Here is a 72,089-nt window from a genome sequence, read left to right as displayed (position 1 = left end):
AATGAATAAATAAGCAAGGTTGCTCGTATATGTTCTAGAATATTCAGTTAAGTGTAGTGGGACCCCAGGCATGGAACTGCATCTGTCACATGCTGTCCGCACGAGAACCAAGGGCTGGGATTGCTGCCGTAGTGAGCACTGTGTTGTTGACACGTGGCGCAGGTGCGCCAGAATCTGGGGAGATGCTCAATCAGCACAAACCAGAGGGGAAGCCGACGTGCGCTCCGTGGCGGGGCCATGCACCGCGCACCTCTGGGGGGCGCCGGGCACAGTGAGGACTGGGGCGACGTGGGGGCCCCGATCCAGTGGGCAGTGTTAACTTTCTTATGCGGAAATTAAAAGTGTTAAAGAAGCATATTAAAAAATACACAATCTTTCCTAAAAAGTAATAAATTCTTATAAATTGAACATACTTTAATTAGATTTTTAAGGTACTGCACGGTACTAATTATAAGATCCTGAGAAATATCTATGAGAATTAATGTCATTTTAATTGTGCCATGAAAAACTGTTTACCGTGTTGCCCATTGCTGTTATGGTACATAGAGCAGGAAAGATGTAGAGACAGAGGAAAGAAAAAGAATGTTTAATGTAACTATTCTCAAGTACTAAACTAGTGCTAAGGAAAAGGTTTATCAAAACATAAGTTGAAATACAGCAGAAAATAATATAATCATATATAATAATATATTATTTATAAATTATATACATACTATTTATCCCTGAAAGGTATTGTAGTCATTTTATCTCACTTTATTATTAACTCACTCTTTTTTTTTCTAGTTGTAGTATATGAAATTTTTATTAGCATTTGGATTAAATATATTTATGGATAAAAGAATAAGATCACGTTATTCAAAAATTATGGTTTAAAATAAATTGTTTTTCAAGGTTACCGAAGAAAAGTATTTATTAAAGCAGGGTTATTTTGAGTATCGGTTTTAAACAGGTAAATTGTCACACCGGTCATAGCTTTGGTTTTACATCAGTACCATCACCAAGTACGGTGCTTGGCAGGCAGGTCCTCGGTAAATGGCAACCTTTCCTTTTTGCAGCCACATTCATCAGATGAGTGTGTATTAAAATTCCAGTGCTGGAAAAGGAGAATAATGTTCCAGGACAGTGCTGTCTGAGAGAACTTTGTGTGGTGTTAGAAATGATCCGTGAATCCAAAGTGCCCATGACAGTAGCCACCAGCACACATGGCCATTGGCCACTTAAATGCAGCTAGCACAACTGGAAAATTAAAACTTTTTTAAAAGATTTTATATATTTATTTTTAGAGAGGGAAGGGAGGGAGAAAGAGAGAGAGAGAGAAACATCAATGTGTGGTTGCTGGGGGCCATGGCCTGCAACCCAGGCATGTGCCCTGCCTGGGAATCAAACCTGTGACACTGGTTCACAGCCCGCGCTCAATCCACTGAGCTACGCCAGCCAGGGCTAAAACTTTTATTCAATTCAATTAATGTATATTTAAAATCAAGTAGCCATAGATGGCTAGTGGCTACCCCTGGATAGTACATTTCTACAAGATTCTGTAAGAGCTCTCTTTAGTAGATATTCATTTCATTTTAATTCAGCATAAAAATTAAACATTTTATATGCATTTTTGTAAGCATTATTGACATTAGTTTGAATCTGTTCTTGGAGGTACATTATGTGGTGTAATTTTGTAATCCATGGTAATTTATATAAGAAAATAAATCATTCTAACTGATTTGCTGCTTGGTCTTAAAAACCACTGCTATAGTGATTCTGCTTAAAAAACCCATCCCAAAATGACATGCTAAAATAATAATATTAGGTATAGATACATATTTTGAATAATTATTATTTATACTGATAAATTCAGGTTTGTACTTGAATTCATAATATATTCAGCTTACATCATTCTGGTATTCAAGATTGTGAGTGGAAAAAGAAACACTTTGGTGTAAGATTTCATGAAAACAATTGTTATTTGTTTATGCAATACCTTACCTGAATGAAACAACTCGGTTGTTAATCGGGGGAAATGCTAGCATCATAGCATTGCTTTTAGACTAGATTCGAAGTGATTTTTCACTATAGAAATGCCTTATTTTAAATAAACAGAAGCATCAGGCAGATTAGGTTAAAGCTGAAAGCATTATACGATTAGCAGATAGCAGCTGGCAACCAAGCCAGGGCCTTCCGTGGCAGAGGCACAGTGAGATGAAAGGCAAATGGGAGAATGTACTTTAGGGACTTGGCTGACAACAACAACAACTACAACCTGTCTACAATCAGGTGCGGTTGGCTGCAACACAGTTTCGTTTCCAGAGATCAAAGGATCTGCATGGCTGACCAGGGCAACCAGTGTTAAATATTTATTACCCAGCCCCTCTGCCCAAAACAATCTGGATCCTGGCATTTTTCCACCGAAATGGCTCACCAGTATGTCACTTTGGCAAGTCCTTCTGCATAAAATCAGTAATTGATATTTAGTCTATGTGCACTGTGTTGAACTTTTTCCACTGAAGGATTCACTCTCCCTCCCTTCAAAAGCAGGGCGACACAGCCATTTTTTTGCTTTTGCTTTTTCTAGCTCAAGCCATGCATTAAAAGGAAAGAAAAATGAGAAGAACGAATGTATTCTAGTTTCCATGAAGGAGACACCAAAGATTATAGACTCGATTGCTTTGAGGGTTCCCAAGGTCATCATTGCATGTTTTCCCTTGCCACTGCTTGGCATTATGGGTACTGTAATCTGACGAGACCTCCAGACCAGCCCCAGAGCTTAAGCGAACTATGAGGCTTGTTCATGGTATTTTCTCATCTGTTATGTGGGTCTCTCAAAAGTTTAACAGGTTATACATGGAACCTCTGCCAAAAAGCACCATTTTTCATGCACCATGGTCCAGATCTTTGAAATTAATCCCTTTTCTAACAAGAACTTTGTTATAAGCCAAGAGAACAACGGGTTGCATTAGGCGATGCTGCAATCATGGATGGGGCCTCACCGGGGTCCCCATTTCAAGAGTTTCAGCCAAGTCACCACGACAGCATCACATGGCTTATAGACTTGGATTTGAAAGCAAGAATTGTTTTATTTAGCTCAGTTATTAGAAGTTCAGTTACTAGTTGCCTAAACAAAAAGCTTGCTCAACGGACTGCTTGTCCCATGTCTTGGCGGCACCTCCTTTCAAATCTAGCTCTGGAGACTACTGGGGCAGACGGCGATTTAAACACAGTTTATGCCTTGGGCCCCCTTTGGTCTGCTCCTTCCTCCAGACCTAAACCATGGGGAACTCTGTTTAAACTTGCATCTGTATGTAATCTTGTGTGGTCTTTCGTACAGTCTTTTCCGTTTTTTCTCTCTCTAAAGGCATGAGGATGGGCACCAATGGGGGAGTGATACCCACCTAAATGTCCCAGCCCTTTGTTCCTGCCAAATTGTTGTCCCAGGTCCCAGCTGCCTTCCCTTACTATCTGGTCACTATGTGTGCAATCTCTCTCTCTCTCTCTCTCTCTCTCTCTCCCCCTCTCTCTCTCTCTCTCCCCCTCTCTCCCTCCCCCCCTCTCTCCCTCTCTCCCTCCCTCTCTCCCTCTCTCTCCCTCTCCCTCCCTCTCTCTCCATCTCTCTCTCTCTCTCTCCCTCTCCCTCCCTCTCTCTCTCTCTCTCTCTCTCTCTCTCTCTCTCTCCCCCTCTCTCCCCCCCCCCTCTCTCCCTCTCTCCCTCCCTCTCTCTCCCTCTCCCTCCCTCTCTCTCCATCTCTCTCTCTCTCTCTCTCTCTCTCTCTCCCCCCCCCCTCCCTCTCCATGCACGCTCCATCCACTGCTGTCTTCCGCGAGGGCACCAGCGGCGGGCTCCCACGGCCGCCCCTCTGCCTCTAACAGTGCTGCTGCTGTGTGATGAGCAGATGCCTTTCAGTCCGTATCTGGGCTGGGCACTGAGCCGGGCGCTTTACTTGTTTTAACCTTAGTTCAGCCCAACGGCCACCTCGTAGAGTATCTGTTACTGTCCATGTTTTCGGATGTGAAAACAGGGCTTAGGTAGGGGGAGCCACTTGCTGAGGGCCGTGCAGCCATTCAGGAAGACGGAATTCAAAATCAAGTCCATTTAATTCTGCATGGCCACATGTGTGCATGTACTTATAAACTTCTGCATATGGGCCATGGCTACGGAATATCTGCTGGGAGAAATGGGGCCAGGGGCTCAAATGGCACCAACCTTGAAACATGAAGAAACTCAGGCACGAGGAGGCAATGTAGAGCAGGGAGAATACAGTTAATGACGCTTTGTTGCACATTTGCAAGCTGCTGAGAGCGGATCTTAGAAGTCCTCATCACAAGGAAGACATATTTTGTAACTGCATATGGTGACAGATGTTAATTAGAATGATTGTGGTGATCATTTCACACTGTCTGCAAATACTCATTATGCTGTACACATGAAACTAATGTTATATGTCAGTTATGTCTCAATATAAATACTGACATACATATAATTAATATAAGATAAATATATAGTATATAACTATATTATAAAGTTATCATAGTTATATATAATATATAGCTACTTTTATGTATATTTATATACATAATTATATGTGGTTTATACCATATACAAATGGTTGCACATGTTTATCAACAGACATATATAGAATTATATTAATAACCTAATCTGTCATCATTGTATATATAATGCAACACTGATTTATTCCCTAATAACTGTTCTAATAAAAAAATTCATATAGTTTGAAATTTAGTGGTGACATATGATTATTTTTTTTGTTAGTATTTTTTCCCCGAGAAGCAACAATAAAATTGCCTTCCGTCTTGCCCAGGAAATTCTCACTGACTGACTCCCTCCAGGGCTGGACCTCGGTCCGCGGAGCAGGGCATTGAGCAGAGGTGGTGGGGGGGGGAGGGCGGCTGCAGCCCCCCAGCTCTGCCACCACCGCCAGCTTCTCTCCCCTTCCACGTACCTTCTGGGGCCCGTATCCGGCTGTGCTGTTTCAGCCTTTTTCCTTTTAGACCTACCCTCTCTGTGTCTTCCAAGGAGATAATTAGTTACCTTGATCAAATAATTTATATTGACATCTGCTAACATCCTTCACACATGACGAAACAGCAGGATCTTAGTAAGCAGCCACTTGCAGTATAAAGATTAAGTGAGCAGAGGGTCAGAGGCCATGCGTTTTTCCCATTTAAATGACATCTAAGTTTTATTGATTTAATTTTTTTCCTTTTGCTCTTGGTCTTTCTATTTTTTCCGTTTCTCTTTTTCTTTTCTATTTTTTTCCTCTCTCTCCTTTTTAATATTGTTCAGGTGCAATTGTCTCCATTTCCCCCCACCACTCCCACCCCCCCCACCCTAAAAGATACCTGATTTTTAAAGACATCTCAGGATGTATGATGATATCAGTAATTGTTAACTGTGGATATTTTAATGGCAGTGCATTCATCTTTTTAAGAGGTTGTTTGGGTTTTCCAAGGACTGCGTCCTGAGAGGAGTCTAGTAGAAAGGAGAAGGCGACATAAATGAAGGAGAGCAAGACGGGCCATGAGTGACTGCTACCTACACAGCCTGGGGTGTGCCGCCCTTCCTACCCTGATACACCCTGGAGTCTGTGAGAATGATTCACGAGTGTCTTTAAGAGGGTGTGCGGAGTATGTTCCCTGTGATTCAACCCTTTATTTAACAGACCTGCCGTAAATCAATGCCCTGCCTTTTCTTGTCCCAGCCCTCTCACGTGACTCTCTCTCCCCGTCGTGGAAAGGGACAGTGCTGGGGACTGTGCCGCACGCCCTTAGGAATGTCTGGGAGCTCCTGTCCGTAACAGCCCTGGGAATACTCTTCACTGGGTTTTCCATGTGCCGGGAACCTGGAAATGTTCGCTGCGCCTCCAGGTCTTTTACTTGAACCCCGGCTTGTCCAATTTTCCTTTTTATTCCCTCCATTCCCACCACTCCCGTAAACAAGGCGATGGGGGTGGTAAGGACAACACTTAGGTAGGTGCTACCACGGGGAGGGCGTCCTTCTATGTTGTAGTTCGTGAGTTTTGACCGACTCTGCACAGCAGCTCTCTACGGCAGGTGGCGCTGTTTCCACTTAACAATGAAAGGACACGTGTCGCGTGAGGAGGTTAATGTATCTGGCCACACGACTCACAAGGGACGGAGCTGGGACTTGAGTGCAGGCAGCTAGCACGAACCCAACACCCTCTACCCACAACTTTCTCAGCCATCCTGAGTCAGCTTATTAACTGTCGGACCTACCTTCGTGTTACCAAATTCCTGTTCGGACAGAAAGCAGATTCCACACCCTGCACGCCCTCTCTAGCACTACCCATGCACCCGTCGTCTTTAACTGGAGACACCACCGGTGTGCACACTCTGACTTGCCCGCGATGCGGGGTGCTGTTCGCTGACCGCGCAGGGCCTGTGATCTCCGCCGGCGGCGGGGGGCGGGGGGGCCGTGCAGAGCTCAGACGGGCACTCCGTGCTGCTCGACACCCGCAGATGCATGTGCGTGGCGCTCTCCTCCTGGCCCAGCACGCGTGTTTCGGGATTGGTTCAGAGATCGGAGGCACGGCAGGAAGAGAGTGACAGTGCCCCGTGAGCTGGGCTTCTACTCGGAGAAGCCAGAGGAGTGTCTCCGAGGATCCTGTAACCATCAGGGCAGCTTTTATGACCTAACTGGACCTCTCACTCCTGACTCGACTGCACCGGAAGGGCCATCAGTGTCCCACGAGAAGGCAGTGTGACTTGTCAAAGAGCTGGCAGTCTCCTTTAACGTGTAACTTAGTGAACATATTAGGGACTTCTTTACTTCTCAACGTATTGATGAATATATTAACCACGAGGCCTAACACCAGCTCATTAGGTTACAAATTGCATTTAACTAGAAGCCCAAATGACGTCCTGAGTAATAAGCTGTGTTCTGGGAAATGAGAACGCTACCTGCAGACCGTGTTCTGGGAAGTACGTGTTGAGTGACAGCCCTTCAACGGTGGCAGCCTTTAGAGGTAATCACATTCTGCAGAATTAAGGGACACCGATGACAATGAAATGAACCCTGCTTTTCATCACAGAGAAGTCCACCTTTGCTCTTTTGATCAAACATAATCAGGCTATTATTCATTTATTATTTTCAACAAGCAAATGGTGCCTGGTATGTAAAAACACCCATGCCAGGGGCTGCCGACATTGTTACTTTAAAACTTCGGAGGGTAAGGGAAGAGTGAAAATGAGGACTATATATATTGAACACAAGTGGTAATAGAAGGGCAGGGTAAACATTTCCTTGATGTAGCCAGGTCACCGAGAGTGAAGACAAAGGTGAGAACTTGGGCAGGTGGACCCCATTCACACCCAACCAGCACGATCCGTGTTGCACTCTAGCCAAGGAGAGCGTGATACCAACGGTAAGGAAGGCACGGTTAGGTTCTGAGGAAGTGAAATGAGTTAATGCCCACACAATTGTAAGGCCATACAGTATTCATAAAATTTTAAGTATGGTAAATATACCTCTGTATCCTGAAAAGTGTTGGGTTGCAGATTTGATTTGAGTGGATTTTTTTACTGTGGTGGTTGCTGCTGTTCAAGGAACCTACTATTCCTCCAGAGATTAGAAAGGCCGTGGAGAAGCAGATTAAAGTCCATTTTCTTTGGACAATAAGGCATGTGATTGTTTGTCAAGTAACCATTGGGGGGAAGAAATCCATCAGCTGGATAATTTGGCTTGTCAATATCTGGTACAACCCCTTCATTCCCTCTCTTACCCTCTCCCCCACACTAATTGACTGATTGTTTTGCCTGTATCTAAAAGCCCGTATGAGTCAGATTTTCCCCTGTGAATTTCATTTACTGGTAATGTCAAGTACAAATTCTTATTAGACCACAGCGATGCACTGTGTAAACCTCTTTAATCACCTAATTGTTTCGCTGGGGAGAGAGAGAGCTCTAGTAGGAAGAATAAAATTCCTTTAGTGATTACAACATTGTCCTCTAGCCTTCTAGATCAAGAAGCATCAGAAAAACAAAGACCACCCCCCAACCCATTCAGAGGGCCAATTATCATTGGATCTTAACCCCTTTATTTTATTTCCCTTGTTTTGCAAAAGAGTCTCTATACTCTGAAATGTGTGTGATTAATTATAACGCCGTGCATTAAGACCATGGGTTTTTTCCCTGAGTAAGCTGAGTGTCAGAGAGGTGTGGTGATATATACGGATAAGCTTATCTTGACGTCGGGAGTGATTTACAAACGGACAGCCGGGCTTCTCGGGGAAATGCTCCCCGCGGCGGAACGGAGAGCTTGCCAAAATTTGTCAAGGTGCAAAACCAAGGCTGAACTCAGACTCCATTTTTCTTTTTGCCATTTTCTTACCTTACCGCGTTAGAAAATTTTTTATTTTTGCATCCTTGGTGTCAATTTTCTGGATTTCAATACTTATGTACCTAATACCTGAGTCACAAAGTTCTCTGTCACTGAGAGAGTAATAGGCAGTATTTAAATTGAAAAAAAAAATTGTCCCAGGAATGGTACAAAAAATGGCATGATCCCAGCTTTATATAATTTGTTTATTCAAACTATAAAGAAGTGAGATAATTCTCTAAGGATAACTTGAATCAGGATACACACACACACACACACATATATGTTGCACAATCTATATTGTAAGATCTAAGGTGGTTACCATAATAAATAGAAAGCAAAGTTGTCTTGAAAAGGGCAAAACACAGGACTGAAGGAAGCAAGGAGAAAGAGCGGTCTGAGACCTTGAACCTGGCCGTGCTACAGAAAAGATGGTGGCGAGCCGCTCCCATCGTGGGAAACAGGGATGTGCGGAGTACCTGTTCCCACACAGCAATCCTTGGTCCTAGGCTTGCAGACTGGGTACCACCTGCGGAGATTCATCTCATCTAGGCTTGTGATGGACTGCGTCCCACCAAATTTCACGTTTGAAATCCTAACCCCAGACGTGCTGGCACTTGGAGGCGGGACCTCTGGGAGGTGGTTAGGTCAGGGGGGTGGATCCCTCAAGACTGGGACTATTGTCCTTGTAATTAGGGACCCCTGAGCGTTCTCTAGCTCCCTCTGTCTGCCACACAAGGACGGGATGAGAAACTAGTCCCCGCGATCCGGAAGAGGGTTCTCCCCAGGAACCCCCTAGGCTGGCGCTCCATCTTGAGCTTCCAGCCCCCAGAACACACGACTTCTGTCATTTCCAAGCCACCCATCTCTGGTACTCTGTTATTTTAGTGATGGTCATCGGGCCTGAAGGAGCCAAGGCCTTGAGAACCTGGGAAGGCAGGCAGTCCTTGGAAGGACCACCGGCCCCATACTGTCTGCAAGCCCCCGCCCCCAGATTCCAGCGCCCATCCCTCTGGTGGACATTGCTCTTCGTTGATCCCTCCCCAGTGCACCGGTTTAATATGAGGGAAATAACTTAAACTCCCTCATGGCTTTTGCACATCCCTGGGCACCAGGGTGGATCATTTGACCTAGAAATGCACCTAGGTAAAATATTGACATTCGTTATGCTAAACACTTGTATGCATTGTAGGTAGTCAAGAGTGACGGCAGAGGGGATGTTTCAGGGTAAGTGTGATCAGGCTGTCTCACTGATGTCCGATCCTAGACAGTATCAGACACGGATATATTAATCCTCAAAATATGCTTCATGTGATCACATATGGAAAATGAATGGCAATATACATGCCAAGTGCACCTGTAATTAAAAAATATTTGTCCAAAATGTACAAACCTATATTTGTCACAGTAGCCTGTGACTTATATATATATAATATATACACTTATAAATATGTAATCTCCATCCTTAGAATGTACTCAGATGTCACCTAGTGAAGACTTTCTCAAGGTTAAACTGACACCTAAATTAAACAGTGAGGGTTCTTGATACCCTATAAGCACTGAAGATATTTTTAAAATATTTTTGACAAACTTCTATCAGTAGCTCCTGCAGGCTGTCACAGTCATGGGCATGACCTTCTCTTACTCAGCTCCTTGAGCTCCTGGCCTGACCCGGGGGGAGGGGGAGGAACCCTGGAGTCCCTGCTTCTACGAGTGAGGAGTCTCACTGCTTCACATCCACACAACTGGAGGGCCACTCCGATGGTTCTTCCACGGATGAATGAGGTTTGCCCTGAGTGACCGTCAGCTTTGAGACACCCCCTGAGTGACAAAGCCAAGAGTCAGGTGCTCCAGTTCTGGGCAGGGGAGGGGAGGACTGGCGGTGGCCCAATTCAGCTAGCCTTTGTGGGGTGCTGGCTGCGTGTCATAGACCTGGGTAGTGGCTTCACACAATAGTTTGCTATGTGCTGCTGTTGTAATCACCATAACAACGTATGGAGCAGTTGCCTGAGCCAGTATTTTATAAACGAAAACACTGAAGTTGAGAGTTCAGATATTTTGCCCACAGCCAGGTCCAGGGATCCCAGACTGATGATCACCTCTGTCTCCTGCTTCACTCTTTACACGTTAAACAATGGGTTCTCGTGCCCGTGGATCCAGAATGATTAGCGAGGAAATCCGGTGAAGGAACCTAGAGAACAGCAGCCAAGGTGGGCAGAGCAGGAAACAAAGGCCCCCTCGCCCCGGAGCCGCCAGTTGCTTCTCTGGATCCCAAGGGATCGGGGAAGAGAGGAAACTCCCAGCTAGTTCCTTCCCAGCCGGACGCCTGGGCACCTGTGTCCCCGCCCTGCTGCCACACACCAGCCAAGACCGTTGGTGGAGGAGCCACAGAGGGAAAAAATTACGTTCGTTTCACGAGATGAATAACGACTATCCATAGATGATGCTTCTAATACATTATCAAAGTCAAAATAAACCACTGAAATTCATGTCTAACCACTGGGTTGGAACAGAGGAGACCTTCGACATACTTTTGTTTATCTGAAAGTGCATGTTGCTTCATTTTCAAATCTGGTGAGCTCTGATTTAATAATGTATGAGGCAGAGGGACAAAAGGGTGTAGGGATCACACCTGGGCGTACTGAGGTCTTTGATCTTTGCATGTCAGCTTCCTCAGCCTCGGTTTTCTCATCAGGAAAACAGGATGGACATCCTGGTTCCAGGGGCAACCTTATAATGTGGAAAAGCACACAGGAGCAGTCTGAACAGGAGAACACACCCCACCAACATTAATTATTAATCGAGTGATGACGAGAAGCTGTTAAGCTGTATCATTTGATCTCTAACAGAGCCAAAAAGGAAAAGGGAAACGTCAACTGGTAGACATGTAAAAATAGTCCTGGCTGGTGTGGCTCTGTGGATTGAGTGCCGGCCTGCAAACAGAAAGGTCGCAGGTTCGATTCCCAGTCACGGCACATGCCTGGGTTGTGGGCCAGGTCCCTAGTTGGGAGTGTGCGAGAATCTGACGTTTCTCTCTCTCTCCCTCCCTTCCTCTCTCTAAAAATAAATAAATATTAAAAAAGGAGAAAGAAATGTAAAAATAATCTCATGTGTAAGAAACATCACAGTCCAGGATGACTCTGAAAACCCCTCAGAGGTAGAACAGGGGCCCTGGTCCTGGTCACAGGTGAAAGGTGACTCTTGATGCAAAGTCCTCATTTTATTTGCTGCAGATCCTTGCACTGACACCACTTTGCCCTAGGTCCATGTTGCTGCATGGGTACGTCTGTCTTGTTTAAAGTTTTATTCCCAAAGCCTGCCATGCTGCTTGCCATGATGTAAGTTTTCAGTAAATATTTGGTGAATCAGTGCATGTCGAGTTAATTAAGAGATAGTATCATTGCAATACAGAAAATACTAATTGTTCAAGTTCATTACTCTGCAAAAAAGAATGGCATGTTTTTGCTGACACGGAACAGTTACTTGAATATAAAATTCAAAATTTGTTATAAAATCCACATAAAGATGACAACTAGACAGTCATTGATGACTGAAATGTACAATTTGATGTTGAAAACTTTAGAGACGTTCGAATATCTCTATAGATTAGACCAAAACTTTAATCGTTGTCTGACTTTGTCCAAGCAAAGCACATTTGAACACCTCCCCCCGCCCCAATGGCTAACTCAGGTCATGTTAGGAATGAAAGTCACAGTCTCGGCCCAAAGACAACATGATACATGTGCCACCATTTGGTGAAATCATGGAGTTGCAAGTAATCATTGCTCATTTTCTCACCAGAACATAATAGGGAAGCTCCTTGCATAATGTCATAGTTTGAGTTATTTAAAATTGCAAATAATGGTTACCGTTTAATCATGGCTAAAGGATGCGTTAAATGATAAGGTCCGAACTCATACATTGTGGATGTTATGGGTTGCATTTCCATTTGAAGCAGAGAAGATTTGTCGTAAGAAGGAGGAGAGATATTTGCTTATCGCACCTCTAACGATGGGTTCACCTGTTCATTTCCGGCCAAGAAAAACGGGGCCCCAGACCCTCGGCACTGTGGGGTGCTGCCGTGCGTGTCAGCGGACAGGGCCCACGGAGCCGCGCTGTCTGTGTGGTGTGAGGCTGCACCTGAGAGGAGCGAGACCTGGTTCTCCAGCGCGTCTCTGAAGCCGGCTCTGAAGCCTGTTCCCAGACAGAAGCTCCAGAAATGTGTTCAACAAGCACAGGGTTCCAGGAACAAGTGTTTTCCTTGCGTGGGGGCATCGTCACCTGGACCAGAAGCTCTCGGTTAACTCGAAGTCAGATCCGGGAAGGCATGGTCTTGCCAGTGACCCTTTTGTGGTGCAATCCCCAAACGGTGCTGGCTTCCCCCATAAGGGTGTTCCGGGAGATGCTGCCCGCTCTCCCAGGGGCTGAGGGGCCTGCTCTCTGCAGCTCCCAGACGGGGCCAGGACAGGGCCCCACAAAGATACAGGCGTTTGGGGAGCACGTTAACTTTCCCTAACTATCGCCATCTTCTTCCGTCCAGCTTCTCTGCCCCTTGTTACCGAGGAACACGACTATTGCTAGTGGATTTCAAATCACGGGTGAAACACAAGGCCCTCCCAGGGCTGAATCCGGCCCTCCACCTTGTCTCTACCCGGCGGCAGCGCCGAGCTCTGGCTTAGCTGGCTTAAGGAGTAGCTACCCTTACACAGTCCTAAAGTGACACGCGGCCCTTTGAAGGCAACTGCGCGGCTGAGGTGGCCCCCGGTGAAAATGAGTTTGACGCCCTATTTCAAATGGCCCCCAAAGCAGGGAAACTACGTGTTCTGTTAATTTCAGGTTTTTCTTTCCATTCTTTTGTATTTCCAAGTTTTCTGATTCACATTTCCCAAAACTGAAAGCTTTGCTTTTAGCTTAGTGGGCGTGGGACCTATACATTACTTCGAGGAATGCTGAGGTTAGGTTTTGACATATGTTTTAAGGTAAACTTTGTTTCACTATGTAAAGCTGACAGTAGTAGTTACTGAAAACTTCTAATGTGTAATAAGATACAGTTCAGTTCTCCTGCACCTGAAGTTCAGTGTGTTACACTGATGGAGTGAATAAGCTCCATCTTAAAGAAGAAATATGAGAGTTGTGCTGAACGAGGAATAAATTTCCTGGCCTTGCCCCCTGTCTGTGAAAGGCCATTTGAATGTACTTTTGAGGGCTAGCATATCAAATTAGCAGAATCAACATCAAATTACCTTTTATGGCAGAGAACCAAATAATTCTGCTGTGACGAAAACAGCTCTCCAGTCTTTGGAAAAGATACCATAATTTTTAGCTGCGGAATTTAGAATAAACTCACCTATATCATTCAGGTAACAGCAAAATTAAAACTTCGTATCAATCGGGAAGTAGGAATAATCTGTTCTCTTCTTATTTCCCGGAAGTCATACCCTCTCTTCAGGCCGTTAGAGGTGGTGTTTCAGGAAGACAGACTTTAAGTAAATATTCTTTACCTTAAGATAGATGCATGATGTATTACAACACATTTAGGGGGATTTATGCTGTGTATGCAACTAATTGAACAAATTCCATTCGAGACAGGTTGATTCTAGAAAACACACGAAGTGCACCTTAGTGGCGGAAGGCAGGTGTGATATCTGGACACTACAACGACAGTGTGTGACTACTTTGAAAACTCCAGTGATATAGTTGTGGTGCTGTGCTGGATCTCTAGAGTATTTTGTTTTTAAAATATTGATTGATGGTGTGAAATCATCCATAAGAGGGATTCAGATTTGCAATGATAGCGCTCCTTGTGTTTCCGCGGATGCGCGCCGCCTGCAGCGAGGCGTGGCGTCTGGTACCCAGACTGGATGAGAACCGTGTACACCATGCGCACCCTCTGAGTTTGTGGGACCAGCAGGGCAGGCCCGTTGAAGGGCTCCCCTTTAGAGAAGGGCGGCATCCGTGGCTTTGTTGTCGAATGTGGTATTTTGGGATGCAAGTGCCCTGGTGTGCATGGGGTACACTGTTTCTGCTTGCAGCTGCTCGGTCAGGAGTGGAATAGCAGAGCAGTGAAGAAAGTGCAATTGGAAAAAGACACCACCTTACAATAAAGGAGTTAAATAAAAATAAAGATAGAGTTTTTAATTCCTTCCAAATCATAGGACTTTTTAAACATTAAAAACCAGATTTTCTTCTGAGTTGTAATCCAATCAATATAGGTATAAAATACTAAATACTGATACTATTTTTAGACTCACTTTGGCAACTCTCTAGACCTTGTTATAAAATGAGCATACGTGTCGAAGCCATTTTAAACTTTTGTTTATTTTTTAAATTATTTTATTGTTGTTCAATTACAGTTGTCTGCATTTACCCCCTACCGTTCCACCTCCACCCCAGCCATCCCCACCTCCCTCCCGTGCTTCCACCCTCCCCCTTGGATTTGTCCAGGTGTCCTTTACAGTTGTGCCTGAACTTTTAAATTATCAGTTGAAGGATGATTACCACACAGGCTTATTTCAAGTAAACAATAAAAAAAAACCCTGAATGTATGTGAAATATGCATTATGAGACCGGTTATATGTAGGTGCTGTCTGCAGAATTCTGAAACACACGCATGCTGCTTATCTTAAATTATTTTGCAACGTTTTCTTGCATCCGTGTATGTTAGTGGCACGAAAAAGTCTGTCTTTTTGTTTTGGGCTGACTTTGCTCCTTTTGAAAGCAAGCACCTGGATCAATGAATCACCCGAAATGTTCTTTGTGCGTCCCCTGTTGTTTTTCTTACAAAGAAATGCAAGGAATTAGCAGAAATTGGTGTCACCATTTGTTTTAGCGGGGATGGCTATGAACTGTTCCTTTAATTGTGGAGTCCGCCATAAACTGATGACACGTGAAACTTTATGCACTAAGCGTAATAACGGTTTGTTTATCATCCACGTCCGTTGAGATGGGGGAGGGGCGGCGGTGAGCATCCCTATACTTTGGAAGGCTGTTTTAGTGCTGGAGTGCTAACGGCACCTTGCACACTTGGAGGTAACTTTTTCGTACTTACCCTCATGTTTATTATAGGCCGAGACGGGCATGGAGGAGGCAGTGCCGCATGCACGGTCTTCACTTTATAAGGCCGAACTTGACACTTTGAAGTGGACGTACTAACGTAAATTCAGACAGTTCCCAAGTAATACTTTCCAAAAAAAAAAGCACCTGGATTTATTTTGTTTTCGTCTTTTTAAGGTTATGTTTTAATATTTTAGCCACACAGTGCTTCCAAACTTTGATGCGTGTCTGCTTTATCCACTGCCATTGGCCCTTCAGGAACAAGTCACGAGCAAAGAACAAATCCCAAATCCTTAGACTAGAACCTTGCAGCTACACGTCTTTTCACATATCCCTTGACCGTTGCCCAGGAGAGAAGCGTGGAGCCTGGAGCCCGCCCTACAGGAAGCCACGGATGGGCCAAGCAGTGCCGGCTGGGTCCATGTCAGAGATTCTGTCCCCGGTCCTTCTGTGGACCAAGATGCGGGGAGAAGACTCGGCTGTGGGACTTCTCATGGCCGTTGGTGGCGGGGCAGAGCAAGGGGAGTAACCCCGGCAACAGCCAGTGCAGGAAAGGGCAGGTCGAACCTGGTTTACGACTAGACTCGTGTTCTTTCTCCTTTTTTCCTTCGCTGGCTAACAGCGCCCTCTGAGCACCCACATTTTTTTCTCCTTGGATCCCACACTATGCCATAAACCACACTGGAACTGTGAACAGCTAATAGTGTCACGGAATTATTGCATTTGGCCAACACCCCTGCATTACTGTGGTTATAACATTGACCCTTTGGCCGAACAGCACGAGTAGGTATGGAGAATGCACATTGTAAAGCTGTGTTTTACAACCTGACATGCTGTAGTTTGGGAATTATGAGTAACACTGTTCAGATTATATAACCATGATTCTATCTTTATGGGTGTATTAAAGATGAAAGAAAACTATTGCAATAATTTCAACGGGAAGAACAAGCCCATGTGATTTATATAGGTATTCTAAAATGGTCAGGTATGGATGCCAAATTGTAGTACATTTTATAGCATGTACCATCCAGAGTTCGAATTCCAAAGCTCACATGGGGTTTTGCCTCAAAAAGTATAAAATAGGAGCTATCATTTTCAAAAGATTTAGACCCATACATGGTTGCCAGAACCGACTAGTAAACTGAAGAAAAATATTTATTTTGTATGGATTCTCTCAATAATTTCTCTTCTAGAGTCAGTTAAATACATAAAATATACCTGTTTCTAAAATGTCACCATGACAGTTACCTTCCTTATATTCTTTTTGAAGTATCTTCTTCATTTCAAGGGTAATTATTTTTAAACTAAATACATTTTGGAAAAAAGACAAGCGTGATTTCAATGGATGCTCTTTCTACGGCTGATAGCCATGTGAGCATAAACATTGTTGTGACAGTGACTCAAGCACGTCAATTAGCACCCCATGCACAGCGAGACGCACCAGCAAACCACTGTGCCTCTCACCAGTTCCGTGAGACTGTGGTTTTGTTTTCCATGCAACTGAAATAAAAACTCCCTGTAAGGCACATGGGCACAATTTTCTTTTCAACTTGACACTGGAGATTCTTTCGCGTTGTTCGTGCTTTGAGCTACTTTTTTTTTTTTTCGGGGCTGTGTCTTGGCTGGCACAGAATCAAAGTTACTTAGAAAGAATAAAGAACATACATCAAATAGCAGAATCACCACTCAGAAAATATCATCGGCCACAGAGTGTGGTGGAGCTTTTCATGTTTGTTTTCTGGTCAAGGAACACCGCGTGCCATCCTGACTGCAGGCTGGTGCATGCGGACTCATGATTAGAGCAAATTTGCCTTTAATCCTCCACAGGCATCGTGGTGCATCGTGGCGTGTGCGGGCATCTCACAGACTTTTGTGCATTTCATGGCTTTGGAAACCTCAGGGAATGGAATCAGAGGGGAGGGCAAAGTCACTCCTCTGCTGTTTGGCAGACCCGTATCATCCTCACCACTTACCACTCATTGTTTTGAATATAAATCACGAGGATGAATGACTCTCCATTGAAAAGCCCTTGATTCGGTAAAATCAAACAGCATGTTTCCAATTTCCTTTTTGTTTGACTTTACTTTTATAATCCCAAATATTCATTACATTCCATCCCTCTCTTTCTTTGTAAAGTGGCTTGAGTAGGAAGCGCTGATTGATCGTGTATTAAGCTTTATCTCAAATTTTTAGCGATAGGCACACACTAAATACAAAATCATGTTATACACACATAGTAAATATTGCTTTTAATTTTTTATACTTTTTTTTACTTTTAATACAAAATGTTTTATATAAAAAGTGTAACCTTCCCATAGCTCTGTGATACTTTGTAGAATCTTCAATTAACTCATTGTGATTATTAAAGGAAAGAATACTGTCTTAAAACCTGTAAGTAGTAGATGTCCAAATAGCCACTGTGAAGGTGTTTGAGCTTTAAGAATTCCGTTGAGACAGTCACCATGAACTCCAGAGAGTTCATGGACAGTCACTCCTCTTTCACCTTTAATTTCACTACATTTAATGCTGTCTCTACCGGATAAAGCACGTTTAATAAAATTGTTTTCATTTATTATGAGAGATTTTTTTCTCAAATTAGGGGATGGATGGAGGAGTTAAGCATTTTTATTGAATTAACTAAGGATGACGTATCTGGACTGATTTGTGAACACAGGAGAATTTTAATTTGTTGAGATAAAGACCAGTTTATGTGGAAAAGAGGAAAGAGACAGACTGTGTTCTTGCAGAATTGTTTTTTTTCTTTTCCACTATTTACATTAAGCTTTTACACATACAACAAAAGTGACAAGATATATACTTTCTGGGGAAGAAAATCATGCAATACCATATTACTTCTTTGTGGTAAAGGTATACATATAATCAGTTGTGCCCCTTTTTCCTTCCCAAAGTAGTAACTGTTACTCAATTATAACTCCTTTTTTAAAGCACAACATATTACTGTTTAACAAAATCATTACTAAATTGCATAAATTGTTTTGAATGGCAGTCATTATATAGGGCAATTGGTATTTTAATTGGGAGCTAAATTAATATTAATATTATAAGAATGGGCTTAATAGTCAAGATGGGCTTAATAAAACAATTTTTATAATTTTACTATACTTGGGCCTTAAGTTGTATTTAATATAAATTGGTGAATGCTATGCAAATGTTAGAATACTGTGGAGTTGGAAGGAGTGCTACTTATAAGTGAAATCTGTGGACATCCTTCCCATACGGGCCCATTTATTGCTTCCCAGGGGTCCCAGAGAAGAAGGTGCTCAATTAGCGTTCCCAACCAACTAGGGCTTTGTTTTCAGTTGATTAATTTTAGAGAGAGAGGGGAATGAGGGGGAGGAGAGAGAGAGAAACACTGATTAGTCGCTGTACCTACTGATACACTCCTTGGTTGATTCTTGTAAGTGCCCTGACCAGGCATCAAATCTGTAACCTTGGCATACCAGGATGACACTCTGCTCAACTGAGCTACCTGGCCAGGGCCTACTGTGGCTTTCTCAAAAAGTAAAGGCTGACAGCTGTGTGGGTGTATGTGGGAGGTGCTGGGGGGATAGAGGGATTGAGAAGGAAAAGAAAGGAAGGAAGGGAGGGAGGGAAAGGAAAAGAAAAAAGAAAGAAGAGAAAAGAAAAAAGAGAAAATAAAGAAAAAAGAAAAAAGAAAAAAGGAAAAGAAGAGAAAAGAAACGAAAACAAAAGAAAAGAAAAAAAGAAAAGAAAGGAAAAGAGGAGATAAAGAAAAAACCTATGGACATGGACAACAGGGCGGTGACTGCCTGGGTGGTCGGAGGAGGTGGCGGATGGGAAGAGGAGACAATGGTGACGGACAGAGAACTGACTTGGGATACTGAGCACACAGTCGAGCGTGCAGATAATGTGTAGTAGAACCGTGCACCTGCAACCTGTGTAATTTTGTTAACCAGTGTCACCCCGATAAATTCAACGAAAAGGGGAAAATAGTTACATCTTTGTTTAAAAGAAGGGAAGCAGAACCTTCATAGATTTCATAGTTTTCCCATCAACAAGATGGAGGTAATCACACTTCATAAGCTCCACAAATTTTTTAAATATTCATTGGTGTTATTAAAATTATAAATTCTATACATTATCTATATTATCTATAGCATTTGTCCCATAATACTTGAATTTATTTATTTTATAGATATTTTTTAATTCTCACCCAAAGATATTTATTCATTGCTTTTAGAGAGAGGGAGGGAGTGAGGAATGGGGGGAAGGAGAAAGAGAGAAACACCAGTTATTGCCTCCTGTACATGAGGCAACATGGTAAACAGATGATAAATCTCAGTAAACAGAACAGTTTCCAAGTCAATATTATGCCAACTTCATGATTTAAATAACAAAGAAAGCCTGGAATTTTGCTAATATTTGCTAATATGTTGCACTACCAGAGTAAAGGCTATCACTTTTGCCATCATTATACAAATACTGTGTTGGAAAATTACATTTGTGTTGTACTTTTGTCAACAGTTGCTTTCTTGTCATTTACAATCCAGTTAATTTTATAAGAACTCACAAATAACTCAAAATTAAATCGAGAATTATTATTCTGAGAGCAAGAAATAAAGGATAGACTTTTTGAACAAAAAAGACTGAATAAAATTTGTTACATTAAAATTCCAGCTGTTATTCTAATATTTATTAAAATTAAAAATATAGAGTAGCAAGACAAGACCTTTCTTTCTAAGTAAAGACTTTCTGAAAAATACTTTCACAGTAAACAGACAAAATTTGAAGTGAAATGTTTTTATAACTAATATTAGTTAAACTTCAGTAATAACAAATAATTAACAAAATTGTCCTTGTTTGGCAAAATGTTATACAAAAAAAGTGTTTCCCTGGTTTAAATGGTTTGTCTCTTTTTTGTGTTGTTAATTTAATCTCGAGTGTATTTTTCTCCATAACCCTCATTGCCATCACCATTATCACCATCGCCCTCACACCCCTCCCCCGCGCAGCCACAAAGTAAATGCTGGCTAAAGCAACAGCAATCCCAGACGGGAAAGAGAGGTTTGCCAAATGATTGAGAATGATGTGAAAACATTTACGCTGTAGTCAATCGAACCAAATAAAGGACAGATATTCAGATGAGAACGGCGTTGCTGCCGATAATTGCCCATGCTGTTCCCAGCAGTCCTTGGCAGGGCTTACTGAGCAGGCCTCCGGGCGGGGCTCCGGGGCCCCCGCGTGGGCACAGGGCCTGTCTGTCCCTCTCGGGTTCTATTGCACCCCGGACTGGGCGCCTCGGCTTCTGGGAGCCTGTAGTCTGCCCTCCTCCCCGGTGTCAGCCGCCCTCCGTAGAAAAGCTCCTGACTTCGGGCTCAGAGTGAGCCACAGCAATGAATGCCCACGTGTGCCCGTGGGACTTTGACCCCAGCGCAGCCCCACTACAGCGCGACGCCTGCAGTGTCACCGGGCGGTGAGCGTGACCACACCCAGGCCCCACGCGGAGGCGGAGGACCCTCCTGCACCTGCTGTGTTTTCCTTCCTGGGAAAATCGCGCTGTTCAGAAGGCCTGAGTCCTCCGTGTTTTGTTCTAACAACAATTCCTGATTTAATTTTGAATTATCTGTGAGTTCTTCTAGAACAAAGTGGATTTCCAGTGGCAGGAATGCCATCGTTGGAGAAAAGAAACAATGGCATGCATTTCCTTCAAGCACAGTGTTTCTATAACCACACCAGCTCTCTCGGGCACTGAAGTTCTCAGGTGTGGGGCCTTCCCATCGCCTAGCGCAGTGAGCTTTTCAGGTGATTACTACTGAGGAGCACGTAATGCAGACCTCTGTAACAGATATTTGAAGTGGAAATTTAAAGAACTTATCACGAAGAGAGAGCTTCCTCAATGCGAAGGGCTGCTTTTATAAGCGGGGTTTCTATCGCGAAAGAGAATTGTTTCAGTTCTGGTTTGGGTTTCAAGGTGAGGTGTGAAACTTGCCCCCCTGCCTTTTCAGTGACAGCGCACCCACCGTTTTCTTGGTAGACGGACATCTGCTCACATGACTGTATCTACAACTTATCTTCTGAAACTGCCAATGGAGCAATGGAGCTTGATCATGAATTCAATATGACTGCAAGTAATCAGGCATGTTTTCTAAAAGACAAAAATGTAAATTTTGTTTAAAAAAGAAGAGAGAGAGAGAGAGAGACTTGGCCAGGCAGGTATGAAGAAAGAGAAAGAAAGAGGGTCAAAAATAATCCAGCCCCAGGGGAAACATCAAGGACCAAGGCGAGACTGCAGCACGGAGCAGATGAGTCTGGGCTGGAGAGAGATGCACACAGAGTCACATAAACCTCCCGGCCAAGGCGACGGTCCCCAGAAGGCCTCCCTCCCTTCCGACACCAGCCTCAAGGTCAGTGGCCCTTAGGATCACCCTGGCTTCAGAGTGGCCGGCTACAAATTCAGTCGTCCCCAAGGCCACCTTCATATTTGATACCTCACTGAAACCTCAGAGAAGTCACTGGAAGCCAGTGTTTGTATAGGAACATTTATTTCAGAGAAAGGATGCAAATCACCTTCAATGCAAAAGGTCACACAAGGCTAAGTCTGGGAGGGATTCGAACCCAGAGCTAACTCCCCACCCTCTTCCCACGGAGCCATGGGAGACACGACCTCCTCTGGACCACTAGGTGTGGCCAGGCACGTAAGGGATTGCCGAGCAAACCAGCTCACCCAAGCCATCATTTTCAGAGGGACTTCATCACTGATATACTGCTTACAAGGCTGACCTTTGGCTACCAGCCCTTTCTGGAGGTCGGGGCTGAAAACCGCGGTCTCCAGTTCCTCTGGAGGTCGCACCCTGGATGGCACGTCCCAAAGCCCCCGTTATAAGTCACCTCGTTACCCTGTCCTGTGCCCAAACCTTAGAGCACACAAAGACACTCCTGTCAGGCAGCACACCCCAGGGGCTGAGCGCGGACACAGCTCAGGCCCTCTCTAACCGAAGTGAACTCTTCAGCGCATGGGAGGATGCACCAGTTTCTAGCTGAAGCATTTGCCACTAGGTCTCTGAAGGAGACAGGGGGAAGTCTCCTACGGGCTTCTGGGCGGGCTGCTGTTTCCCTGCTTCAGCACCGCTTCCTTCTTTCTCTCGCACCTTCTTATGGCCGGGAGCTGGCCATCCTGTAGCCATGCAGAAAGGAAAGCGTTTCCGAAGCTTCGTGCTGACAGCAGGGAACTGGGAAGCCAGCACCGGCCCCTGCCCAACTCTGGGCCACTCGTCTGTCCACCGTCCACCTCCGCACACCCGGGGCCCGGGGCCGGCTCTGCTGAGGCAGCGGTATTCCGAGGGGACGATCTTGGCAACTCAGATTCCTCATTAGTAAAATGGAGATGATCTTAATAACACCTAACGACTCCTGTGGCTGTGAGGAGTGAGTTATGTTTATGAAAACTGCTGCGCGGAGGGCAGAGGGCCGCACGGAAGTTCGTTTGCGATGTGGCCACAAAAATCACGTGCGCCCTTTCTCCGCATCCAATTATGAAGCTGGATGAGAATGGTTGACGTGGAGAACGAGTTCGCTGGAAGAGACAGGAATAGTTCTTAATGAATTATTAACAGCAATTATTTCCTGTGACCACGCTTGATCAGCAGACACCTGCCTGCCGTGGTACTTGTTCTTGGGTTCAGCTCCAGAGCAGCTGAGGGGAATCTATATGCATGATATGATTTCTCTCACACGCATGGACTCTGTTACACAATTGCTACTGAAATTTCCAGGGGAGGAGAAGAGCATTATCTTGATTATAGGACTAAATGGGGTGTTTTTAAGGAAGTATGCAAAAGGTGAAATCCTTTTTTCAATTTTTTTTTTTTTTTTGGAAAACAAGAAAGGGCGGCACACCACAAGTTCATAAACCTAGCTTCTCCCAGCCAAACAGGAGCACAAATATTTGCATTACAGTCTATTTCAGGAAAGAAAAATTCTTAGAAGGAGATGGCAAAGCCCCTAGTTCGTACACTAATGTGAGGGTATAAGTTAATAAAACCGAGTTCATTCACTAGGGCTCAGCCGCCACGGAGAAAATGTGGTGTTTACTTTCTTCAGAATACATGTGTCAAACTGGCACTGCAAGTCGTAATCTTCCATTTGATTTTCACGGAATTCCAAGGGCACGTGGGTTTATTCCGAGTCAATCTCCTTACAGCAGCCTTTTGATCACAAACGCTCGGTGAGTACAGTCGAGACGGGGGCTGACCGGTTCGCGTGGCCCACATGGCTTGGACTAGGAGACAGAGCTCCTTACAGGGCGAGGGTGCGGTTCCAGAATCGCCTCCAGGAGGCGCCCTCCGGCAGTGCTGCGCTTTGTAAACTGCAGTCACCAGCTCAGCGGCTTCAGGGGCTGTGTCACAGGAGAGCGCCTGGGGTAAAGCGAGGGAGGGAGGAAGGAAATGTAAGGGGCACCAGAAGATGAAAAACAAACACCAGTTTCTCCTACAAATACTGTGATCATGCAAACTCTGATAATCAAGTAAGTGCAAAACATCTGTGATAAAAATATTAAAAATGCTGCATTCATTTTGAATGTTTTAATTTTGTGTTAAGATACAATGTATCCTGATTGCTAAGAGCGTGTGTCCAAGACAAGTGCTTTGCTTACCCTAGTGCAGTGCCAGCCCTAGTGCAGTTCCAGCCCTAGTGGGGAAGAAAAAGAACTAATTCCTTACCAGAAAAAGAGATAAAACTCCTGACAACCCTCTCTGTTGCCCTACCAATGGCTCCACGTTCACCATGCAGTGACCTTCCTTGGAATCGGTGAAATGACCAGTCTGGTTCCCACCTTCTCATCTGCTTCATGTAACCCAGCCCTCTACCCCTCCTCCTACCCACGGAGTGCTCGCATGGTGCAGGGTGGTGGAGTAGCGTGAGAAGAGTGAAATATATGTTGCTCACCCCCATGAATCAGTCCTGTTAATTACCTCCGAGAGCCAGCTTTAAAAACATCCTTCCAAATTCCTCAGCCCACTTTCCAACAACCGAGGCATGAAGGTACCACACTTCCCTTATTAAACATTCATCTACTCGTGTATTCATTCATGTGCTTGTATCTGCTTAGTACGTCGTCTGTGCAAGCGCTTTTCAAGGTGTTGGGGGCACAGAATTGAATAAGCTTGCACTAATGTGATCTTCATCGTAGCCATAGATAAAATAAACAAATAAACAAATGTTAGACACTGGGAAGGAATGTAAAACAGAGGAAGGGAATAATCAGGTAAGAGAGTTTCTTCTTATATCAACCCCTTCATCTGTTTCCCCAATGCCATTATATCCGTGTTACTTGAACAGAATTGCTGGCGCCTTTGCAAAGTCTCAAATTACGATCGGAATGCAGATGACGGCTGCTGTATTGACGGATCGTGCTCAGTAACTGTGCGTCTTCTGCTACACACGAGGCTCAGGTAATCCTGAATCACAGTTCTATTAGGAGTTGGCCGTACACTGTGTCATTAATCCACTCAACAACCATTTCCATGGCAAATTAATATTGCCACGGATGTTAGGTCACCTAGCAACTGTGCACGCTGCCAGTGCTGGCTCTTCTATGGATTTTGAGATCATTACACAGTATTGGTGTTGCCAGGTATTGCCAATGTTATTAATTACTGCAATATTGCCAGCATCCCACGGAACTATCGCATGAGAAACCCTGCCTGAGCCCGTAAGCTCTAGGGTCCTGCGCCTGGCACTTCGGTGGTAGCTGAGTCTCTCCTATGAGGAATTGGACAAAGGACAAACATCACTTTAAAATGTAATAGTACTTTAGCATTGTGACATATGATATCAATAATTTTGTCCATTTAAAAACCATTCGTTAAGCACCTTCTCTGGACCGGGGAATATGCTGAGTGCAAGGGATGTAGCAGTGGCAATGCAGACTGGGGTCTTCTTCACTGGGGTCTAAAAAGAAGGAGAGAGTACAGGTTTGCACAAACGCTATGGAGTCGATGAACAAATATGCAGTGACACTTTCTTCCCAACTGGGGGAACTGATCTGGATTTTGGGGGTCCGGGAAGGCTTCTTTAGGGACAGTGGTGTGTCACTGCACTACAGAGGTGGTTAAACAGAAGTCGGTGTCTAGGAAAAGTACATGAGAATGGGCGCTGTGGACCAAATCCACGAGGCAGGCACGTGTCTGCGATGATTCAGAGCAGGACAACGACACAGTGAGCTTGGAGGGTTGAAGGAGGAGGAGGAAACCGGCCTGGCTGTTGGTGGGGCGATGAGCCCACGTCCAACCCAGCGAGGCCTGGCAGGGCAGATGGAGAAGAGTGGTGTTACTTCCTGGGGGCAACAGGAAGGGACCTGAGGGCATTGACTGGTGCTGGGAAGGTCTGTACTGGAAATAAATCTTCCTGACTGGAAAGATGAGGGTAGAGGTGATTCAAAATAACTAGTTAGGAGGCTGGTACAAAAGCCGTTGCAAGGCGTCGCCCTGGCCGGTGTGGCTCACTGGGTTGAGCCCTGACCTGCCAACCAAAGGGTCGCCGGTTCAATCCCTGGTCAGGGCACATGCCTGGGTTGTGGGCCAGGTCCCCAGTAGGGGGCGCACGAGAGGCAGCCACACGTTGATGTTTTTCTCCCTTTCTTTCTCCCTCCTTCCCCCCTCTCTAGAAATGCATTTTAAAAACGTCGTTGCAAGACATGATGTGGGTGTAGACTGGGCTGGAGTGTGGGTAGTGGACACTGTATCAAGTGGGTGGCGCCCAGAGATAGCACCATGGCACAGTTAGCAAGACTGGGTGCGGGTCATGAAGGACGGCGCATGGGTGGGCTCAGATTCCTGAGTGACTGACGAGAGAGTGGGGTCTTTAGGAGCTTGCGTCTGGTGTGGCCGCGCGACAGTAGTTCTGCTCCGTGGAAGGCTGGGAGCATTTTCTGCACACACTCGGCCAATGGCCCCTGGGTTCTCGGCCTGAGTAGTTTTCTCAGGATTACTCAGACATTAATTTCAAATCAGAGGATGGAGCAGGGTGCCAACCAGATTTCAGTTACTGAGAGATTTCTCGTGTGGGGAATTTGTTAGCTCAAGGAATTGCAGCCCAGAATTTGGGTGACGTCATGGGAGGGAGTTTCCCTGAGTTCCACGTGAAGCCTTAGAAAGTCAGATACAGGACACATATGCTGTTTGGTGAGAAGATGTAAGTCTCATTAAATTGGATCCCATAATTCTCAAGTTCTCTGCATCTGCAATTTCCAGTGAATATCAGTGAAAGACTCGAAACCCGTCTGCGCCGCCTTCCCTCCTCTTTCTTGACGGTGCATCGCCTTTTTGTAGTGTTGACACTGTTTGAGATGCCCCGCTCCCCCCGACTTTGCACGTCCACCCAGCCTCCACCCCCTTTCCTGGGCCTTCACTGCATCGGGGTCACATCCACAGGCTATGCGTATGTCTCACTTGTGCGTGGAACCTAGTGCACGAAATAAACTGGCAAGCAAAACAGGGCCAGAGACACGGGTACCTGGAACAGACAGACGTGCCCGAGAGGTGGGGAGGGAACTGAACGAGATGAGCCCAACGATGTATACGCATCTTCTTTCTCTACCCCTGCTCAGAGGTGATTCAGCTTAGCATGAACACCAAGTACTCCTCTGTCCCCGAGGGGCATTTTGCACTTCCCAGTTCTGTCTATTTTATAAGACTCTCTGTGCCTACATTTTCAAGGGCTTTTCCATTATTCAGTGTGCCGTATTCCGCTTCTCACCAAAAAGACATGTTGTTGGTAATGTTTTCTCTTATTCTATTACTGAGGGTCTAAAAAAAGGTAACCCCACAGAAATATCCCTAGTTATTCTTTGCTCTCTTCTCTTCTCGCTCACGCACAGGATTGACCTATATAAATCTCTGCCTTTTGTCCTTTCACTTTCATGACGTTCATTGGCTTGTTGTAAGAGCTTCTCAAATGTATTATCTATCCGACTGGTGTGTAGAAAACAATGACCTAAAGACACATGTCGATTCTAGAGAGAAATGATGAATATTAATATGCAATTGCCTTGATTAAGCAGTTGTTAGATTACGATGGAAAATGTGTATTAACCAGCATCCTAGTCACAATGTGTGTCTGTGTTTGTTCTCACCTGTGTCAAGGATTCGGGTTCTCAACCGGGGGTCACCCGCGTGCCCAAAGAGGAGCCTGTCACCCTCCGCACTCAGAAGGGAGGCATGGCCTGAAAATTTCCCCCAAGGCATGTGCCCTCTTGTCCGGACCATAAGCTCTTCAAAGCACAGAGTCGTTTGCATAAGATGAGAAACCAGAAGTCCTGCCCGAAGTGTACTTGATTCCCTCTTCCCTTGACCCAGCTCCGTGTGTTTATACTCTGTTCTCCACTCAAGGGCCTAATAACTAATGCCTGTTTACCAAAAAAATAGTCCATATCATGTAGATTTGATGAGTCCCCTCAAATCCATATCTAAGACTTTCTAGCAGTATTGCCCCTTTTTTTGCAAGTTCATTAGCAATCCAGATGAAGAGCAAGAGGTGGACCCACACACGCTGAATTCCGGCAGACACGTTACTCTGGATCATCCTCATGCCTCCACTTCCTCGATTAGAAATCATGTGATTATGAAACAGACTCAAAGGCCACTTCTAGGATCAACTTTATGTCTTTTCTGACATTATGCATTTACATATATTAAAAGGCAAGGGGAAGATAAATTCATTGTGACATTTCCGTAGATACTTTAAGTTGCTTGACATGAGTTCTCATCTCTGAAACACTGGTTTGTTCTTTATCATTGAAAAACACGTGCAACCAAATGCAACATGGGCATTTTTCACTGTTCAAGTCAGAATGTGCTCAGTGGTCATTGTCTCCTAACACCTGGGAGCACTGTGTTACCAAGACTCATGCGGATGATGCAAGTAGCTGGCCGAGACGAGAGCACAGGCGATGCCGCACAATGACTCTGAGGGAAGCAGTATCTAAGACCAGTTAATGGCAGAGTTAGAATACAGAGTGCATCTTTATCTTAATCATAGTGTGTTGAAATCCCTATTATCTAAATCTTACTTCTACTCATGTCTAGATTGGTTTCGGTCGCAAGCAGTAAATTGACTGTGGCTGTGTTATTCTATGTACTTGTGTAGACGGAGGCTGTTCCGTTGTCTGGCGGGTAGAGTTATGGATTACTGGTTTGATGGCTTACGTTTAATAGAATATATTTTAAAAATAAGAAATAGAATATGTTAAATTTTAAATATTTTTCTTTAGACACAATTTTTACTGTTCTACGAACGTTCAATATGAATAATATATGATCTGTGTATTTGAACTGGAGACGACAGAACATAATGAAATGCCAGTTCTCTCTTTCAACGATGGGGCATTTAGGGATATGTTAAAAAAAAAAGAAACAAAAAACCTCAGTCCAGTGCCGACTCTGCATTCTGACAACAATGTCTGCGCTCAATGCCATTTTCTCACTCAATGCCGTTGAGTGAGAAAAGAGCGAACAAATGCCCACTACTCCCTTCCCCTGCATTGTTTTGTGATCAGGTCCCCTTCGTACTGCAGGAAACAATGCTATTATCACTTACTCATGTAAGGTCCACTTTTGATTTCTCCTGTAATTTATATTCAATTGAACTGATATTGATTTTGCGGGGAAAAGTGCATAATCTCCAAGGAGATTTTTAAAGGACTAATCTTCATGTGTACTTTAGGTTTCCCCCCACTGGTTTATTCTTCTCAGTGATTTATCTACCTAATAACATTATAGATAAAACCTGGTCCTTCCATTTATTTCTTCAAGAGCTGTTCACGTCTGAGCACGCTTTGTCCTTAATTGCCTGGGGATTTTTAGATGGCCCGTCTTTAGTGGGCTGAAACAAGTTGCAGTGTAAGTAATTAAGGCACTGAGCAACACAGGTCTACAAATTGCTGTTTTGCTTCTGTTTGTGATATATAACTAATTACTCATTGCTCTGAAAACCTTTAGCTTCGTATATGTCATGACTTCAAAGTGCATAAACGTTGCTTTTGTATTTATTAAAATAGCGTTGAGTAATAGCGGACACCACAGCTTTCCAGTACTTTGGAGTACTAGCCTCTCCTGTAGGCGGTGTCGTTGACTGCAGTTACCAGCCCTACCTTACATAAAATAGTACAGAGGGTCTCCAGGAAACATGGGAACTGAGTGACCTGGATGCAAGAGGATCAGACTCTAGCCCATCCCTGCCCACCTGCCCTACTTTTCCTTCTTCAGTCTTAGCACCTCATTCATAAAGTTAGGAATTACATTAAATGGCTATCAATGGAATTTTCAACATAGCATCCTCAAGAAAGAATAAAGAATACGCATGTGGAATGATATAAATGCCTTGTGTCCACCAGATGTTATCATCAGAATATGTACTATTCTATTTAGGAAACGTGTTTTGGAAACTTATTTTTAATTAGACATCTCATTCAGCCATAAATATCGACAGGTTAGTAACACCTTTTCCTGAGCCTGAACTTTAAAATGCGGTTCTTGACCAGTCTGACATGTGCTGCTGGAGGAAAGAATTTTATTTGCTGCAGAAGCAAAAATGGCCTTGGCGTCTCTCAGAACGTATTCAGGAAGTGGGATGTATGTGCTCTCGGTCCTTATGGGTCGTTCTGTTCACATCAGGCCCCGTAAGCTCTGCACCTGCTATTTATTTTTTATCGTGGTCATTTCCCTTGAAATTGTGCTTGCTGCTATTCTTCTCCCTACAGTTTGGTGCCTGCTATAATAATGATGCCCCCCAAAAACAAATACAAAATAGGTCAGTTGCAGTAGTTCTGTGCACCCTCTCTCAAAGAAGAAGGGGTTGCCTCAGAGGCATCTCTTCTTCCCCCAGCCCTGAAATGACCCGACTCCACAGGCGCGACCCGGCATCACCGCGCCGGGACAGAGGTGTCTGTGTTGGGAGGTGCACCTTCCACAGTTTGCATCCTGGCTTGGTCATCACTCGGGTCCTTTTAGGAAGAAGTACTGGAAACGTTCTTGAAGAGATTTTGCTCGTTCCATTTTGTGTTCTGGTTTTCAAATGTGAAAGAAGAAAAGAGGGATTTAAATCCAAAACAGACTAGAGACGAGAGACTTCTTTCAAGCAGTGAGATATCACTATATCGTTATTCAAAGACAGTGGGCGCGTATATACAGCCATGCCTGCCTTGGGTGCTGAGTTTGCAGAGCTGGTCTGAAGACACGTGGGAAGTTTATCCATGAGAATAAGGAAGCTTTAGCAAAGGAATGCATAAGAAAAGACAGATAACAGCTCTTACTAAGCCTTTTTTAGCTGTCTGGTTCAAAAATCTTTTTTTTTTTTTTTTACCTCTATTGTACAAAGGATTCTTGATAAAATCGCCACTGGCCTGGAAGTCATCCATCTCTAGTAGAAGGCTAGTTCTTCACACCACTAGGTGGCAGTGTAGTCACATACTTATGGCTATTCAAGCTCCTGCTGGGGGAACCTGAAGGCTCCAGTCTTCAGGGTCAGGTTTCCGAGCATCCGAACGTTCACGTCTCCTTCAGTCACCGGACAAGCACACCTGTACTAAATAATTTACTCTGTACATCACCCTCAGAAACATCCACTTGTGTTTGCTTTTATTATCAAAGAAAACACTTGAATAAACGGTCCACGCAGGAATACTAGTATCTCACAGCTCTTCAACTATTTTTTTTTTAATTTAAAATGAAAACGTGTGCCCCAGCTGGTATGGCTCAGTGGATTGAGTGCTTGCCTGTGAACCAAGGGGTTGCCAGTTCAATTCCCAGTCGGGGCACATGCCTGGGTTGAGGGCCAGGTCCCCAGCAGGGGGTACATGAGAGGCAACCACAGATGGATGCATCCCTCCCTCTTTTTCGCCCTCCCTTACCCTCTAAATAAATAAATAGATAATTCAAAAATGAAAATATTTTTATAAGGATATGAAAATATTTTGTAAGTATTTAAAAATGAAATGCTTGGGAGATTTTATTGTTTAAAATGTATTTGAAACTCCCAAAAATAAACAAAGCTTAAAAGTGTCTCAAACCTTTTTAAGAGTAATTGAGCATATATAATGCAATCCTTGGAATATTATCAAAGGCCCCATTGTGTGAATTATTTAATGCAGGTATTTAAAATATTTTCTAGGTTAGAATTTCCAGGAATAATTATGTTTGGAAGGGTACACTTGTTTACTGTTATACTTTTAGTGTGGCTGTGAATAATTGATGTAGATTATTATAAAGTCTCCTCTGGAATTATCCCGATTTCTTAACTATTGGTTGGCCTCTCAGATTCCTAGGCAGAGAGTTTGGTGGTTCTCTACCGTTTCATGTATTTTCGGCAGGTCTCCACGTTCCTGGCTGTCTTTATCACGTCCTTTGACACAAAAAGAGAAAAATCTGAAATTCAGAGAAAAAAAATCAATGGAAGTATTTCCTGCTTTTCATCACTTTCAATGGCATTAAAATAAAGGGAAATACAATCCAGGCCCACAGAGGCAAACATCTCACTAAACTTTTTTGCAGGTGCCTAATCTAAACTTTCTTATTTATTCGACTGCCTTCCTGTTTTTATTCTGCTTCTTTTCTAGAGATGCTGGCCTAGAGAAAACTGTCAGAAACACTCAGTGGCATGAGTCGGAAAAGTTACAAAACGGTCACAACCTTTTGATAAGGAAAGACCTCCCGCACAGTGCCCCTCACCCAGGCTCACGGCCTCCCCACCCGGGACTCCTGCAGCCTGTGGGCCACGCTGCCCTCGTGGCTGATGTGTGCTCTGCTGCTCTGTTCCCCAAGGAAAGCTCCCGCCCACCCCCCGCTGCCCCCCCCCGCCCCCAGGAGAACAGAAGTGCAGAGGAGGTCAGTGGGCAAAAGCTAGAAGGCCATTTACTTTGGGGGCTGACTAGAATAGTTTAGTCCTGTGTGGATCAACAGTGGTAGGCTACAGGAGTCTCACAATAATGGGATAAGAGTACATAACTAGCTGTTAAATGTAGAAAAATAGAGCTTTTCCTTGATTGGCCCTTTTTGAAATGAAGCCGTGATCTTCTGGGCTTTCTAAATTCTCAGATGTCACTTTTCTTCTGTTTTACCCTCCCTCCCTCCCCTTCCTCCCTCCCTCCCTTCCTTCCTTGGACATAGGGCTTCATCTTTGCTCCGGTGCCCCGGGGGGCAGAACAGAAAGAGCTCACAGGTGCTCTGAAATGCTCTACTGTGAATGCACATCATGGCCCGTTTCTACCCGATTGCTTTGGAGATGGCTTTTATCAGGACACGTTTTGCATTTCTATAAACAGTGAGATTCATCTTCAACTCATGCCTTAGTCCCTACGCCAGGCACTCGGGAGGCAGGGGCGACGTGCAAGGGCTGTTTTACTGTCCACTGCCGCTGACCCCGCTGTCAGCTGCGGGGCAGGACACCGGATGAGTTCCCTCCTGCAGCTCTTCCTTCTTCGTGATGCTCCTCCTGGGCTTGTAAGGCTGTGACAGGGTCATGTACCCACCAGAACGTGTCCTTTTCTCCTGGAGAGCAATGCAGGTCCCGGGGAACTGGGCATGCGTCTCAGAGGAACACATAGATTTTCTTTCATCCGCATATTTCACTGCTCTAGCCGTGTGTGAATTTAATGCCCAAATGATTGACTTTTCGATACTTAAATTGTCCAGATGGAATGGCAGGCCCACCCTCTCGCTGGTCGCAGTTTGTTTTTTTCTAAAGATGTTCATTATTTATCTACATTGATTGGAAGACCTCTATCATCTATGTGCTAGCCTTTAAAAGATTTGTCCCCCGTAAGTATAATCTGGCTGCCTGCTCCCCGAGGTTAATTAGTGCTATCCGTCTCCTCTCACAAACTCATGAATCGTGTGCTTCCTCTACTGTCTCGCCTGCTGTCGCTCATTCCGAGACCACATTATCCTTACGCGACACAAAGATTAGCCTTTAATGTTCACTCCAGGGAAAGGGGTACTAATTGTATCAAACTGGAATTTAATATATTCCTATTAAGGTATGCTTGCTCTTATGATGTTGAGAATATTGTAAATAGCAGTTATCACATACCAAGCCTAACAGGGAAAAATTTGCAAAGACAATGCAATATCAAGTTGATGAAAATGAAAATATCCTGTATTTTTTCCGGCTCTGAAATAAAGGCACACTATTATGTAGCTGTGAAGACCTCTGATTTTCTCACTGCTCTGCAGGGTTTCACGGCACTAAAATTGTCTTTTGAACTACCTCAAATTCTCCAGGCTTTACAAGGAAAAGAATAAAGGTATATGCACTGTGATATAAAACAAGTATAGTTAGAATACTGAAAGAAAGCTTATTACAATCCTTTCATGTGGGAAATTGGGAATTTTTTTTTGTTCAAACTCATCAAACATTCTGCACTACTCAGAAAACAGTGGTGATCCCATGGAGTGGGTTGCTGTATGTGTGAGGAGTGGGAAAGGGGGGTGATGCATTTTTCTATGTCCTCAGCTCCATTAGCACTTCCCAAGATTTCAAAAAAAATTAGTATAGGTAAAAACTAAAAAGCAGGACCAGTATGATAGTATCTTAAAAAATACTTTACAAGTAATCTGTTGAGAGAGCAAATATCTGTGTTTTATTACATAATTTTCCATGTTTTATAATGTCTTCAACAGGTCTTGGATTACTTTAGAAAACTTAACCTTCTCAATAGTAAGCGCTAACTTCCTGTGTTTGTCTTTCTAATTTTTTTATTGCTGCATTGGTAAACTATGTAATGAAATACTGTTTCATTTAAAAAATAAAAAAAAAGTTCTTCAAACAGGCAGCAAAGAGCACGGTAGCTTTTTGGAAGTCATATTTTCAGGGAGCTCTATTTCTAAACATTTGCAGGCATTTTCAGGTTATTTTATTTCATAATGAGTGTTGTTCAGTTTCAAGATTAGCTGGTGATTTTTTTTTTTTTTGCTGTCTTCACATTAGTTACTCTAACTGCCTTTGCCCCAACAATTTTATACCATTCCACCGATTCTCACAGCATCTCTGTACAATGGCTAAAGACATTAATGTACCAAGGAGAAAGGAAAGTGTACTATTTACAGAAAAAAAATCCATAACAACAAGAAAACAAATTTAAAAATTCCCAGAGCAATTGCACGTTTCGAAAGGCATGAAAGTAAGTGTATTCCTTTAAAATAAAACTGTGCGTATTTTTCAGACTTTAAGACACGTTTTTCCCTCCAAATTTAGGAGGAAGAGTGGTTGTTAATGCTGCTGTCGAGTTCTGTTTACATTTACATTGGTGAAATATTATGTTATTGATGTTATTAAATATTTTACCACATTTTTCCTTCGAAATTTTTTTCCTGGTTTCCTCCTCCAAAACCTAGGTGCATCTCATGGTCTGAAAAATACGGTAGATTCAGAAAACGAATATTTGCTCTGATGCATTGTGAGGTTCCACAGTCTGTAGGGCACCAGCCTGATGCGTCTTGGGTTTCTGGGCAGCACAGAAATTTCCCTGACTGAGCATCTCTGGGTGGCCTTCTGGGGACCCTGGGCCAGGAGTCAGGCAAGGGAACGTGGTCAGATGCTGCTTCAGGTGCTCGGAGACCGTGAAAGGCATCCTAGAGCTCAACCCTTTCCATTCCAATTTGATGACTCTTGCGTTTGCGTTTGGGGACGTGGTGGCCACATTGCTCTACTCTTGCCTCGTGATAGAACATGCTAGCTTAGATCTGAGTAGGTGTGATGGTTTTTCAGGGACCCTTCTGATACTTCCTGCAGCCAAGGAGAAGAAATACTAAGTCAGTTCGCCCGCATGTCTTCGGTATTTCCGGTGCTGTTGCGAAAGTGTACCCACTCTTTTATGTACCAGGAATGCTCACCCAGCTTGGCAGATTTAACATGCATTTTTACCCCCTTCAGTGAAAAAGGCATTCTCTTTTGTGTGGGAATGTCGCATATGTAGCCAATGAGCCAAGTAGGTAAAGACAGTGCTTATATGAGGGGGCTCCCCCCAGAATCAAGAATCATCTTCTGGAGGGCAGGCCCCCTGTAGAACGGACTTCCTCCACTAGGCGAGTGTTCTAGGAACCCATCTGTATCAGTGGGCCGTCTGCTGTTGGTGTGAGAGGCTGCGTTCTGCTTCAGTGAATTCTTTTCAAAGACTCAGCGCATTTGCCCGTTTCAGGATGGGTGGTCTACCAGCGCACCCGCCCTCTCCGTGCTGAGTGTTCAGCAGCTTTTAACCCAAAACGGCCTGACCCCCAGGCCCCACCCTCCGATTCACCCAGTCTCACCCCGAGGGACTTTTTTTTTTTGTTTCCCCGGATGAAAAAATGTCCTCAAAGGGAAACGTGTTGCCGATGTGGAGGAGGTGATATGGCAGAAGCACTAGCAGGCATCAAAATTGACACGTCCAAAAACTAGTTTGAGCAGTGGAAAAAAATGGCTCCATAGTTTTATTGTATGCAATGGAGAGAGGTGTAAAGGTGACTGAAGTTGAAACATGTAAAAATAAATGCACAATTCTGTATAGATGAATTCCGTTTTCCGCGGGGTCCCCTCTCACCCTATCTCTATTGCCCATGCGGTATGACTCAGTGGTCAGGAAGAGTCCAGTTAGTAGCAAAGCCTCTGGCCAATTAGTTGAATTTTCATTTTGGAGAGATCTGGCTTGACGAAATTTGTATTAAATGTGTGTCTTGTCAAATGCTAACTTAAATATTTTATTTTTCCCCAAGAATGGAAAGGAATATCCTTTCCTCACCCCACCTATGGTTTCCACTGATCTATGCCTACTTAGCCTAAGATGGGGGATTCAAGTGGGACAAAATGTCACATGTGGATAAGTGTTACTCTCATATTCAGTTTCAATGATTTCTCATCAATAATTCAGAAAGAATTAATAATATATTTATACCATGCTAGAAGTAGAATAAAATTATCTATAAATGCTTAATAAATGTTTGATAACGCTGTTGCCATCCATGTGAGAAATGACAAATAGGTGACTATAGATACCTTGTTAAAAATTAATACCCGGCGGTTATGGTTATTCCATAATGACTTCAAAAGTTATTAAAAGAGTGAATTAATGCCATGCATACAATTCTACAAACCAATTATGGCGAAAATATGGAAGCTTTGAAGTAGCGTGGAGGAATCGCTGGGTTATTAGAACTAATGATGTTTATTCAACGCGCGTGATTTTGGATGCGTAGTGCCAAACAGTTTTTCTTCGTCCTCAGTCCAGTCAGTAGTTGCCAAACTTTGACTCGTTACATCCTGAGACATTACTGTTTTCGTAAGGAAATCATGTTTAAACTATTCGCACCTGAAGACAGTCCCCAAAGGGCACCTTGCTGGAAGGAGGACGTGGAGGCTGGCCCGTGGGACCGCTGCTCCCGAAGGAGGTGTCCAGTGTGGGACTGCCCCCTGTTCTGCGGGAGGTTTATGAAAAGGCACACGGAGTGGTGAGCAAGGGGGAAGGTGGGCTCTTACCTGTGAGCAGGCTCCACCCCGGGCAACCACTGGGATTGCAGGGGCGCCGGCCGGTCCTCTCTCGCATCCCAGAGAAAGGGGGAGCTAAGTTCTACTCCAGTCTGTCCAATGTGTGTGCCCATCCCCAAACCACTCGTGTTATTTAGACATAGAATATACGTGTGCGTGTAACACTTTATAAGACTCACCCAGCCCTGGTGGCTGTGGCTCAGTGGACTGAGTGCCGGCCTGTGAGCCAGAGGGTCGCAGTCAGGGCACCTGCCTGGGTTGTGGGCCAAGTCCCCCATAGGGGGCGCATGAGAGGCAACCACACCTTGATGTTTCTCTCCCTCTCTGTCTCCTTCCCTCCCCCTCTCTAAAAATAAAAATAAATAAAATCTTAAAAAAAAACATAAAAAAAGACTCACCCAGCATCTGTGTTAAAACCACCTACTGCCCCTATCTCAGTCCGTATCTGATGTAGATAGACTTTCCCTGAGCTTTAGTCAGTGGCTCTGCTGCTTTCTGCACGATGTTTAAACAAATTGCCGTTCCCAGATGCAATGGCTCCGGGGCACTGGGCTGGAAGTTTCAATTGAGGCACCAATGCCATAACAGATACTGAAGAGACATAAGACCGATCAAAATGCAGAATACTTTTTTCTGGACAGATACAACTGAAGTATGAGTCCAGCCTGCTCAATGCAGGACAAGGAAGGGGTCTCCCCCCTCACGGCGAGGAGCCTTTGGGGCCACCACCCCGAGAACTGGGCCCGTGCCCACTGACCAAGTCTGGTGGGAGAGGCTATGCCTGGCGCCTTCATGCAAAGGGCACGGTGAGAAAGAGTCACTGTCATTAGCATCGGGTCACAGGTACAGGAATTCCTGGGGACAAAATGCAAGACTATCAGTAAAAATGTTGATTTGGGTTATTCTAAAAGGACCCCGCTCAAGAAATATTTTGCCAAAGGCGACATGACTCGCGTCAAAAGGGACCGTGGCAGGAACAGTAATAGACGAGTAGGAGGGACTTAGAAACTTTTCTAGAAGAGCCTGCTTTCCACTGTAGGGACTCCTGTCCTGTGCACCCTGGTGACCCGGGCTGAGGACCAGCGATGCAGAGTGCACAGGGCGTGGAGAGGGGCGCGGCTCTGTCGGATGCCATGGGGCCTGGTGAATGGAGGCTTCCCTGCCTGCTTCCTGCACGAAGGAAACACACACAGACCCAGCGCCGGCACACTTACTGTGTTAAATCAACAAAAACGACTCAGAAGTTTAATAGCTCGTTAGAAACAGACACAAGCATGGAGCGTGGCAACACTCTAAAACACATGGTGTTCCCGAGTGGATGTGAAGGACCGTAGTGACCGGGAGAGGAAGACCAAAAGGAGCAGGAAGCTCGGATCTCAAGGAGGGATGATCCGGAATAGGCGGCATGTATTATTATCCCAGGACGGGAGAGAAGCGCTCGCTCGTATCTGAAAACATAAAGTAGGTTTGGCTCTATCAGAGTAAACAGTGTGAGATGAAAAACAAGAAATCCAAGAACTTGGAGATTCACCTGAAAACCCAGCCATGACCTCGCTCTGCTCTGAAATCACCTGCCCTGTGCTAGCCAAGCAATTTATTTCATACCTGCCAGCAGTGGCCTTTCGTCAACGATGCTGTTTGACTTTCATTGCCTCCTCATTTGGTATGAACTTGTTGGAAGTGGAAAGTGCCTGCTATTCATTGCCAGTGCCCAAGGCATGTAGCCCTGAACCCTCTACCTGACCTGCACTCCGTAATCACACGTGGATTGCAGGATGGGTCCCAGCTTCCTGGGAAGACAGTTGCTTGTGCTTCCTTGCTTCACTGCGTCGGAAGACACTGCAGAAATTAATGCAGCCTGGTCAGGACGTGATGCGGCCAGACCACGAACATGGAAATTACGGGACTGCCTTGACACATATGAGGGAAAACAGCATAGAACTTAGTAACAGACTGCATGGAATAGGACAGAAACTCTGGTGCCATTCTGGAAAATGCCCAAAGCACTGCTGCAGGCAGACTCACCTGAGCAGGTGCCTGGATGCGATCAGGCAGGGCCACGAAAGATCTCCTTGTCACAAGAGGCCTTTCCCCAGCCTCCCTCCCGCCTGGCACGCTGTGACACTCCATTAGCACCGAGAGCAGTTCGATGGCAGTGACCTTTCCTCACGCAGCGCATTTATGTTTGTACTTCTCTCGCAATAAACGTAACATTACAATTATTAACATCAGCATTTTCTTTGGAAACGGTGGCGAACTCATTAACAATGCTGCCAGGTGCTGCCAGCCCCAGGTGTGAGCCTAGCGGTTAGTGAGATGTAAGTAACCCTTGACGGAAAATGTGCCACCTCACGAATTAGCAGCCTCCCCAAAAGCCAGACTCGCTCCCTGGGATCGGCTTCATGGCACCACTGGCTGCTTTGGTGCGGGTCAAACACAAAAGCAGCAGAGGCCCCCTCCTTTTAGGATACGAATCAGATTAGTATCTACCTCATCTCCCACGTTTTCCAAAGAGAGTTGTCAGCCGTCCATGGAAATGCTGGAAGCTCCACGCTGAAGTCTGCGTCGGGATGCCTGGTGCTGCTTTGCTGCCTTTCTCGGAGACACATGCCCTGTGAGCCACGGTGGGCCTCGCCGGACTCCTGGGGCATTCGTCAGACTCTCCACTGCTCCCGCGTTACTTGCTCTGTAAGGGAAGGCGCCAGCCGGCGCGGCAGAGAAGAAGAATCCTTCAAATCCTTGCAGAACAGCTGCTCAGGGGCCCTTTCCCGGCCCCCATGCGCTGTTCCGTTTCTCTTTCTATAATCTCTGAAACAAATGCCAACCTGATGATGTTATGAAAGACACAAGCATTCTGGGGTCTTCCAGTCAAAGCGCATGGATGGGCGGGGCTGCCGTGAAAGCTCCTTGTTCTTACTTGATGAGCTCTTGAGTGCCCAGACGCTGCAAAGGCTGGTGTATCCGCATGAACGTCATACACTGCCGACGAGGAAATGCCTTACGCACCGTGACCGTTGTCCTAAGTGTGTGACCCTCCAGAAATGCATTCGATCAGTGTAGTTTACACCTGCAACTTTAGAACAGCCGTTGTTAACTCTGTCTTGAGCCCAGTGTTTTGGTTGGTTTGTTTTTGCCATGTGGAGGCTGCATAATTTTTCCTGCTCATCGCATGCCCCCTAACTCACGTGGCTGTCATCTGCGATGAGTTCAATGAATGATGATTGTGTTGTGGAAGTCAGCCACCAGCTGTGACGTCTTGGACAAGTTATTTAACCTGCAGGGAAAATAGGGGTAATAGCTCCAACCTCGTGAGGTTGTGGTGAATAATCAGTGAGATAATGTGTGATTACCTATCCATTAATATTGACTATAGTTTGTGCTCATCAGCCTGGGGTCCTCCTGGGTCAGGAAGGAGGTAACAGCCGTCGAGGTAACACAGTGCATGTTTAGATTCTCCGGCACGTGCACATTGATTTAAGATAAATCATGTGCTTGTCGCTCTTCCTTTGTTCACATCCGTCACCTTGAGTGTCTCCCTTGCACTGTCGTCTCACCTGTGTCAGTGCTATGCATGGCGAGGGCTCACTGCTCGGAAGAAGACTGATGACATAGCACATATGAGCGCCCCGCTGCCTTCCCACCAGGACTTACCTCCAGCCCCGCTAAAGCGCGGGGCACAGGAGGAACGAGCTGAAACCAAAACATACATCTACCGAGTCTGACCCAACAAATTCAGTGATGGGTTTGTTCACTTTGCATGTAGTATAACTTCAGGATGTGCTCAGAGCCGTACTGAATGTTACGTGTTAACAATGAGTAGCAGGTAGTTTCTGCACCCCCCGCCCCAGGAGTGGACGACCTAGTTGTAGAAATAAGACACACCATGCAGTAGTATAGTGGAAAGAGTCTTGCATTAGGAATGAAAGAACCCCAAATCTCAAGGTAGGTGTGTGAAGCTGATGAAAATCACTGTGTTTTAAAGGCCAGTTTTCTCACCTGTGTAAAGTGATTATGATGATAATAAGTGTTAGAATAACCTTTTCGACTTTACGGTGTTGAAACTATCAGTTTAGTACGTGTAAGAGGATATCCTCTGTAACCTGAAGGAGCTGCTCGCCAGCCCCACCCGGGCAAGGACTGTGCCGTTTCCGACCCCTTAACCCCGTCGCCCAGGCCAGGGCAGGCAGGGGGCTTTCCACAAACACTCACTGCGCGAATATTCGGATGAAAGGGCCAGAGTCCTTTGAAGCACAGTTATTGAGTGAAACTGAACCAGGAGATTTCACGGGCAGAACGTTTAGAAGATTTGGCTTGATAGACTGTGAACATACACTCAGAAAACATGTAAAATAAGGAGTTCAGGTTAGCCTTCGAAGAATCCATGTAGTTACCTTAACATGGTCCTAGAAGGAAGTGTAGTCACTTCTTTATAATTCACACAACAGCTCTATGACATCTCCTGCACGCCATCATGAGTTTACCTAGACTCCTCGTGACGACCCGACTAGGGAGGTGCTGTGACGCCCCATCACAGGTGAGGACATACAGCCATAGACAAACTACCCGCCTCGCCGTCCGTCCCCGAGCTGCTTAGTCACGTGGTCTGTCTGCAGCCCCCACGCTCACTGTCTCGGGCCCCGTGGCCTGCATGTGCGTGATGGGCTGGTGTCGGTGGTGAGCACGCGGGGGAGAGGCAAAGCAGAGGGAGGGATGATGATAATAGAGTAATTTTTGAAAACCATTGTCAGGGGCAAGGCAAAGGGTAGCACCATTGACAGAAAGCAAGGATTGGGGATTTACTGTACTGAGAAATCTTTTTGGCACAAAAGAAGTTCTTCCTAATCTAGCCCCTGTGTGCTTTTGCACACCGACGGGTGTGTACGGTGGAGGTGTGTGTGCATGCCCTCACCTTCATCGTGCAGACACACCTCCGCCACGTGCGCTCTCGATTTACTCCTGGCGGGTGGCGATTCCTGGGGCAGTTCTGCTCTCGGTCAGCTCCTTTTCTCGACTCCCACTGTTCCTCCCACAGCCGCGTTCTCACGCGCTCTTCCCCAAGGCCAAGTTCGAGCACCGCCTCCTCTGTGAAGGTCTCCCACACAGCTGGATAATTTCCTCTTCACGTTTTGACTGCATGTTTTGAGAACTTGATTATAACCATTATACAGTGTTGCCTAATAATCACACTTGTGTCTGAAAGTTTCATGTGGATGAAAACGTAATTAGCCTCGTGGAAAGAAAAGGTGCCCCGTTCTCTGCAGAGGGTGAAGGCACTCTGTCTTCTCACTTAGCTTTTGGGACTTTCTATAGTAACCAGGATTAATAATCCTACAGAGCATTCAGTTTTTCTCCATTCTGTGTTCTTGCTAGTTTCGTGTATAAATAAGGAAATCTAGGCTCTGAGAGGGAAAAAAAAAGGACAAACTTACTTCTCAAATTTATAAAACGTGTGAGAGGGTTATTTTCTAGTTGGATATACTTTAGTGAAATATTCTCAGTAATAAAGCTAATACCTATTGACCACTAACGATCTACGAAGCAGATGCTAAGTGCCTTACACGGGAAATCACATCGAATGGCAATATTGTCCGAGCTAAAACCACTTCAAGAAGTCCCCTTCCTCATCTAAAATCACAGGGCTGCTGAAGTATGGTCCAAGGATTCACACCCAGTCTGACTGCAGAACTAAAGCCCTTTGCCATTTTGCTATAAGGAAAAAAAGAAAAAGAAACACATTCTTAGTGTGAAATTATGATCAGCATTGGCACCCCCAAAATGAGCTGTGGTTAAGTCTGCAGGTGGGTTGTGTTCCGGGGGATCGGGCAGACTGTGGTGGGGGCCATGGGAAGGGGGGCCCCCAAAGGATAGGAGTTGAGGAAGACAGAGGCCCCTCAACCAAAGCTCTGGAAATTCTACTGAAGTCCAGATACACCGTCCATCACACACCAAGAAGAGAGAGGAGTACATGAGTGATTTGCGTGAGGCCAATGAAAACGTGCTTTTAGTGTTTACACAGACATGCATATCATAGTAAGAGAGAAACTAAGGACTTACCCTGTTGGCAACAAATACTCAGGGCATGTTGTCTGTGCTCTAAACATCACACAAACAGCAGTTCCGTGAGTGCAGCTGCCTTTCCACCGTCTAATAAACACGGGTCAGCAGAAGCAACGCAATGAGATGAGGAGGGTAGTGTATCTCAGGCCTTTGCTTTTCTAATCCCTGGGTGGAAAAGTCATTATTCAATTCTTGGGAAGTTTGTTCTTCCATTGTTCTCAGATCAAAGGTAACATGGCGCTGAAGGCACACTGTGGGTGGTCACTGCAAAGCCAGGGGAGGGAGGGAGGGAGGCGGTTCGGACAACAGGAGAGCTGAGCCACACGGCAGGAGCAGGTGAATTCCTGAGTCCGAGATGCAGGTGTTTAATCCTGGTTGCTCCTGACGCAGATCCAAAGTAAAACAGGACTTTCTGTGGGTGAGGACGGTTTGCCAAAGTTCCATCGGTCTCCTGCCCAAAAAGGCAGAGACACACCCCAGCTCCTTCTCCGGAGTGACTGCCGTGCTTTTGAAGTTCATTTGCTTTGCCACAAACTTGGGTGGATGTGACCACCAAGGTGCTCCCCAAACCAATTATTTTAAACTATTGCAGCAATGTCTTCATCGATCTTTCTCCCCCCTTCTTGGGAGACTGGAAGAGAACAGGAGAAAAAGCTGTTCTGCTAGTTCAAGTCACAGGGTCAGCCAGAGCCCTCTGGTAATAGATTTTTTCAAACGTCTCTGTGGTGCTGCTGGTCACTGGTCCCGTGCGTCTGTGGCTGAGAAACGTGGCCGTCATTAGCCGAGCAGATGGGGTCCCGGGGCTCGGAGGGGGCAGGGGCTGCAACTTCCCAGCATTAGAGCTCATGCCTGCACATCCTCGGTACTCCGAGGTCAGCGGCACTTTGCGGCAGCATTTGCGTTTCATTTTTTGTGACGAACGGACGGCAGGCCTTTAATGGATTCCATGATGCCTATTGTGTGCTGAGCTCTGTTCCCCACTGTCGTCTCTCAAAGGGCTCACCCACGTGGCGTGGGACTATCTGTTTGGGGGTCAAGGCTGGGAGGGGGGCACAGGATGAAGCCTGATGTGGATTCAGTGGAAAAAGTGTTTTGATAGACAAGATGTATATCTGTCCTCTCACCAGAAGCCCATGAAAACTGATGAAATGTTATGTGAAAAAATGGTTCGGTTCATGTTCATTGTCAATGAAAACTTTTATTATATTTTTTGTTTAGAATGCCTGTTTTCTCGATGACTGTAGGCTTATATAAGTTTTGCTTTTTCAAATTATCATACAGGGCGCTGTATATCAAAGTGAGCAATTTGATTAGGTTTCATTTATTTTCAAAATAATCCTATTAAGTGACTCATCGATATAATCTTTAAACATTATGGCAAAATAATAATTGCATCTATCCAATTAATATTATAAATCATTTCATGTGAAATAAAATAGAACATTGACAAGAAACAAGTGAAGAATGTTTCACATCTAGCCAAGGTATTATTTAGCATTTTTAAGGAAACGGCATTAAGCCTTCTAAAGAGTGTTGTTCTTCTACCTGAGCAAGATCACCTGCAAAAGTAAGAAGTTTGCCGGAGTGTTGCCTTTGCTCCTTCAGTCCCTAGGATATTCTTTAGGGCATAATTGCCGCCATGAGTAATTTTTCATAAATACGATAAGATGCATCCTATAGCATAGAAATGTAGTTCATGTTCACATATGCAGGGAGATAGACCAGTGTGGAATGTTCGTTTCCACTTTGTTCTCTTTCCAGCACAGCGGGGCACTGACAGTAGGGCAGACAAAGGGTGCAGCGACTTCTCAAAGGACCCTCTGACTCTTTCTTCGCTCCTGCCTGTGATCCGCGGTGGCAGGCGTGGGTGGAAACACAGAGGATCAATTGCAAAACAAAAATGACAGGTCTACCAAAACAAGCATATGTTTGAAATGATGTGTTATGACCTGTTCTGTCTGTCGGCCGATCGTGACTACCCTCGAGCTAACTTTTGGGCAGGGGTCTTTAGCATGACCCCAGACTGCGAGGGGCTGCTCCATAATCCCTAGCTGTTCTCCTGCTCCTGCTCATCGTACACGGAAGCCGTGGTGGAGGAGTGCGCCAGACTGCCGGCCCCACGGTTATTTCTTCCAGTTATCATTTTGACAGGAGCCCGTGGCCGGACCTTAGACAAGACACAGACCTTCGTTAGCCACACCCATTGGTTTAGGATAGCCAGGGACTATTCTGAGGACGCAGGCACCAGGCAGATCATAGGTTCTGGCGAGCAGAATGGAAAACAAACGAGCATATGAATATTTAAATAAGATCATTGCGAGTTGCCACTGGTGCCTTGAGAGAAGTAAACTTGCTGCCCTGAGGGAGAGTACAAAGGGCGGAGCTGGTCTAGCCTGTGTGTTTCCAGAAGGTATAGGCAGGAAGCAGGTGCCTGCAGGGATCCAAAGTCAGGCCATGGTATCACATCTGATGAGTGCCGCCCTCTTGCTGGTTGTAAGATCTGAGGTCACGGTTGTGGCAGGGCATTGCACATTTGAAAATAAAATGTAGATGCACAGTGTTGTGAATATGGAAGAGGAAGGAGAAAGATGGTTGTCCTTCTCTGTTACTCAGAGGACGAGGATGATATGCAGATGTCACACCTTTGTCCACTGCTAAGGCAGGAAAGGAGAAGGGACAGGATTCAGGTAGTAACTGAAAATCCAAAAACGTTGTTGGATGATGCACGCGGCAGTATTTGATGCCACCTAAAGTCTGGTTCTGTTATTTTCGTTTGTGCAATCATTGGGTTTAATGTTACTTTTTAATATACTAAAATCCATTATGATAGAAGCCCATGCAATTTTTCATCTCCCTAAATTTTATCATAGGGTTATTTAAGTTTTTAAAGATTTAATAAACAGTAATATAGAAAGCCAAGCAGAAGCACAGAAACATTTTTCTCTAACAGCAGGACCCATTCCCACTTAATTTAATCTTGGAATATATAATTTATCCTTAAGGATAGATACTGTTAGAAAAAAATGGAAAACATCGTGCATGGCCATATGTTATTGTAAAAAAAAAGGCACTTTTGAATATTTTAAAGACACTCAATTTGGTCCAAATGGAAGTAGGCTTTTTCCTTCTGTTGACAGCATGAAGCATATGCTGGGGACAGGAGCCGTAATTAAGCGGGGAGACCCCACGGGGTGTATGTGTGTGTGTTGTGCTGGGAGCCAACCCCGAGCACTGGGCACGCAGACTGTGAGGCCAAGAGACAGAAGCCCACCGCCACTGTGGCCGTGGCGCCACTCCAGCCCCGCGCAGGGACGTGTGTCTTGCAGTGTGGCTTTGGCATGTGAGCATGCCCTGATTATAAATCATGTTCTTTTTCACTATAAGAATATTTTAAATGGCTATCCCTTGGGCCCAGAGCGGAACAGAGAAAACGCCACAAGCAGATCCCCTCTCTTTCTTGCTACGTGAAATGGTTTGCTTTGCATCATTTCCTGTGTTTCAAAGGAACGCTTCAGCTGTGGATGTAGCTTCTCTACCCAATGCCAGGGTAGATAACTGGAGACTCAGAGGCGATCTGAGCCCAGCAGAGGAGTGCTGCCTCAGACTTCAACCTTGAACCCTCCCGCACAGCTGAAAACGGAAGGCCTTTGTTTTGCTCCTCCAATTTCAGGAAATAGATTTGACCCTCCAATGTGCTTAAATAAGACAAATAAAAATCTTATTCCCTTGGGCTTTTCAAAATAAGGCATAAGGAGAACAGAGCACATGTCCAATTTTCCATTTTCCTGTTACATTTAAGATTATGTTTTCAGAAAGGGACAGAAAGTGATGTTGCCTTTTACTTTAATTAACATCGCACTGCTGATTTTAAGAGTTTGGAAATTGACGTGGGGAAAGGATGCATCTTTCAACCTGCATCTTTAAAAGTGCACGGTATCAAGGAGACATCGAGGGAGAGACGGGGGACTTTTGGAGATGAGGAGCAAGGAAGGCCCCCGCAGGTGCCCGGTGCCGCCAGCCCTCTGCCGGAGCAGAGGTGCGCCTTTCAAATACACACTTTCTCATCAGCAAGGACGGCGGGTAGAGCAGAGTACACACACTTCGTAATAAAGCCAGATCTACTCCAGGATGCAGAATATTTGTATTATGCTTTTTTGTTCCATTGGGAATGACTAGCGTTAAGTTCGACAACACTTGTGGCCGTGTGCAGTAATCAAAATGCCAACACTCATTGATATGGAATGAATAATAACTCTGACATGACCCGGCCTGAAAAAAGGTAAAGAATTGTAAACTTACTGGAGAACTTGATGAATCTGGGAAATCTGTTATAAGAAAGAGAGAAGAAATAGAGAACTATCCAACTAGATCCCAACTTTATATTCCCATGTTTAGTTTCCTAGAATATTTTCATGCTTTTTATATTAAAGCTTTCACAATATTGTCATAATTAAAAATCTTAAGATGTATTTTAAACTCAAAAATATATAATGCATGTAACCATTCTGCAACATATAAAATTGACACCAGTATAAAATATACAGGGCCCAGCACAAATAACACCCCTAGTTTACTATAAAATCTTTTATTAAAAAACCATAAGCATGCAATTCTGTAACATAATAGTATCACACTCAAGCACATCATATGACATTTTAGGTGACATGTTCAAATTGCTGCCCATCACATGTGAGACATCCGTGTACACTACCCACCACCCTCAAGCAAGCCTTACTTCTGCCCGACCCTGTATAAGGAACAGTTCATTTTCTCGAGAAATTTAAAGTAAAACAGGTGGCAAAATTCACGGGGGATTGTAATATGAGGAGGGAGTTGGTCAAGTGCCCTAGACACAGAGACCAGGATCCAGGGGCAGGAACTGCCCAATGTCACCCCCTAGTGGACAGGTGAGGAGGGGACCTTTGGAGGGAGTGATCATCGAAGTGGCAGGCCAGGGGTGGGCGGGATCTGAATGGTAGGGGAGAAGTCCTTTGGACAGGGCGATCAGACACCGTCTGGTGCCGTGGAGTGTCCAAGGCCAGTTTGCCCTGAAAATGGGTGGCTGGCGGGTCGGAATTTTAGAGAAGTGAGGGTGTTCTGGTCACCGCTTCCAATCCTTGCATTCCAGTGGAGAACGCCAGTGCTTGCTGTGGGTGGTCGACTCGACTCAAAGATGCAGTGCTTAGCAGGAGCCCAAACCGGAGTGGGCACGGGCTGGCCTTGCAGTCCGCTGCGCTTTCCTCGCAGTGAGCTGGTAGGAAAGTCAGAACAAAGCCTGCGAAGGCTCCTCCCTGGCGCAGGGTGAGGGGCACGGAAGATGCTTCGGAGCTTGCCCGGGAAGTCCTGAGCACTTTGGTCCCACCGGGCCAGGCAGCTCAAAGGAGAGGACATCTGTTGACAGACGGAGAAGCATCATGGATTATCAAGGGGACTTGTAGAGATTTGGGGGCGCCCTTTATATGGAGGTTATTAAGTAGTGGAAGGTCATTTCTAGACCCGAAGAACCAGTGACACCATTCACCAGAGAAACTGATCTCCCCAGGTGTGGGGGGAGCTCCCCACACGTCTGTGTTCTGTCTGCGTCTCTCAAAAATGTGGTCCCTGGTTTTGAACAAAACGCGGTACGCCTCAACAGAGATAGGGAAGCCATCAGAGAGAAATGGGAAAATGGAAAGATATGGAGATAGTTTTATTCTTATATATCCTAACTTGTCATTTTAAACTGAAATAAAAGGACAACTCATCATTAGTAGAGGAAATAGAATAGTAAATACATTTTCACACTGTAAAGTTGAAATAAAATCCAGATTGTAAGATTTTGGACTTGAATACAATTAATAAGCTACGCCTGGCATAGGAGGGGGCAGAAGCATTCGGGAAAGGAATCTGGGGATAGCCTCCCCGCCACCCCGCCATCATAGGGGTCTCAGATGGCAGAGCCGGTTGATAAGATGCTGCCATAGAAACAGGTGTTTTAGCCTAGAGACCACGTGCCAGGTTCTGGAACTTCCCCAGATGGCTCAGCATGTGCCGGTGACCTCGCCCCTTATGTTGGACAGAGCACAACCGGGTGTGACGACCAGGGACCCAAGACTCCCTTCCCTGTCTTTGTGGTGTTGTGGGTGCACCTGAAGGGTATTCCCGGTGAAGACCCGGGGTGGGGGGGCTTCGTATCTTTTATGGGCAGCAAGGCCATGGACATAAGCACATATTAAGGGAGCAAACCAAGGGGGAAGTACACTGCTGTGACCAAGCCGGGAAAGCGGAGAGATGGGAGTTTGCAGAACAGCCGCTTTGCATGGAGCCGGTGGGACGCAGGTCTGCCGTCCCCGAAATGTTGGCCCCGCACCGCACTCGCTTTCATCCCACGACTGCAGTCGGGAAAATAAACTTTCCTCTGGAAAAAAATGAGAGAAAATGGCTCGTTCTTTATTCACCATAATTGAGCCTGAACATGTCAAGTAACACGGCTCCGATGGAAAATGGCAGAGAAGGCTGGTCTGGCTCGAGTCACAGATGTGAAGCGCGAGCTCAGCAAAATGCACCTTTCCAATGCAGTTCAACACACAAACAGTGGGTTAAGGATGGTTTGTCACAGTTCTCTGTTTTTTAAATGATTTCAGATTCACCCAAGTTGAACACAGGCCTTTGAGGACTACCACCTTACACACGCATGTTAGACTCTTACATATGCATTTTGGAAGATGAACTAAAATGAGATATTTTATAACTGCCAAGGTTTAGGGACATTTTTGTGATCACTTAGCCATTCTATACACTTTTTTGTTAACGCTGCTACACCTCACATTCCACAAGCGTAAATGTAGGAAGACTTGGTGAGAATCCGTCTTAGACGGTGGGTGGGCAAAAGGGGGTGAAACTACTAGTCCTCATTATCTAAAAGATAAGTCATAAGGAAGAATACAAAGCAACAATAACAAGAAGAGAAATCATGCAAGTAAGTGATACAATAATAAATCATACAGGAATAAACTCTGTGTTCTGCATATTCACAACAGTAAACCTACTTTTGCCAATCCCTGTATAGTTTAAAATGTGTGTATATATATATATATATATATATATATATATATATATATATCACAGAATTAGGATACAATCATAATAGCTCATGTCTCTGAGAGGTTCCCAGGTGTCTGGCATTCTAGGGAGCCTAGGAGTCAAGGTTACATTTTTATCTGCTAAGTCTGGCAATTCTACTCATATCAGAAATGTTTTAAAAAATTGAAGTTTGTAGAGCTCTCTTCCGATGACAGAGTCAGTAAGAAGGAAGCTGGGACCGGAACCAAGATCCTTTTTACTTCTGAGCCTATAGTTTAACTTCTACACTATAATTTAGCATGCTCTAGTGAAACAATGCAAAAGTTCAATATGCAGAAAGACAATGACAAACATGATAGGCAGAACTTATCGACAATGACTGTTGAATACTACTAGAATGAAGAAACATGCAGTTTAGTTTTCTTTGAATTCAGATTTGACATATTTATTGTGTCTTTGTGGAAGGGTAGGTTTCTCTTCAACTTGATTTGAATAGACATTGAATAAGCAAGCACAGCTGTTTTATTTTAACTCTGGCACAAACAGAAATGCATGTGAAGTTTCCTAAGAGAATGAGTAGAAACTCTTTGGAGGGAAATGGAGCAATGGGAATATAATTCCACAAATATTGAAAAGAAACACCTTCTTACCATACACTCCAGTAGATTGAATATCTTATACATGAGAAATAAATTCATAACTCAATTAATTACTCATTTTGTGCCCTAGTATGACCAGTAGTGCACCATCGGCTGTGGAATTAAAAGTATGATTATTGTGCAAATGAACCCAAGAGAAGCCTGCCTATAGGATACCAGGGTCATCAGATAGCAGGGGAGGAAAGTGACGGCCGCCAGAGCCGGCACTGGAGTGAATTTCCTGCCCTATCACTAAGCAAGATACCTCTGTGATCAGTTTCCACATCTGTGAAATGGGATACTAGTGCTATAAGCTTCTTTTTGAGAAATATAATTGAAAAAGAAAATCCGTCAGTCCAGAAAACCTTTCCACATAGACAGAAGAGAAAAACAAAACAGTGTTCTTGTGTAACACACGTTAAACCAGGATGCACACATGTCAGGCAAACCTCTAAAGAGACTGCGAAGCCACAAAGAAAATGTCATATTGAGATGCAGCCCGCCAAGCAGGCAACACAGGACACACACAGTCTCAAGAGCAACAATAACCGGTTGTCAAGTAAGAGTACCCGATAGGCACCATAGGTCACACCGAGTTTCACCCAAATTCATCGGGTGATCGGGGCTACTATTTTTGCTACTTCGTTGGCTTTCTCTAAAGGAAAAATAGACGTGTCCTATATTTATGTCAGGGGCGGGTGGCGCGGCTTGGAGAAGGGCACCCACTGAGGTCACGCTCTTGACTGCCCACAGAAGAGGGGGTGCGGGGGATTATCTTCCTCCGTGAGTGCATTTCAAAGAGACGACTTTCTGGTCTTGGAACAATACTTCCTTTGCTCCCCCAACTGGAGTGAGGCTTACTTAGCTTTTTAAAGTATCTGTGTACATTTCAATGACAGTTCTCATGATTTACGAAATCATTTTTTTTTTGTTTACCCCATGAATCTGCAATCTCTTTGAAGATAAGTGCCGGTTCGGTCAGTACTGGCTCTCCACAAAGGCTGAACTAATTATCACTTCTGAGGATTGTTGCCCAAGGAGGAATTCTGAAAGAGCGAAGGTGGTTTGGGAGAGATTCCCAAGCCACACTGAGGGCCCGTTGGATATATAACAGGTTAGCCTCTGTGGTCATTTGTGTTTCTCCAAAGCAGTCAGACAGAATGAGAGTAGAAGCAAGGAGAGGGAGAATAAATCTAGTACAACATTAGCATTTATACGAACTACCCAGTAGAAGGTCAGAGAAGTAAGAAGTTTGTTTTGAAAAACTAGAATATAACCCTCACTCCATTCAGCTCTCTGTTTGCGACTTAAGGGAATTTCACGCATCCCAGCAAGAATTGTAGGTACCTCATTAAGCTGCCTCTAAATCGTATTGCATGAATATTTTATAAGGCAATTTCGTTCATCTAATCATCATATTGAGATTGATTAATGAGAAGAGAAGGATTGGTTCATTTCAGATATCGGCACTGTTTGTCGTTGCTGTTGTACAAAGGAACTTTCCTTTCCTCCACGGGATCGGCTTTCATTATCCTAGAGACACGCATGCTTTGTTCAGAATTTTCTGTCTGTTCGAATTGGCAAGTTCAGGACTGGCCCTAGCAATGAAATCTCCGAGGGACATCTCTTTTCATGTTGTCAAAACGGGTTTTTTTTTTCCCTCCCCATCAGAAGAAAAAAGGATGTCATCATGCCAGAGTGCCACAGGCTTTGGCAACACATCCATCCTGCGCAAAAAAGTTCAGGCTCTAAATTTTTATGCTGACATGTCTCCGTGGCTACGAATAAGAGTCTCCAACAAGAGTCATACGGTCAGCACTCAAGGTGGCCCGTCTATTCCACCATCTAGTAACCCTGGTCAGCCCTTTTGTTATTCCCTTTTGTTTAGAGTTAGTCATGTATTTTGATATTTACAAGCCAAACAGAAAGCAAAGATAAAGACAGGCAGCCTTTTCTGGCAGTATAAAGAGTAATGAAATAAGAAAAAAGAGGAGGAACCTTTCCCCTCTGCAAAAATAGCATTAAAAAATCAATACAATGTAAAATCTCTTCCTTTGCAACCATACACCTTGTGTAATGTTCTGTATAAGTCCTTGTTTTTTTTTTTTCTGGATGGGAATTTTTCCTTAATTTATTAACAGACCTTTCTTTGATATGTAAGTTGTGTCAATGGAGTGGCATTGGGATTTATAATAATTCTAAGCTTTCCTTGAACAAGTTTTCTTCATCACGGTTGGGACTTCTTTCTCCAAAGCACATACCTCGATCCATGCTTCCCTTTGCCTACACCACAGGAACCCCGCCGGGAAAACCCTGGTCGGAAACCCGGGAGAAGCCTTGCGCTCAGGCGGGGAGAGCTGGACCGCTGATTTATGAGTGCGGCGTGTAGCGCTGACGTTCCCATGAAGCCTGAAAGAAAATGGGCCACTTGTCTTACGGATGGCTCGACACTTCCCAACACAGAGAGAAAAATGACAACGCATATTTAGAGTTTTCAAAGTAATGGCATGTTTTGAGTATATAGGGATACATTTAAAAATGCATGTTTATATACAGGCCGAGAAATACATTAAGCTAGTCCTATGTGATTAAAAGAAATCTTTGAAACCTGATTGGTATCCTTGTATCGTAGTTTCCTGGGCGGCTTTTGCCCTGATGTGAGTGTCTGGAGAAAGGTCGGTGTGGCTGGCAGGTCTATTAATCTCGAGTAGGTTTTATTTGCTTTATTATATCCACGATTCTGTGACAAAGAGCACTAGAAAATGAGATTTTGCGTGTAGTAAAAACGCATTTTCTCACAAATCAGCGCCCTCCAGATCCAGCCATAGTTCTAATCCCATCCCCCCACGACAAGGTACATTTTGCAAATGATGATACAGGACAGTACCTGCACCATTTTTACCTTTTACTGAGTTTATTGTCCTAACCCACCACGCCACCCCTCGCCCTACTGTATTGGAGTTATGATCAAGTTTTTCAGTTCACCATTTATGAAAAATCGATAGCAGGAACTCAGATAGACAGAACCTAAATTGGTGTCTGGAGAAGTTCCTCAGTGCCCTCCTGTCTCACTACAGAAGGGCCGAGGAGGCCGTGGCGGTGGCTCTGGAGAGCGCCTGCCACTTAGAGGCCGACTTTCAGTGAGATAATTCCAGCCGTAAATCTCGGGGGGAGCACTGCCGCGGCACACTGCAGGTGTTCCATTCATTGGGCAGGATGTGGGGCCTGGGGGGATGTTGAGCTTCCCCGAGGGCCTGCCCGCTGCCCTGTGTTTGGGTGCACTCAGCCTTAAAAAAAAAACTACACAGATTCAACTCGGGCCGTCGCCACTGGGATTTCCAATCGCTAAGTGCTAATGCATGATTTAAAAGTAGGCTATTCCCCAGTTCCTTTTGGGCGGCAAAGCTTTCGTCTCCCAGCTAGAAACAGCAGGGTCCCTTGAAGGTCAGGCGGAGGGTGAACCACAGGATGGAAACCTTGGAGGCTGGAGTGCGCCCCATGAACGAGTCCGTGGCCTGTGGACTTCTACTACCAGCCTTTGACAGCCCTTCCTTCACAGATGAAGATCAGAAAGTTGCTCCATTTTAGTTGATCCAATGTTTTAAAAGATTAAAAGAGCATAGCTTAGAGTCAATAGCTAGGATGAAGGGACGTTTAATCATTTGTAGTAACTTTAATCATGAATATGAAGTCCTAAATACCAATAACCTATAGAAATGTTAATTTTGTAGTAAAATTTTAGTGGACCCATTATATTGCATACTTAATAAAATTATGTCATAGCAAAGTATTTGATGCAAGTTTTTATTTACAGGTGCATTTGATTTTCTTTATGGAAATTCATTGTTTGACACTATACGAGCAAAAATATATAAAAAAATTAAAATTCCACTCAGATTCTAAGTTGCAGAATGTGTTTGTTTCTATAATACTTTTTCAGGGAGAATAACAGTTGAAGGATACTTGAAGTATCTCTTGACATAGAATTCTTTTTGAATCACATCATTCCACTGAGTTTTATCTGCCTTTTCTGTCGCATTATGAGACATAATACAACTCTAGAAAGACTGGCAATAAAGAACCATTAACCAGCAGAAATTAATTTCCTCGATGGTTCCTGAAAAGTTTCATCAGCCTAGAGGGTTAATTTTACAGTTTTAGTGCAATCACTATTTATCATCTCTTGGTTTACGGGAAAGAATTAGAGTTATTAGCTCTTAAATTATCCATGAAAACTTGACACTCCTCTAGACCAAACAAACCCTGAGGCTTGCTGGCTTCCCCAGCGCGAGACATCTGTGGCTTCTACTCGGAAGAACTTAACATTGTCTAATTAGATTTCCAAGATTTATATGGCTCACATGCTCGGCTATTAGAAACCTGAGAATTAGCACAAAACTTTAAATTCCCACTTACTAAAGTTTATTTAAAAAGTCCTTAACGAGAACGATATTTTTCATCAGGGGAATTGATTTGTAGTTCATTCCAATCATCCAAGAAATACCTGCGATTGCAAGGTTGGTCTTAGGTATCATGCCTGGAATAAAGACGTACAAAATTGTTCTCAAGAGCGTTGGAAACCATTTTGACAATGATTAGAAAGTAGTGGAGAAAATGTAGGCTTAACATTGTCTCCAAACTGTTGAATTAAAGACACTTAGGCTTTGCTAAAGATGCGGCTATGTCCCTGCTTCTTGATTATCTGTGACACAGAGGACAAACAGCATGAATTTCCAGGGATTAGTGTGACAACTCTCCCACACAGGTCTCCCCTCTGGAGCCCCCGCAGAAAGCCCGGTCCGGGCGAGGGGACTGATGTACTCTCCCGTTAACACTCTCGTTGGCATGATCTCCCACGGATAGCAACAAAGTTGTCTCCCAGACATTTCCGTAGAGGGGGCGCTGGGGGAACCAGTACTGAGAGGAGCACCTGAGACGCCCACCCCTGTTCTAGGATCTAAACGAGGGAATGGAATATTTTCTGCCAACTCTGCTGCCTCCCACAATCTCACCCGGACATTTTTAGGATCTTACCTCATCCAAGCCAGCACCGGGGGTTCTGTTCCCCACAGAGCCCCCCGCCATTACATGGGAGGGGTCTCCAAACAGCCAGAAGCAGACACACTGCCAGAGAGCACCTGCCAAGGGGTTGAACAAGTTTCTTCTTCCAACCTCTCGTCATATGCTAATGGCTTTCAAGGACTCATTTAATCGATCGTCATTCAGATCAGAAACTAAGTTATTTAACATAAATAAAAGGTAAATATAAGTAAAATACATTAGCAGATAATAAATAAGTCATAGATGCCATATACAAATAAATAAGCTCTATAAAAATATATAGTATTTTTTAAAAGGAAGGTAATTTTTCCTTGGCATGTTTTTCTGATGCCACCCAGAACTTACCATTTACAATAATTTTGGTTTAATTGACAACAATACCTATGAATTTCACCAAATATAGAGAAAACATTTTTAAAAACTCATCTTTTTCCTTACAACAATATCGATATATAAAGAAAGGACATGGATATCAAGAGAAGCTTGAAAAGTAGAAGAGAAATCCTATTTTTTATCAAGCGGGTGAAATGGGCAAAGTGGGAAATCAACCAACCAATGCATTGTTCCTGAAGCTGTAGGAAATAGTAAGAAATGCATGACCATTGACCACTACGGGGCAGGAAGTCCCGGTCCAGCTGGGAGGGCCTATGTAACCAAACACAACCGTGCCCCTCCCCCAGTGCGTGCCAGAGACAGGCAAAGGCGAAAACTGTGATATGCATTTGTAAATGGAGATCATGGGCTTGTGTGAAAGATAAATTTGTGGAGAAAGCAAGGTCTTACGGCCTAGGCAGTTTTCACGGACAGAGGGAGCCAGGCCAGCTGTCCCCTGGCAGGGCCAGAACGTGGCACAGAGGGAAGCCAGATGGACGCAAAGGTGCAAAGCCACCGTGATCAGTCCCTGTCAGCGTGTGGATTCGCTGCCCTCACCTCTACAAATACGCAGTCCCAGCTGTGTGTGTGAGTCTGTTGGGATGCTGTAGTAGAATTACACAGACCAGCTGGAAATGTATTTTCTCACGGTTCTGGGGGATGCAAGGCCAAGATCAAAGTGCCAGCAGGATTGGTCCCTGGTGGGGGCTCTCTGCCCATCTCGGAGACGGCTGCCTTCTTACCACATTCTCACACGGCCTCTCTTCTGTGCACACACATCTCCTCTGCTGTTTCATTTTCTTTCTGATGTGGACACGAGTCCTAGTGGATTAGGGTCGCACCCTTAGGACCTCACTTAGCCTTCGTCACCTCCTTTGAAGGCCCTTCCCACAAACACGGTCACAGGCTCCGGCTCCCACACGGGAAATGAGCAGGAGCCGCGGGCAACGGCGGTGCCCCCCGCAACTCTGTCTTTGCGACTTGAGCTCCAAATTCCCAGGAACAGGCTGGGCTGTGAAGGGAGAAGAAGGAGAACAGTCTCACAGCCTTCACGTCTAATTCTGCCCCATCTTCCCAGAGCCACAGTGACACGTAGAGCAGTGCATCTGGGGAAAGGGATGGCTACTTTGCGGCCACCAAATTCATCAACTGAAGGGTAAATTTTCGGAAATTTGTCTATCAGAAAAAAAGGGAGAAAATAAAATATCTTTCTAATAGAAACTGGTACATAGTGATAACTAGAAGTAGGTTTTAAGTAAATAACTAAGTATATACACTTTAATTTTATAATCTCATTCTGGGTTAGTATTTCTAGTAACCCACTAAATTGAATGAGAGAACCTACCATTTGAGTTGTGACTTTATTTACTTTGTCCTTTTAAGTGTTATTTTTTCCTGTTTAATTCTGTTCTAAGAAAATGGAGCAGTACCTATCCCTCTAAAGAGCATCAACAGTGGAGGGAAAGGCGTGTGTATTAATATCTTTTGAAAATTTTCTGGGCTGTCGAACAGCAACCAAATAGGACAATTGTGCATTCTCCAGCATGGGGAGAAATACCCAGAAGGCAGGACCATATGTATGTGAAGTGAAGCTCTGTTTTTGATCAGAAAGTTTTCAATGAAGTTTCCTTCTAACAGTCCTAACAAGCCCCTCCCCCCAAGAAAAACTTTTGAAAATAAAATATCAATTTTGAATTTTACCAAAGAAATCTATAATAGCAAGCAAAATAATTTTCAAATCTTCTCGGAGTATAACAAGAAGTATAATAAAGTCCTAGGTATTAAAGTCAATTTTCCCAAGCAAAGCTACAAAAGTTGTATCCATTTCCAATACGATGTGTAGAAAAGAAGTCCATAATAAAATTGCCTTCATCTTTTAAAGGCAGGAACTTCCTTAAGATTCTGAAGACACTGAAATTAATCAAGACTATTCTCTGGATTTGGAACTCTCTCCTAACCATACAATAGGAGCACTTATTTTTTTGTCGTCTGGAATTGATGAGGCTGTTAGATGCTAATATCAGGGTGTCACTAGCAACCATTTTGGGAGTAAAGATTGATTTGAATAACAGTGGGTTTTCCTTGTGGTAAAGTAGAAATACAATTAGAAAAGGAAGCTCATAATTTATTTCAGCTTTATGTAAAAATATTATCAAAAAGGATAAGAGCAACTAGCAGATGCTAAAATGTGCCAAGAATTCTAAGTCTTTTGTCAGCTTTAGACAAGCACCTGAATTGCATTCCCTTTATTTTAGGTTTTCTTTTCAATGTGAGTGAAAATAGCAATAGAAGTAAATTTAGTTTTAGGATCTGGTGTACCTCAGAGATGTTGGGGCTTTGGTTCCAGAACCCTGGCAATAAAGCAAACATTTCAATGAAGCAGGTCATGTGAACATTTTGATTTCCCCACATGTGCATATAAAAGTCATCTTTACTGTAGTGTGTTGTAGACAGTAGCATTATGTCTAAAACACAAAACAAGGTACATACTTTAATTAAAAGTAGTTTATTGTTAGAAAATGCTGACCATCCTCTGAACCTGCTAGAACAAATGTCACTGACAGCCTGCTGGGCGCAAGGCTCCTCCCACCAGCCTTCCATTTGTAAAAAACAAAACAAAACAAAAGAAAACTGATACACCTGTGAAGTGCAATCGAGCACAGGACAAGAAAATGAGGTATGTCTGTATGACACCTGGAGTTGGTTTAAACCAGATCTGAGGATATATTTTGTGGTATTACTTGAGCATGCAAGTCATTAAAGGAATGTCACAATTTTCTGGAAACATCGATATTGCCACTATCTATCTGATAAAAAATTTTGACAGTGAATAATAGCTGTGCTTAAGGGTAAACACTCATCTTTATGAATTTTTAAAAATTATATAAAAATACCTACTTGCCTTGGCAATATAATTCTCGGAGTTGATATTAGGACTTTTGGAAAGAATATGAAGTAAGAACTTGGTCCTTAATTGCCTCCAATTCAGAGAAAAACATTTAGCAACAAAGTCTTTGTTTTATGCTTTATACCTGAATCTTCTGTTGTTTGACTGTATTTGGGTATTTAAGGATTGTAAGGATTCATGTGGGATTTTTCTTCTGTGCCATAGTGCATATATTAAAAGCTTTGAATTATTTATTTTGAGTAGTTTGCCTGTTGGTTGACTTTCTCATTTTAATAACATCTTTTCTGTAAATCAACCATGGGGATTTTGACCTACAATTGTATATTTTGTAAGGGATGGCCTCTGCCCTCAATGGTTCTGTTGGTCAGACCTGTGAATTAAACTGACAAAAGAGATTAACAGGAGAAAAGGCTTACATACTATATATATATATGTGTGTGTGTGTGTGTATAAATATATCTTAATTTCACGTTCATGGGAGCTTCACAGAATGAAGTGGAAACCCCAAGGAAGAAATTAGACCCAAAGATTTAGATCACATTTTCACAAAGAGTAGTAAATTGTGGGAAGTGAGTAGACAATTGTTTGGGCATCTGGGGATGACAGATTATGAGGTGAAGTCTAAAAAATAAATGGAGGAAGGAAACCAGTGGGAAGGATCATTTAGCAAGGATGGTTCTTAACACAGGAGATATAGTCAATAATATTGTAATAGCTATATACTATGCCAGGTGGGTATAGAAAATATTAGGGCAACACTTTGTAAAGTGTTGTATGTGATTATCTAACCAGTATGTTATCCACATGAAAGTAATACAAAATAATATTAAATATCAAATATAATTGCAAAGTAAAAATTTTAATAAAGTATCAGTATATTAGAGTTCTCAGATATAAAATACAGATGAATTTTGAAAATGCTTGTATCATTAACAGCAATGGTAGCAAATGCTTTATTATCTTTTTAGCATTAATCTGAATAATTAAATTATATTCTGATTAAATTATCATATACTATCCATCCACATTCATACACACACTCATCTATTATTTATAGATAATAAAAATCTATAGAATACAGATTTTTAAATAATTTCCATGAGTCCTAAATATGACTTCCCTCTGATATCCTACTATTGAAAAGTTTTAAGTTGTCTCTACAATCCCATCCCTAAATTAAATTACTCTGATTATTTGGAAGTCCGTACTGATTATCCCTGGGCCTGAGTTCTGCTAACACGCAGTCCCCTGCCCAGAAAACATTGAACTGAGTATGTTTCAATGTTGGAGAGAACTGGTCGTGACTCAGAAGGAAAGAACTACGAGGAAAATTAAAGTAATACATGCAAACCACAACAGAATGTTTGAATTAATATGTCTTTACACTTTTTATTGTATTTGAATAGGACATCAGGAATATATATGCATTATGCAAATTAAAAGTAAGTTAATCTAAATTTTTCCAACTGCTCATAGAGATATAACATAGCTGGATATGAAGCAGGTCACTGTCTAGAATTGGGCATGTTTCACCTTGAGTTTTTATTACTAAATGCATGATAGCTTTTATATAAAAAGAATGTACTTTTAAAAGATATAAAGTATTTTATGTTTACAAAATATGCTTGGGCAACAATATTTTTCAACTATGAAACTTTATGAACTTGTTGGGTGTCCCCACCAATCCGAATGAATTAATGTAATGCTCATGTGAATCTTGCATACATTTTCATTAATATTTTCATGTTCCACTAAAATACTGGCTTTGCTTTATGAAGGGATTAATTAATATTGAAGGTGCTCATTTTTATTTTCCTACATGGGTCTCTATAAAATTTGGCTATTAGTGATTTTACTTGAGCTAGTAAATAGTTAACATCATTGTGTGTTGGCTGCTGAGAACTTTCATTTACTTTCCCACATATGATTGTGGATCAAAGACAGCAGTTGCCTGGCATCTCAGCACCTTCTCACACCCACAGCCCTGCTTCCTCTACAGACATCAAGAACATACGAATTGTCTCTGTTTATCATCTGCCCACTGTTTTACATTTTAACTTAAGAATAAACTATTGAACTTGATACTATCTGCCTTGGATTTATAGCCTGGGGGAGCAAAGAAAGCAAAGGATTTTGTATACCAAACACAGCTTGCATTCAATGTTATTAGTTTCTTAACTAATATTACGGTCCTATAAAAATGTGGTTTTACCAGTACCTGTACTTCTAGAGTCTTATTGATTTTAAAATCTGTTAATGCATTTTGTACACTTGCATTCTTATTTTCTTGTATAGATATACTTTGAGATATAATTGAAATTTCATTAGACAGTCAGCTATTACTTTATAAAGTTAATATTCATTTATATTTATTTACGTATTTGCTACTGCTGGTTAGTGTTCTTCAGTCATTTTTGGTTTGTTTTCATGTTTAAGGATTACTCTTTCACCTAAAGGACAGCTTTTAAGTTTTTTGTTCGGTGCAGGTTCACCGGTAATACATTTTTTTAATGTTGGTTTGTCTGGAACCAACCATTTTTATTTAACCTTTAGTTTTAAAGACTGTTTCACTTGGGTAGAGAGCGTACTTGACAGTTGCTTTCATCATCTTTCATTGTTTCCCGGCTGCCATCACTCATATTGAAAAGTTAGCTGTCAGTCTTATTGCTTTTTCTTTGATGACAATGTGTCCTTTTTCTTTCTCTTTTCATGATTTTGTCTTGGATATGAATATATTCTCCATGCAAGTTTAGTGTGGCACGTGCTTGAGTGTGTGTTTATCCTAACCAGGGTTCACTGACTCCAAAACATACAGAATAGTGCCTTTCATCACTTTTGGGAAATTCTCATTCATTATGCCTTTGAATATTTACTTCTGCCCCATTATCTCCTCACCTGTGAATTAATTATAAGAAAGTTAGCTATTTTGAGTTTCTCTTGTATGGCTGTTGGACCGTGTTCTTCTTCATTCCTCCCTAATTTGTGTATTTTAGTTCATTTATTTTCTGTTTCCTTGCTTAGAAATCACTAATTCTTTTTGTTTTCACCCTATTGAGTCTGAGGTTAACCCATGCAACTAATTTTTAATATCAGACACTATACTTTTCAGTTTGGGGATGTCCATTCCATTCCTGTTCTAAACTACACTTTTCTGTTGAAATTCTCCAGCTTTCAATCTGTTTTACCAATCTTGTCCTGTTTCCTTTAACATATTACCAAGCTTTTTAAATAGATTTTATTTATTTATTTTTAGAGAGGGAAGGGAGAGAGAAAGAGAGAGAGAGAAACATTAATGTGCGGTTGCTGGGAGCCATGGCCTGCAACCCAGGCATGTGCCCTGACTGGGAATCGAACCTGCGATGCTTTGGTTCACAGCCCGCGCTCAATCCACTGAGCTACACCAGCCAGGGCTAACATATTAACAAGCTTGATCGAAAGTCTAATGAGTCTTGTTACTGTAAAAAATTATAAGAGATATAGCTCTGCCCTTCAGATGGCCCAGGTTTTTGCCTCGCTTGTCTTATTTTATGTAGATCTGAGGCTCTTACATGCCTGAAGGGGAGGCAGTGACCACGTCGGACACAGGCTCCCCAGTGGGCGGGTCCATGTTCCGTAAGCACCGCGAGACGATGGGAGGTTTTCTCTCTGTGCTTTTGAAGCTCTCAGCCTCGCTCCACACCCTGCACTCGGTACCAGGCGTCCGCAGATTCGAGCCATGCATGTCAGTCTCTCCAAGCTTCCAGTCTGCCTCCTCCGCTGTGCACTATGAGTCAGGGCCTGCCCGTCTTCTCCTCGGCCGGGCTCGGCCTGACCAAGCCAATTCGGCCTGGAGGTAGAGCTGGCGTATGTACCCTACGGGAATAAAATAGCTAAAAAAGTGACTTCATCACAGAAATATTCTCATCCCTGGAGCTGTAGTTTATTTAATCTCCATTACTTCCACAGATCCCTAATACAGTTAAAAACGTGACTTTTATTTATTCATCTAGTGTTTCACAGAAGTATCATTATTCTTCAGCGATCTAATATAGTGTATCTGGAACAGCACCAAGGTATTTAAATGTATATTTTTTAAGTCGTATTGGGGAAAAAAATTACATTTAAATACGTTGCTGTGTTTAAACTAAACGTTGAGGGTTTTTATTTTCTTTTTTTGGTTGAAGCCAGCCAAATTCTTTTGAATAAAATAAATATTCTTTTATGGATGTTTCTATGATTGCTTTATAACTTAAAAAGAAGCAAATAAGTTTGTGTCTCACACATGCAGAAAAAGGACTTTTGCAGTCTGTGGTAGGCAGTCTCTAAGACAATCCCTAATGATTTTCACCCCTCGATATTTACACTGTGTGTAATGCTTTCCCCATGAATATTGGCTGGGTTTTGTGGCTGGCTTTCGGAGAGTATGTGGGGCAGATGAGCTGCAATATCACATTGGAGAAGAGGTTGCAGAAAGACTCCAGAATCTCTTCTCGGCACCCTCTGTTACCCTCTAGCTTCCCTCCTCTGAGTAAAGCAAGCTGCCGTGTTGTGGTCTGCCCTACGGAAATCTCACGTGCCCAGGAATCAACATCCATGGCAGACAGCAATGCCAGTGTCAGCAGCCTGCTGTCAGTCATGTGAGCAAGCTTAAAAGCAGACCCCCCAGTTCAAGCCCTAACATGACTGTAGCCCTGGCCGGCAGCTTAATTTTCAGTGTTTTCAGACCTAAGCCGGAGCCATCTGGATAATTAATGTTCAGATTACTTAATGCAGAAAAACTTCGGGATAATCAATACTTGTTGTTTAAGCTACTCAGTTTTGGAGTAATTTGCTCCTCAGCAAAAGTAGCTGCACTAATACCTAGCTAGACGATTTTTATGTAAATCCTGATACATTTGTGCCTTTGTGATTAAGCTGTAGTACCTTTATAGCCTCATCTGTATATAAAAGGTATAACATCTACTGTAGTAGCAGAGGAAGTCCCAAAGAAGGGGACTCGCTGGTTTATAAGGTTTATGTATATGATGATATATGTATGAATATATGATGTGCCCGTAAAGCAAAACAAGATTGCAAAATTGTTGAGCTTACAATTAGTCTATTTGTAATGGAAAAAGCAGGAAATGGTTTCACATGGCATCACATTCACAAAGGTCATCAGGTGGCACTAAGCATCAGAACTGTGAGCAGTCACAATGCACAGGCTCGCAGTCAGCTCAGTTGTCATTCGCTTTTGTGACCCGAGGTGAGGATGTCACTCTTTCATTGTTGTTGCTTCTGTTCATTTCAGGATACCACGTCTTTGTGTGAGCATGTGTGTGTTTCTTGCAGTGTGTGATTTGCTCATAGTATAGAAAAGGTAAGGCATTAGTTCTATCGCAAGTGGGTGAGGTTCAAATGAAATAAATATCCAAAGAGATCCTTCTGGCTTCCAAAATAAAATAAGCTTTTCTCTTTCTGCAAAAAAATAAATAAATGCATACATACATACATACATACACACAGGTTCTCTTGTAAATTTCCTCTATTTAATTAGATACCTATCCTTTTTACTCCTATTTAAAGATTTCTAATATTTTCAAATACACTTCTCTTCAATATAGTTTCCTATTTACATCGACAATATTCATGAATTCAACTGTAGCCCTACTTTCCCTTCCAGCTAATCTGGGCTTTGATTTTATTTTTCCCCTGGATTATTTACACTAATCTCAGTAATGACTAATCACAATTTCTGATTACTGTAATTTGATTTTTTATTAGTTTCTGTATTACCTTTTTATCCTTTGATCTTGGCCAACACAAAAGACATTTTCTTTGATGTTCAATGTATCTAAGTACTTGGCAAGTTAAAGTTGGAAAGGATGTCATTCCACCAAAAAAGGGATCGTAACCCTTGATGAGAAGTTGAATGCCTCAAAGGTTCATGCTGAAGGCAGGATGAGACCGTGTATTACAGGAGCCCTGGAGTTCAGAGGAAGTGGCAGAGTCAGTGGACAAATGGAGCTATGTCACAATGGCTGGAATACTCATTCCTAGAAAATCCTTGAATGCAAATTCAGGAAAGGGGACCGAGGAAAACCCAGAAAGCGCCATTGAAAGTGGAGGCTCGGGTTTAGAGGCCCTCATGGGGCACCGTATGTATGCTCCTAGAGCAGTGATTTTCCCCCAGTAAGCCACAAGGATTTTTAAACCCTGCGGTGTCTGACTGTTTAGTCAGGGGCACTGACCTCTTTTCCCAGAGATTGTCAAAATAGTAATAACAATAACAGGCAACACAGCAATAGCTGTCTGGTGTGAATGCATCGAAATGATGCCTATTTTTTGTCAGATCTGCACAAATGTACATGTGGTGAGCAACGGAATTTTAGTGATTAGTTTACGAGTGCCATGCAGGAGATGAAAAAGGCTGAAAATCGCTGGCCTAGAGCGTAGTCCTCTATGACTAGTCAGGAAAATCACTTGCCCGGGAATGAAGGTATCAAGTGTGTGTTGGAGTTCAGGCAGCGCTGCAGAATGCAGCCGAGAGCTAAATAGTTAGGGTTGAAACCCTGAGAGAGAAAATCTCTCTAAGCCACCCAGGGACTGTAAATAGCTCCCCGGAAGGTGGAAAGGAGGAGTAACTGGCAGAAAAGGGCCCTGAGGCTTGTTGAGTGGGGGATAAATCTGTAAATGGAAGAAAGTGAGACTGATCAGTCCTAGGGTAAACTGGAAAAATGTTAAAAATATGCAGAGGTATCTAAGCCATGTGATATCTGTCGTGTAGCTCCCTTGAATGGAGTTTCCCAGAGCATAATTTCACGGGTGACTCTGCCCTGCCACCTGATGCGCCTCACCTGGGGACAAGAACGCCCTTACGCCATCCGCTCCTCTGTGCAAAGCACTGGGATGTGCAGACGTGTACGAGGTGCCTTTTCTGTTGAGGAAGAACTCAAATTGTTTTTTTAAAAAAGTCTTCATTCTCTTGGTCTCCTATTTATTTGTCTCTTAATGGTTATTATGTGTTAGTTTTAGTTCTACCTTATTTTTAGGGTAGCCCTCCGAGTGCACCGGTTTGTTCCTACGGCTATCCTCTTTGTCAGTGAAAAGATCTCAGCTTTCATTCACTATTTATGCGACATGGTTTTTGGAATCCTCTTCATTGTAATTGCCTTCCTCCTGGAAGCCTTCAGCTGTCAGTTTCCTTCAAATGTTTCAGGGGGAATTTTTAACAGCCTTTCACCTTGCATATGAAAAATGCTCATCGTATTATTCAATGAACAATAAATGGATAAGTGGAGAGGAATCCATGTCGCCGATTTGGTCTGACCATTGCAAAATATGAACATCTGTGACTAAGACTCTACATTTCTATCTGTTGCGACTGAGGCTAAATTTAGCTTTGGTTTGTGCTGATGTGTTTTTACATTCACCTTAACGCAGTTTCTGTATGGTAAGCGGCCCAGTTTGTGTGTTAAAATGCCTTCTGCTCTTTTTCATGCAAACCACCACAGTCTCCAGCCTTCTTTGCTTACATTTGTTGAATTGATTTTTTTTAAACCTAAATTTAGAACTTAGTAATTACTCGATTTAAATTTCCTTTTGTTAACTTTAGTGTACTGGGGAAATAATGTTGACATCTCGATTTTTACGTGATTTTCATAGTTGTGAAACAAACGTGCTGTGCCTCCTGCTAAGTCATTTATTTAAAAGGTTTCCAAGGACAGTCTTGTTGGTCTGGTTTTAGATCGTGGACGATGTCTATACAAGATGAGATCAGTCCATTAGTTTCTATTTAAGTTTAATTGTTTAATGAACAGGAAATCTTATACAATGTACAATTACCTAATTCAAAGCTCCATAATTTCTTTATAAGAATATGTTTGGATGCTGTGTCAAAGAACTGGCTGAAATCAAGGTTTTCGTTGGGGTCTCTCTGAGAAACCAATCATTGCCTTAAAAGAACTGCTGTGAGTTGCGTAGCATTTACTGGCTCACAGTAGGTATTATCTTTGTTTCCTCTATTCAAATCATTTTTTCAATTCTTTTCTCACTGTTCTCTAGTTTCTTGAAGACTTTTAAATTTTTTTAATGAGGGTAAAAAAGGAAAATATATATTCATCTGTGAGAAAAGATTATTTACCTACTTCTAATCTTTTCTTTCTTCTCACAACTTTATTTTGTAATTATTTCCAATCAGAACTGTATGAGATAGCATTGTGCTTTTTATACAGCGTCGGGGTTAGTTCACTGAGGCATAAAATCTGAAGCTAATGGATAAACATTGGAGCGGAGTTACCATCTCTAAACCGATTCAGCTCACATACCACCTCCTGATATTAAGTGCCACTTTCATCGCCGGGTTTAAAGAAAAAAAAAGATAAACATAAAATAGATTTATCTTCACTCCAATTGTCTTAAACAATTCTATCTTCTGACTCTGGCTGGGAGGGCTATTACTAGGGAATAAGAAAGAGGAAAAGATATAATTCCCTAAGTTTTTAAAGGGAGAGAAGAATCATCTACCCTTGATGTCTAAAGAAATAAGACTCAGCAGGAGCACACTTTGTTTTGAAAATCAGCTATTTTTTCACACTTTTCTCTAAGTAATATCTTTCCTCTACTTTAAAAGTTTAAATATTGCTGAATAAATGAAATTTTTTCTAACAAATATTCACCAAGCATTCGTAACTTCAGCAATCTTCCCAGGCATCCATGTGCATTCCCAAATGCTGAACTTTGTATTTATTAGTTAAATTTAATGATTCAGTGACTTTAACATCTTACAGTGATACACAATTGCTGTTAATTAGATTTGCAAAAGGAAAGAGAGTGTGGAATCCAAGAACTTTGCTAATCAAAACACAAACAAAGCCCCCCCCCCCCCGCCACCAAATGTTAGATATCTGAAAATGTTAGGAGAAAACAGGAATTAATATTTAGAGTTTTGTTTTCCTGAGGTTAATATATTAGAACCACACTGTTGGTTAATACACCTTAGGGAAGAGCCAGTGTGAAGCAATCCCAAGCACAATTCAAAATACGATTGTACAGTTTACACTTGTTATTTTCCTGCTGTGATTAGATAATTAGTAAGGTACTTTGTGTTTAGGTGAATTTTCATTAGAAAAGCAGTAGAACTAAATTGAAATGGCGCAAGTGCCACTTATTTCTTCTTTAATGTGTTGATTTCTTTGTGCCAGTCCTCAAGGATGGGCTCTGCATGTGTGCTCCCATAATTTAACCTTTATTTCTTATAATTAAATCTAAACATACATTAAAGTCAAGGGTACCCAGCTATTTTAAGGATATGGATAACAAATACAAAGGAACATGGTCAACTTTAGTAAAATAAAAAGGATACCATTGTCATTTATTAATTCAGCATATAATAATCCATTGTAATTCTTTAGAAGGAAAAGGCAAATTTGCTTTTCAGAGGTAATGCTGGATTTCTGTCATAGAAATGTGTTTTTTAATTGCAGTTAATTGTGCCAATAAAAAGATAGTTCATAAGTACTCTACTACAGTTCCATGCAAAATGGAAGACGGTTAATTAGTTTACTTTTTTTCTTTTAAACTTCTGTTAAGTTGGGCACATATTCATATGCAGGAAAATAAAGAATGAAAGATAGAAGAGAGGGTGAAATCTGATGTGTAAATAATGCGCATTAGTGGTACCCAGGGAAGGGACCAGCAAAGCGTTGGGTGGGCACAAAAGAGGACCCCGATGCATTTATTTGTGGAATGAATGAATGGCTGAGTTCTCGGAAGGAGTATCCGTGAAGGTCATGGTCATCAGAAGATCACAATGGAACAAGATCCGCGGAAAATGGAATATGAAATGCTGGGCAAATGAAGACACAGGTGGCATTTGGAGGACAGTAACGAGGATATCAGATCTGGAGGAAAATCAAGAACAATGATCGGGGCAGAAGGAAGCACAGATAAAATCGGAATTAGCCCGTAAATTCTGATCTCGTTCCCCAAGGGAGGATTAGTTACAATGCTTAAATTATTATGCCACAGCCAGATTATATCTTTTTTTTTATGGAATGACACTGAATTTTGCTAATGTTATCTCTAGTTAGCTTTTTTGTATTTGAACATAATGTAGTCCAGGTCAGACTGAAGGTGACAGAACATACCATTTTTATGCCTCCGTTATCTCTTTGAACTACCCAGCTTTGACACACTAATGAGGTAAGAGTATATGAAAATGCTAGACTGCCACTACAGTGCACTTTAAATAAACACGATGAATATGGATTTTCGTATCTTTATAGTTACTAGAAACTAAAATGTAGTCATGTTGTAAATTATACATATTTTAAACTTTTCCGTCCATATTTTCCTGACATTGTAAATAACACAAGCATTACAGTTTTAAAATATTTATGTAATTTCACAATGTTTAAATTAAAATCCTTTATTCTTACATTAGAATAGAAACTGGACATTTTCTAGTTTTATGTTCCCTTGCATAAGTCCCCAGATAAACTAATTCTTCAAAACACATCAGTTTCCCCCAAAATGTCATAACATAAAATTATAAGTGATGTATTTATTTTCTTAAAAGTTTCTAACTGTTCATCTGGAAAATTAGTCAAATAAATTCTCCACCCAAGAGCACTACACTGAAATTTATAGTGCATTCATAATGTTGTAACACAAACCAAAAATTTAGGGTTCTGGCAATTTTGGTTTTGTTTTTCCTACCACTTCCTCACAGGCACGGTGCATGTGATGATTACAAGAAAACCATGCAGGTACAAGTGGTTCATTCATGGGCAGATCTACGTTGTGTGACGTCTCAGACCAGGGCGTGAGGGTTTGGTCCTAGCTCATTCAAGCTGAGGGACTCATCACATGTGCAGCAGCCGTATTGTTCAAAATTATCTCAGAAAGATTTTTTTAAGTATGCACCTAAGCCTTTAGTGTGGTTTATGACCCTCCTGTTAACTCTACAAATGGACTAAATGAAGAAACACAATTAATCACCGTTGCGTTTTTCCCGTTAAAGAACAAACTTTGACTCGGTACATTTTAATGATCTTGTGGGCTTTATTCAGTGATTCACGATTTGGGCAGCATCTCATACAGCAGGTCGAAAGGAGATCTAAGGAGTTGTACAGTCAGTGCCTTACAGACCAAAGCGAGCAGAAACTGGGAAGTTATTCAGTTTTGGTTCAAAATCCCCATTTCGTTGTCCATGTCCAGGGGCCGGCATAAAAGCTCTTTGCCTACTAAATTCCCTACACTGTCCTTTACATTCCGATGGCTATTCTGTAACTACCAACTCATACTTCTTAATCCCTTCACCTTTGTTTTCCCTCCCACCCCACCCCCTTAGTATGTTTTAAGATGCAAATAAATAAAAAGACATATAGAAAACCCATGGAAGATGTAGTCATCCTAACGCACCCCGTTGGCAAATGAGAAGGACATGCCAGAGAAGGAGCTACTGGTCGTCACCCTGCGAGTTCTGTTGACAGCCTGCACCCCTTCTTTCTGTAGACTTGGTGGGACCACAGGGCGAGAGAGCGCACGCTGTGTCCCCCAGCCCGAGACCCATGAATGCAGCAGCAACCCTAGGTGAGAAGGCGGAGCAAAGGGACTTGCTGGCCTGAGGTGTTAGCAGTATCGGGTGCCTGAGCGGCGCACGTTCCGCTGTTCCATATGGCTGCACCCCTGTCCTTACTCTGTCTTGTGAGCCTCGTAACTTTCTACCCAGGATCTTTCCGTGGGGTTTGTGCCACCAGGAAGCTTTGGTGTCACCGGAGTGAAAGCTGAAGGGAGGCGGGCTGGTCAGGGAATGAGATAATGCTGTACACTTGCCTAAGTGTACAGACGCACAGGGTGTCAGAGTTTTGGCATTGACTTTTGATTTTTCTTAAGGACAGAGAGAGGCTGTGAAGGGATCTGAACAGAAAATAAGCACGATAAGATTCTGAATGAGAAGGAAGAGATTAAATTGCAGATATAATCTTTAATAAAAAAGCACGGGCTTCTGTGGAAAATAAAGGGGTTTAGTATAATAAAAACAAACAAAAATGTAGTTTCTCGTCTCTACCTTGGAGAAAGAGTCCGGAAGCCAGCGCTGGTTACATTCAGTTGGGGAACGATTACAGGGAGTGCCTTTGATCTTAACCTTGTCAGATAAATGGTCTCGCCCTGGCTGGGAGATAAAGGTGTGTTTTCCTCCAGGCAAGCTCATACCCGAGTTTGAGGCCCTTAATGGACAATAGCACTTTTATTTATAAAGACCTTGCAGGAAGACCTTGCCATCAAGTAGGAAAGGAAAATGGGACATTTCTAGGCAGTGGTAGAAATGAATTTAGGGTAAATTAATATCACAGCCAGGGGAAGTGAGTTTAGAATTGCTGGCCGGCTTTACGACCACAGGCTGGGAACTTGCAGGGTATTCTTATTAAATTGTTTCCTGTAGCTTCAGGACTGCTCACGTTCTCAATGCATTTGTAGTTAAGCTCAGTACCGCCTGTCTGAATTCAGGGACCCGCAAGCCCAAGTGCCTATTTGCAAGGGAGATACCGCTGTCGCACTGTGCTGTCTCTTTAAGGTGATGCTGTGCAAGTGGCCATCCGGCAATTAAAACTGTATTTTTCATTTGGCTGAGCTGTAGATGTGACTTATTCTCCCTGCGTCTCAGGAGGCGCTAAACCTTAAAGGTCATGCCAATAACAGTCTGAACAAAACCAATAAGGCGAGTCACTACTAAGCAGAGTGCTATTTAAAATGGAAATCTCTTATTTATCTTAGAGAATTAAAAAGGAGTAAACTCACAGCCTCCTGGAATGTGAGAGCTGGCGGGCACCGTGGAGGCCGTCCAGCCCGATGGTGTAAAATATTTAAGATCAGCGAGGTTAAGTGACTTGGACAAGGCCAGGAAGCTACTTAGGAGCCGGACCGAGTTCATAGCCTGTGATTTCCCGTTCTCCATCCTGACTTCCACCAGGGTGCGTGTCCTGTAACCAGTCAGGCCACTTCACTCACAAAAAATGTCAAAGATGAAGAACTTTTGTTTTTCTTTTGTTTTCCGTTGCAACAGCATCCGTGAATAGCCTGCATCAGCAGGTGTGTGGGGAAGAGCGTCAGGATGCGGTGGTGCCGGTGGGTTCAG

Source organism: Phyllostomus hastatus, unplaced genomic scaffold (genome assembly GCF_019186645.2).
Source record: "Phyllostomus hastatus isolate PE091 unplaced genomic scaffold, TTU_PhHast_1.1 phas_scaffold_46, whole genome shotgun sequence".
Taxonomy (NCBI): Eukaryota; Metazoa; Chordata; class Mammalia; order Chiroptera; family Phyllostomidae; genus Phyllostomus; species Phyllostomus hastatus.
The sequence above is the reverse complement of the archived record's forward strand: the minus strand, read 5'-3'. Positions refer to the sequence as shown.